Source organism: Vombatus ursinus, unplaced genomic scaffold, assembly GCF_900497805.2.
Source record: "Vombatus ursinus unplaced genomic scaffold, bare-nosed wombat genome assembly UNPS02015358.1, whole genome shotgun sequence".
In the NCBI taxonomy this organism is placed as follows: domain Eukaryota; kingdom Metazoa; phylum Chordata; class Mammalia; order Diprotodontia; family Vombatidae; genus Vombatus; species Vombatus ursinus.
In genome coordinates, this window is record NW_020955136.1 from 2,111,985 (window position 1) to 2,184,073 (window position 72,089).

The 72,089-nt window shown below is 41.3% G+C and overlaps 1 protein-coding gene across 1 annotated transcript; it reads right to left on the reverse strand.

The window, feature by feature from the left end:
- Positions 1 to 29,754: 29,754 nt before the first annotated feature.
- LOC114032003 (transcriptional repressor protein YY1-like) lies at positions 29,755 to 54,435 on the reverse strand. Its single transcript, XM_027847207.1, has 7 exons — positions 54,370 to 54,435; positions 51,951 to 52,016; positions 51,093 to 51,176; positions 50,915 to 50,983; positions 49,106 to 49,183; positions 34,658 to 34,756; positions 29,755 to 30,485 (listed from the first exon to the last, which is right to left on the reverse strand). The coding sequence occupies exons 1-7, from the start codon at positions 54,410 to 54,412 to the stop codon at positions 29,782 to 29,784; spliced, it is 1,143 nt and encodes a 380-aa protein (XP_027703008.1). The 5' UTR covers positions 54,413 to 54,435; the 3' UTR covers positions 29,755 to 29,781.
- Positions 54,436 to 72,089: the final 17,654 nt, after the last annotated feature.

Consider the following 72,089-nt stretch of genomic DNA (forward strand, 5'->3'; position numbering starts at 1 on the left):
TGCGCATCTCATGTTTCTTTTGAGCTACTTCAATTCTGCTTTTCTCATAGAGGACAGCACCTTCTCTAACATGGGTATGCCATGCTGAGCAGTCCTGTCCCAGTGTCTCCTATATCACACAATCAATTCCAAACCTCTTAAGAGAGACCTTGAGTGTCCTTGTATCGCTTCTTCTGACTACCATGTGAACGTTTGCCCCGTGTGAGTTCTCCATAAAATAGTCTTTTTGGCAAGCGTACGTTTTGCATTCAAACAACGTGGCCAGCCCATCAGAGTTGTGCTCTCTGCAGCAGAGTTTGAATGCTTGGCAGTTCAGTTCTAGAAAGGACCTCAGTGTCTGGTATCTTATCCTGCCAGGTGATCTTCAGAATCTTCCTAAGACAATTCAAATGGAAGCGATTCAGTTTCCTGGCATGGCACTGCTAGACGGTCCAGGTTTCACAGGCATACAACAATGAGGTCAGCACAACAGCTCTGCAGACCTTCAGTCTGGTAGTCAGTCTAATACCTCTTCTCTACCATGCTTTCCTTTGGAGCCTCCCAAACACTGAGCTAGCTCTGCCAATGTATTCATCAACCTCATTATCAAAGTACACATCCCTGGAAAGTACACTAGCAAGGTAAGTGAACTTATCTGCAGCATTCAAAACTTCTCCATTTGCTATAACCAATGGTTCTACATATAGATGGTGTGGTGGTGGCTGATGGAGCACTTGTGTTTTCTTGGTGTTAATTGTTAGGCCAAAATTAGCACAAGCAGCAGAGAATCGATCTGTACTTTGTTGCATCTCAGCTTCACAGGCTGCATTGAGTGCACAGTCATTGGCAAACAGAAAATCATGCACTAACGCTCCTTCCACTTTGGTCTTGGCTTGTAGCCTTTTCAAGTTGAAGAATTTACCATCAGTGTGGTAGCTGACCTTGATGCCATGTTCATCTTCATTAAAAACATTTGACAGTATGGCTGAAAACATCATGCTAAAGAGCATGGGAGCAAGCACACAGCCTTGTTTCACTCCACTGGTGACTGGGAAAGCACGAGAGCATTGTCCATTATCCAGAACCCAGGCAAGCATGCCATCATGAAATTGACATATAATGCTGATGAACTTCCCTGAGCAACCAAATTTTGACATAATTTTCCATAAGCCCTCACAACTGACAACATCAAAGGCCTTGATCAGATCTACAAACGTTGTTTACAGACCTCGTTCTGCTCCTGGCATTTCTCCTGGAGTTGGCAGGCTGCAAACACCCTATTGACTGTTCCTCGGCCCTTTCTGAAGCCAAACTGGCTCTCAGGTGGATGACCATCTTCCAGGTGAAGAATCAGCCTATTAAGGAGGACTCTGGCAAGAATCTTGCCAGCAATGACTAAGGAAGAGACTCCCTTGTGATTGTCACAGGCAATCTATTTCCTTTACCTTTATAGAGATGGACCATGGAGGCATCCTTGAACTCCTGAAGGATAATCTCCTCTTGCCATATAACCTGGAAATTTTCAGTCAGTTTTTGTATGAGCAATGGACCCCCTACTTTCTAAATCTCAGCTGGAATAGAATTAGCACCAGGTGCTTTGCCACACAAAAGGAGCCTAATGGCATTCAAAACTTCTTCTTCAGTTGGAACTTCAGCCAGGGAGGGAATTGATCTCAACCTGAGGTAAACGGTCAGTGGCTTCAGCATTGATTGATGCTGGTCTGTTGAGAACACTATGGAAGTGTTCATCCCTTCTCTCTAGAATGATATTCTTATCACTAATCAGTATGGCTCCATCAGCACTGAGTAGTTGAGATGCACCATAGGTTTTTGGACTATAAATAGCCTTCAGGGCTAAAAGTGCTTAGGATTGTTACTATCAGTATAAAACTTAATTTCATCTGCCTTATTACTGAGCCAAGAATTCTGCATCTCTCTAAGCTTTTCTTGTACTTTACTTTTGATGGAATTAAATGCTGCCTTCTTAGAAGTGAATGAATTATCCTGCTGGTAAATTCTATGGAGTTCTCTTTTTTTTTTTTTTTTCATTTAGCAGCTTCTGAATTTCACCATCATTTTCATCAAACCAGTCTTGGTGTTTGTGAGTGTTCTGACCCACGTGAGCAAATGTAGTGCTGTACACCAAATCTCTGAAAGCTTCCCACTCCTTTTCCGCTCCACTCTTGTCAACTGTGTATTTGCTCAACTTTCCATCTAAGTTAGCAACAAACCATTCCTGCTCAGAGAACTCTAACCTGTTGACATTAATTCTTCTGGTAGTCCTTTTGCCTTGGGGATGCTGCTTTTGTTCAATGCGAATATTTAGCTTGGAGAGGATAAATCTATGATCAGTCCAGCACTCTGCACCACACATTGCCTTTATCACTCTCACATCCTGTCTCTTCTCCTTATAATCACATAGTCTATTAAATGCCAATGTTTACTGAGAGGGTACATCCATGAATAAATACAATACTCCACATATGTGACCAGGCCAGAGTATGGCAGTATGTTCAGGTCCTCATTCTGGATACTACATTTCTATTAACGTAGCATAAAATCTCATTAACTTTTTTGGTTATCTCGTCACACTGTTGGTTGTATTGAACTTGCAGTTACTAAAACTTCCAGATCTCTTTCACGTGAACTGTTATCTAGCCACATCTCCCTCATTTTGTACTTACACAATGGATTTTTATCAACCAAAGTGCAGGACTTTACATTTATTGCTATGACTTTGCATCTTATTTCATTCAGCCTGACTCTGTCATCCTAAGTGTTTGCCATCTTTCCCAACTTGATATTATTTCAAAAGTTGATTAGTATGTCATCTATGTCTGCATCCAAGTGGGAACTGATATTTTCTTATTTTGTTTTATTTTATTTTACATAATTTGGGACTTTCTTTGATTGGGTTGGCAGATTTTATTTGTGAGGAGTATAAGTGATTTCAGGTGAACATAAAATCTCTCCATCACATACAAATACATATACAAATATACAAATACACATGCACATACACATTACATTGGACATGACATGTTACATGGCACTTTTTCAATAGCAGTATATTTGGGTAATCGCTACTTATGTCACTGCTTGTCCCTGTAAATTTTTAACTTTGAAGTATACAGCCCCTCAGTAATGGCAAAAATATGGTGGTGTTGATGTTAAAAGGCTTGATTTATCAAGAGGTTGTAACAGTATTTAGCAAGTGCAAATTAGCACCCCTGTTGCAATTGTAAATGCTAATTTGCAATTTACTAAAGAATTAGTACTTTTGCTAGCAGGTGTTAATTTGTAGCTAAAATGAAAATTCATGAGGCCTCTGTGTTCACCAGAGTCAGTGTATTTTCTTTATCTCATGGCATGATACCTTTAAATGAAATCGGTATGCATATAGGCAAGAGGGCCAGTCTTAGAGAAGGAGTTCCTCTAGTTCTACCACTTTGAGACTTTATCTTCTGCCTCTTTCTTAACTCATTACCATGACACCAATGTACATGGTGAGGAAGGAACATATGAGAGAAAGAGAGAGGAGAGATTAGCATAAGCTGTATGGAGGAGCCATTGCTTGGTACCAATGGATGCCATCAGTGATGGTGATTGTCTTTCCCAGTCCACTTGTCCATTTGCTATTAATATTAATGTTAATTAATATTTACATATTAGTGACATTGTCTTATATGAGATTTGTGACCTCCAGTCTTAGATTATTCCCAACATCTGCCACCTTTTCTCCTATCCATGTGCTGCTGAGCAGAGCACCAGGTCTCCTGCCACCCAGGCTGGCACTCTTTCTATTATACTGTACTACATTTTAAGAATGCTGGGGGAGAGGGTTAAGGGAAGAGTGAAAGATTGGTTTCCCAATCTAGACCTTTGAAATCTTTTGAATATCTTGAGAGGATGAGTCAATTTGTAGAAGCTTTAGGAAGCTATTTTGAGTTGGCCAATGTGTTAGAAAACCACCTGAAGAGCTTACTTTAAGTATAGGAAAGTTGGTGCATTTCTTCATTTCTTCAGAGTCAAGATTGTTCACTGTCTTGCTGAGCATGTGCAACGATGAGTTGGCCATCTTTCCACATTCATTTTGCTTTCATGACCCACATGAAATCGAAATCTTATAAAATATTGTCAACCTCACACCTTCAAAAACCTGTGTCTACCCCAAAACTGGATTAAGTACCTAATATGAAGCACTTACAAGTAGGTGTATCTCACCTTATACATTAGTGAACAAAGGAATAAATTGAATATTTCTAAATAATCTTCCAGTTTTCTTGGCTATTCTCAATTTCCAATTGATCTTCAATGCCTCTGGTCCCAGAATCACAAAATCTGAGCTGAAAGGGACTATTAAATCCCATCTGGTCTGATCCTCTCTATGGCATCTTCAAATCCAAGAATAAGCATGTGTTAAGCTGATATGCATAGGGCAGCTCCAAGTGGTCATTCATGCTTTGTTTGAAGCTATCAAATGATAGCAAGCTCCTGATGTGGGCAATGCCATTTCTGGACAGCTCTAATTGTGAGGATTTTTTCCTTTACTTTGAGCCTAAATCTCCTGCTCTGTTACTTCCATTCATTGGTCCCAGTTCTACCCTCTAGGGGCAAGGGAAACTGATATCATCCCCTTTCCACCTGGCAGACATTGAAATACTTGAAGACAGCTCTCATCACCTGCCCCCTCCCTTTCCTGTTTAAAGATTCCCAGCTCCCTTAACTGTCTCTCATGTGACATAGTCTCTAATTCTTCTCATCATCCTGGTTACCCTCCTCTGAATGAAAATGTACCCCCAAAAGACTGGCCATTTTGAGGGGAGTGGTCTTTGATTTCTTCTCAGTGACTTTTCAATAATGTGGCTGAACAAATTATGGTGTATAAATGTAATAGTATACTAGTGTGTGATCAGAAATGACCAAAGGAAAAGTTTCAGAAAAACTGGAGAAGGTTTATATGAACTGATGCAAAATGAAGTGAGCAGAACAAGGAGAACAATTTATACAAGAAAAACAACATGGTAAAAAAAAACAACCTTTGATAGGCTTCTGAACTCTGATTAGCACAATGGTCAATCATGGGTACAGAGGACTAATGATGAAGCATACAACCCACCTCCTGACAGGGATGGGATATACTCTTCCAGGTGCAGATATAAATATACATTTTTAATCACAGTCAATGATACATAATTTGTTATGGGGATTTTCTTTTTCTTTTCTTTTTTTCTTCAATGGGGCAGCTAAGAGAGAGAGAAAATAAATTTTTGTTCATTAAAATACATAATCAAAATTGTAAAATAATTAAATATCCTTCTTCCTCAAAGGCATTTGTGGTTAAAATTCTTTTCTAGCCTTCTTGCCATTAGTTAGGAATCTATACATAAGCAATGCATTTAAGGGGGCTGCTATAGAATTTTAGTGAGGTTCAGGTACAATTTCTGCTACTAGAGAAATGTTGTCAAATAAATATGGATGGAAGGGTATTATTGTGGGAAAAATCTCAAATTTGAGTCGACTCTTTGAGACCTATAAGGCTTACTGTGACAGACTCTAGATCTACCTTATCCTCTGTTCTCTTGCTTAGCCACAGTTCACACCACCCCCTGTCAGAGACTCATCATATTTTTCTTCTGGGTGAAGCATCCCATGTTTCATGATTGACAGCACAGAGTTATCTCCTGCTCTCTGCCCAGTGGCTTCCTGAGAAGCAATCAGAAAGGCCTGAATGCAACCTACAACTTCCTCCATAAACTGGTTGCTCCCTATAAAATGGGAGTCCTCTTTTGCATTGCTGTGGTGCCCTGATGCATCTACGTTGAAGCACCCCAATCTCCTCACATTGAACTAGAAGGAATATTGCTATAGCCAAAATATTATAGGCAGGCTATACCAGCTATAGAAGGTAGCATCTTTCAGGGGCACCACTGCCTTCTTCCTTCTGCTATGGCCTTTAGATCCTTGCAGTGAAGGCCCAGAAAAGTCTGTGTGGCAACTGAAACATGGCGGGATATTTGTTTCTCTACGAGTCTTGTCCCACTAACCCACTGAAAACCAGCTCCCTGCTGACTGTGGCTTAAAAATCTGCTTTGCCTTGATGTCTTTTAGCCTTTGCCCATCCTTTCACCATGACTCGGGGTATCTTATTAAGATCTGACCTTATGATTTTCTTTGTTAGATACAATGTTCCAATAATAATGCTCTGTTGCTTGGGCATCACTAGATAGTCTACTTCTTCCATCCCGAAGTCTCCAAACTAGCTGGAATAGCCCACTTCACTGGGTGGTACCAGGGACTATGTGGGTGTGGGTCAAGTTCCACTCAACTTTCCCACAACCTCTTGGCTGAGTTCCATAGCTATAGTGGTGGAAGGGGAAGGAACATAGGGAGAACCCAACATCAAGGACTGTTTCAGCGCCTAATGTTCACTGAAATCACAAAGCAGTAAAGAGCTCCAAGGTTAGGAGAGGTCTTTTCCTAGCTATCTGTTTTTTTCCAAAGAGAAATTGGGAGCTTAAAGTTGTGTATGATTATTCAGATATAATGTATAAAGACTCTCACTATATCATACAGTAGTAGCTTTGGGGGGAACTGAAAGAAGGTCTGCCCTGACATTTTCTGGGACATCCAGTTGTCAAATATTAGGACTGGCCAACGCAAAACGATGTATTTGCTCATCTTAACCATACCAGTGGATTAACATAATGACAATTGGGGTTCTTTCCATGGGGAATGAGGATAGTTTCACTTCTATTTGCCAACATTTATTCAAGAGTTTTCTTATTGTGGTTCTAAACCCTAGAGAAAGGAAGTTCAAAATTCATAAAAATGTAGTCCGGGTTTCCATAGATACCTTCATGAGAAGCCCAGTGGACCAAGTCTTATTGTGTGTTTTCAGCCTTGACATTCATATATAAGTTCCTTTTTGGTTTGGTTAACTCGAAAATGAAAATTCTGGTGCAGATGTTGGTCAGCACCTAAGCAGTGTTACCTAGAACTAAAAATATGTGTTATTTGGTTCTTTTAAAAAATGGTCCTGAGGTTAAAGAGCATTCACAGGATCACAGACTCAGTACCAGAATGACCTGAGGAGGAAACAAATCCGGAGAGGTTAAGTGACCCGCAGTTGAGTGGTAGTGTTGAGATTTGAACTGAGGTGTTCTGACTCTAAATCCAAGGCTGTCTGTACAGCACCATGGCCATTGGATAAAAATTGCTCCTGATGACAGACAGTATGGAGAGGACACAGGACCCATTTATAAGGACCTGAGAGTCTCACAGGTAAGAAGAGTTAAAGCAACAGAACCAAATAGTACTTTTGTCATTGAAAAAAAATTATTACAATCACAAATCACTGCAATCATAATGGTGACCTAATATCAGTAAAAAAAAAAAAATGGTTTCCTTGTTTTTGTCTTAGTGAGGGAAAGGGAAGCTAAGGTTGCTTTCCTTTGTTAACATTAAGCAAAGAGAAACATAACTGCTGTCTTTTTAAAAGTTCAAACAATGTTGGGTGGAATTTCCTGTTAGGATTTTTCAATCAGTACTGCTTTATCTTAGGGCAGCTAGGTGGTACAACAAACAGAATGCTTGGCCTGGAGTCAGGAAGACCTGAGTTCAATTATGACCTCAGACACTTACTAGTTGTGTGACCCTGGGCAAGTCACTTAACCTTGTTTGCCTCAGTTTCCTCATCTGTAAAATGAGCTGGAGAAGGAAATGGCAAACCTCCCCAGGACCTCTGTCAAGAAAACCCCAAATGGGGTCACAACAGAGTCACAAGTGAACAACAACAACTGCTTTCTCTTGAGCTTTTGTCTATGCCAAAGGCGTTCTCTCACTCATTCGAAAGGAATGTAAAAAGGAAAGAATTCCTAAATGGTTATGGAATTAATGATGTGTTTGGTATAAGTGGAAAGAGAAAGCACAATACACATTGATCTTTATACTCGTGACCATCCATTCAGGGAATAGCAAAGTGTTTGTGTATTTGTTTGTGCACATTTTTGTATTGTGTTTCAAAGAGCATTATTGATTATCTCATTGCTGATCCTCCAGAACACACATACAACATGTGTGATTATGGTATGTATGCCTTTCCAACATTAGCAGTCACTCTGACAACATCACACAGATTTCATGGAGTTCACAGAGTACCTGTACTTTGTGGTTCAGTGCTTTTATTGCTCTCGACATCTTGGAGTCAAGGGGTATCTTAAAGGAATGTTAGTGCCGAAACATAGGCCCAAATCCTTTTTGATTTATCACCAAACGTTTAAACTTCTTTCTTACCTATGACAATCTTTGTGAAATAGGTGTGACAATTATATTAGGTCCACCAATTATTTTTATTGCTAAAAAATTGTTTTTAATTCAATTTTATTTTCAGTTCCAAATTCTCCCCCTCCCCCACTGGCTGAAAAAGCAAGGAAACGGGCCATGACAAATACATGTAGTCGGGTAAAAAGCCAGTTCTTTTTCTAGAGGATGGACCCGGGGAACCACCTTGCCTAGAGCTATCCCCACCATGTAAAAGGTCGAGAAGGCACTTGAATAGAGAGGAGGTATTTGAATCTACATCTTCCCGCCTCCCAGGTTGCATAATAAAGGTGGGAAGTAACGGTTGATGGGATTGGCCATAGAAGACCAGCCTAGACGTTCATCTTTTGACTCTGGACAATAGCCTTCTCATGACAATGACCTAGATAGCCAATCACAGCCCAGATTCTCTTTAACGGACCAATGAGGTGGTGTGAACCCACAATGCCTCACGCTAGGGAGTGGTGCGTGGGGGCCATCTTGTCTGCCTCTCTTATTTCGGAGCGGAAGAGGGGCGGAGCTAATGAGCGCTGGCAGAGGACCCCGCGGGGTGGAGGACATGAGAGACAGGATCCAGGATCGGGAAGCTGAGGACCTCTCTTAGGGTAGGCACTTTCCAGAGAGAAAATGGAGCCATGGAGCAGTTGCGAGTCCGACCCCCAATCCTCCTTCCCTCCTGCCAGCCCCATATTTGACCCCCAAAATGTGCTGTGTGGCCAGTTCTTCAGCCATCAGGGACCTCATACCAGAAGGTTCTCACAAGACAACCCCCCAGCAGCAGCACAAAGGGCTCGGGACTTGGATCCTCCCAGTTCAGAGATAGAGGTGTCCTCCGAACTGAGGGTCATACTAAGGGATACTACCAAAGTGACTCTGAACCAACGCTTCTCTGATATTCTGAACAGCAAGCCCTTGATTCCAGTGACCCTCAGGTACACACTGCATCCAAACCATCGGCAGCCACAGCGGTACCAGCAGTACCGGAAGCAGCAGCAGCAGCAGCAGCAGCAGCAGCAGCAGCAGCAGCAGCAGCAGCAGCAGCAGCAGCAGCAGCAGCACTATAGACAGCAGCCGCAGCCGCCACTTTATCGTGAGCAGCAGCAGCAGCATTACCAGTATCATTACCAGCAGCAGTACCATCAGCAGTACCACCACCAGCAGCAGTTTGGGGGCTCCCATTCTGCCAGTACCACTACCGCTTCTGGATCCAGACATCAAAAGCTGGCCCAGCAGCTGGACAATTTCTCTTCAGCCCAGACCTCGCTGACCCTGAAACCAGAGAAACGATGGGGTAAGAGCAACATCCAAGCCCACTTAGGCTGTGCTGCCGTACTTATGGCCAGGGGATCAATGGTTGGGGGTCAGGATTTGCCAACCAGCCAGAGTGCCTTGCCATGTGGAGATATGAGGGTAGGGAGGAGAGGGAGTGCCACAAGAGTTGTGCTTCGGGGAGCTCGGGCATCTCGAGATCTGGCCTCTTCTCGAGGGCATGAACCACCCCGAGATGGACAGGCTGTATTTCGCTCACTGGCCTTGAGAAGAGGTAGTAGCAGAGGTCAGGAAAGCCCTGGGAGAGTAGGCAGCAGAGCTGGAGCATTAGTTCGTATACCATTGATCTATGGACCATTGGCCCAAAGAACACTGGTCAGAGGTGTCCCTCGGGTTGTAAGTGAGAACAGCAGCAGCAGCACTAGCAGCGGCAGCCGCGTGGGAGTTGGTAATAGAGGTAGTAGAGATCAGGCCAAGAAGCGGAGCCAAGGGAGCTTTGGCAGAGGCCGAAGTGGACGTGGTAGAGGTTCTTCTTTACCCTCGCTGACCAAGGACCACCTGGATAACCAACTGGATGCATACATGGTTGAAAGAAAAGGATCATTGGAAGCTGAATTAGAGGCTTGCATGGCCCAGACAGTTAATAAACACAATGTTTGAGGTTTACCCTCATCGCCCCTCTTTCCTGTGCAACTAAAGTCAACTACACCTGGACCTGGAGCTAACAAATATGAACGCCAATCAGCTACTCAAAGGAATTTATGGAATTTATTCAACCGTCAGCATATGCATTTAGTGTATTCATTTGAGTTTTAAATACTGTGTTGTATAATTTAAAAAAAAAATTGTACTTGGTTTTATATTGTGTGTATGTATGTGTATGTCTGCCATATCCCTGCCAGAACATAAATGTGACTACTTGGTGACTAAAATATGCCCTCCTAAAATGTATTTGTATGGTAACTAATGTGTTAGGACACTCTCCTTTTCCCTACTCAGCCTTTACTCATTCCTTGAATTTGATATTCTTCCTTGACATCTAAGATTGTAGCAAAATTTAGAATTCCATTGATCAATTTTTCAGCTTCCTCTTAAAAGTACTTCAGAGTATCTCAGGAAAATACATTAGGACAAGTGACTTATGGCTTATGTAAATGGGGATGGAGGAATTAAAAGGTTCCAGGAAACAATCTTAACAAAATTTCAAGCAGTGACAATTAAAATTTGTGTCTTATGAATTAACGCCTCATGTAGTTCAAAATACTATACATGTTCTGGGGCAGCTAGGTGGCGCAGTGGATAGAGCACTGGCCCTGAAGCCAGGAGGACCTGAGTTCAAATCCGGCCTCTGACCAAACACTTGATACTTACTAGCTGTGTGACCCTGGGCAAGTCACTTAACCCCAATTGCCTAAAAAAAAAATACTATACATGTTCTAAGTCACCTTGAGTTTTGATTGCATAAATTGCACTTTGGGATTTATTTCACCCACAAATTGTATAATATTGAGCAGGCCAAATACCTGCAGTAAAGGGAGAGACCATTAAGTCTAACTGACTCAAGATGGGAGAGGCTGAGTAACTGCCAGGTGGGTTCTAATAATACCTTGGAAATGTTCTTAATTGTTTTGCATTTAAAACCAGTTTCTGGTCTAGACCAATTTTGGGTCTCACCCTACATGTTACTATCATTTTCCTTGAAATGTTAAGATTTTGTCATACTCTTGGCAACTATTCATTTCAATAGATTTTTGTATTTCTGATTCATTGTAACAAAGAAGAAAGCATTCTTGAGTTTTAAAAAAATGTTACATAAAAGGCATCATTGATTAAATGTATGTTAGGAAAAGACAGTGGGCTAACGATGTGCTGAGCACAGAGGAAGACAATGAACAATGTTAGTCCAACACTGATTTTGAAAGAATGCTTCGGGACCTAGAAGAAGGCCTCTAGCCCATTGGGTTGGAGACCATGGTAGAGGATTGATAGGCGGACACGAGCAAGAATCTCCGGGCTAACAGGGTGTAGCTAGGTTGAGATCTACATGGGTGGAGAGAGTATTCGCATTGACACATGCTGGATCCAACTGAATGCTGAAATAAGTTGTTGAAGTAAGTAAGACACATACTCATTGTGACAGAACTTGCTGTTTTGTTTAATTTTTTGTTAAATATTTGATTTCTGGGTATCATCTTAGGTTGTTTATATGAGCTCTGCTTGGGGAAATAGCAGCAACCACTGCTAGTTATAAAGACAATTAGTGTGAAGGGAAGTCCCTTCCTTGGGAAAAAGGGGCAGACTCGAAGTGTGCTGTGTCACAAACCTGAATTTCTGAGGAATGCTGAAATCAGGAGGCTGAGATGGGAAGCTAGAAACCAGAGAGCCCCAAGGTTATAAGCCCAGGTGGTCCATATGGACTCCAGGAATCCTTCTTAACCTAAAGTATTGGCAAACTGACTGAGGCAATCTGCCTTCTCACAGTTCCACCCTTTTTAATCACCAAGCATGTCAATGAATATCCTGGGACCTTTGTTGGCCTCTGTTTCATAAACTGGGAATATCATAGGCATCTTTTCAGAATAATGCTTTTAAATACGTAAGATTTTGAAAGAAATAGATTCTGTTTAAATGAGGTTTTCAGATTATTTTTGATAAGCAAGTTCTCAAACCCTACTTTAAGAATGTCTGGACTCCATGAAATGTTTTTCTTGTAATGGTGACAAGCAAGATTTTTGGAGAGAGGGGCTAAATTGCATTGATGTGAACCTGTCTTAGCAAGGAATGTTGGAATATGGAGCAAATCCTTGCTAGTAGCATGGAGAACAGAACCAGTCTTTTCTTTGCCATTTTGGTTCAAAGATTTTGTTGAAAAGCATTCTATTCTTGTTTTTAAGACTTATTTACTTTATCCTCATGCCCATATAGTTTAAGCTTTCAACACATCCAACCAAATATTTTCAGAAAACTTTAACTTCAGGTCTCATGAGGAAGGTTGAGAAGGGATCTCTTCCTCATACCATGAACTCTTTGAGATAAGGGACTTTCTTTTGTCTTTCTTTGCATCCTTAGTGCTTAGCACAGTGCATGGCATGTAATAGTACTTAATAAATGCTTATTGGTAGATCTAACTTGGAAATACTGCCAACCCTGAACAAATTATTTCTTTGATGAGAATTTTTTTTCTTTAGCAAACCCCAGTATTGAGAAGTTATATCAGTGCAGGAGGTACCGCACTTCAGAGGAAGGCAGTTCCTCTGAAAGGGGCAGCAAGGGTTTGTGGGATGCCCTCAGTGTCTACCTTAGGGAAAGATGAACTCTGTTCTCCCTTCACCATACACAAACTGGGATTGAGCTTTGCCGCACTGAGCCTGAACAGGGCAAAAGTTTAACTGTTGCCAAGTAATCCAGAAAAAGTTGAAATAGGCCCAAATTTCTTGTTTTGGATTTGGGGCTCCTTCTCTGAGAAGAAATATCTCAGCAAGAGAAGAAGTCAGTTTTCTCCTTGAGTATGTACTGTGGAGGTTCAACTCTCTAGTAAAGATGATCCATTTTTGTTATTCAGATGAGAACTAGCCATATACCTTAATTAAATACCTTAATCAAATGCCTTTATTAGCATATTCATGAATTTACCACTTTTTTGACATTCATCTCTCATAATTTTATCAAATTGTACAATGTATTTGCTGCCCGAGAGTAATCTGATAATTAGAAGGTGGTTTAGTAAACTCTGAGATGATCAACTTTGCTTTTTTTTTTTTTCGTTTTTTTTTAGGCAATTGGGGTTAAGTGACTTGCCCAGGGTCACACAGCTAGTACGTGTCAAGTATTTGATCTGAGGCTGGATTTGAACTCAGGTCCTCCTGACTTCAGGGCCGGTGCTAGATAGAGCACTGCGCCACCTAGCTGCCCCGATGATCAGCTTTTCTTTGCTGCAGTTTGTAACCATAGAATTAGTTGCAGCAGATATTATAATTGCTTCAGTATATCTAATATTGAGATAAGTGATATGAGAACTAGCTTATCTTTGAATGAATTGTGACATGGTCACAACATGGTTACTTGAATCCTCCACCCACAGTCATGATTGGTTTTCCTGCATCCCTAATGGATGCCACAGACTGATGATGCTGGCAATTAAAACATCATCCCATCAATGAACATAACTAATTTCCATTGTTGAAAAAAATAAACTTTGTGGAAACACATATTGAACATTTTATGAGAATTGCTTATGGTTTATACTAATATATACATTTTTTTACTTTTCTTTGCCTGGTCCTCAGGTCCTCCTTTTCTACTGTGTTGTGAGTGAGGTGAGTGAGTGAGGGCAAACTGGATTTTAGTTTGGAGGGTTACGGTGAAAATGAAGGAAAAAAAAATCAGAATTCCAGGTTGAGAACCCAATAGTCTTTTCTATTTATGTCACTATGGAACTCAGTGAGATGCTTTCAGGCTCTGTTTCTGTGAAAGTGCAAAGGAGGTTTGGACTAAATGAGTTAGCTCAAAGCTTTTTTCCCTCCCTTCTTTCCTTCCATCTTTTATTTCTTCTTTATAAACAAACATGTGTTAGTTCTCCTCACTGTCTCCACTCAAATGATCAACAAAAAAGAAAGAAAAAGGAAACCTTCATAATAAACATGCATAACAAACTCCGGCAAAATCAAATCCCGTATTGCCTGTGTCCAAAAATGTATGTGTCATGTTTTCATTTTAAGTCAATCAGCTTTCTAGCCAGAGGTAGCTAATACGTTTTATCTTTAGCCCTCTGGACTGTTGATATACCATTGCATTGATAAGAACTCTGAAGTCTTTCAAAGTTCTTTTTAATGCCATAATAGAATGTTATTCTCCCAGTTCTGCTCACTTGGCTCTGTATCAGTCTATAGAGGTCTTGCTGGTTTCCACTCAAACTGGTGAGTCCACCATTTCTTTTTTTTTTAAATTTATTTATTTTTAGTTCTCAACATTCATTTCCATAAGATTTTGAGTTCCAAATTTTCAACCCATCTCACCCCTCCCCCCACCCCAAGATGGCATACATTCTGAATACCCCTTCTCCTAGTCTGCCCTCTGTTCTGTCTCTCTCCCCTCTTCTCTTATCCCCTTCCCCTTCTATTTTCCTGTAAGGCAGGATAGATTTCTGTACTCCATTTCCTATATTTCTTATTTCCCAGTTGCATGTGAAAACATTTTTTTTAAACATGTGTTTTTAAAACTTTGGGTTCCAAATTTTCCCCCTTCTTCCTTCCCCACCCACCCTCACTGAAATGGCAAGCAACTAAATATATATTATATATGTGCAGTTATGCAAAACACTTCCATAGTAGTCATGTTGTGAAAAACTAACTCTATTTCCCTTAATCTTATTCTGTCCCCCATTTATTCTGTTCTTTCTTTTGACCCTGTCCCTCCTCAGAAGTGTTTGCTTCTGATTACCTCCTCTCCCAATCTGCCCTCCCCTCTATCATCCTCCTGCTCTCTTGTCCCCTTCCCCCCTATTTTCCTGTAGGGTAAGATAGATTTCCATGCCCAATTGAGTGTGTATGTTATTCCCTCCTTAAGCCAAATCTGATGAGAATAAAATTCACCCATTCCCTCTCACCTTCCCCCGTTTCCCCTTCACTGTAAGAGCCTTTTCTTCTCTGTTTTTATGAGATAATTTACCCCATTCTACCTCTCCCTTTCTCCTTCTCCTAGTATAATCCTCTCTCACCCCTTAATTTTATTCTCCAGATATCACCCCTTCATCTTCAACTCACCCTGTGCCCTTGATCGATCTATCTATCTGTCTGTCTATCTATCTATCTATCTATCATCTATCTATCTATCTATCTATCTATCTATCTATCTATCTATCTATCTATATACACAGACATATAATTCTTTCCCTCCAACTACCTTAATACTGCCAAAGGTCTCATGAGTAACAAATATCAAATTTCCATGCAGGAATGTAAACAGTTCAACCTTGATAAGTCTCTTATGATTTCTCTTTCCTGTTTACCTCTTCATCTTCCACTAAAGTCACATTTTCTATTCAGCTCTGGTCTTTTCATCAAGAATGCTTGAAAGTCCTCTTTTTCACTGAATGACCATTTTTTCCCCTGAAGGATTATATTCAGTTTTGCTGGGTAGGTGATTCTTGGTTGTAATCCTATCTCCTTTGCCCTCCGGAATATTATATTCCATGCCCTTCAGTCCCTTAATGTAGAAGCTGCTAAATCTTGTGTTATCCTGATTGTGTTTCCACAATACTTGAATTGTTTCTTTCTGGCTGCTTGCAATATTTTCTCCTTGACCTGGGAACTCTGGAATTTGGCTACAATATTCCTAGGAGTTTTCCTTTGGGGATCTCTTTCAGGAGGAGATTGGCGGATTCTTTCAATTTCTATTTTGCCCTCTGGTTCTAAAATATCAGGACAGTTTTCCTTGATAATTTCTTGAAAGATGATGTCTAGGCTGTTTTTTTAATCATGGCTTTCAGATAGTCCAATAATTTTTAAATTCTCTCTCCTGGATCTATTTTCCAGGTCAGTTGTTTTTCCAATGAGATATTTCACATTGTTTTCTAATTTTTCATTCTTTTGGATTTGTTTTACAGTGTCTTCATTTCTCATAAAGTCACTAACTTCCAATTGCGCTATTCTAATTTTTAAGGAAGTATTTTCTTCAGTAAGCTTTTGGACTTCCTTTTCCATTTGGCTAATTTTGCTTTTTAGAGCATTTTTCTCCTCATTGGCTTTTTTGACCTCTTTTGCCATTTGGGTTAGGCTATTTTTCAGGTGTTATTTTCTTCAGTATTTTTTTGGGTCTCCTTTAGCAAGCTGTTGACTTGTTTTTCATGATTTTCTTGCATTTCTTTTCCCAGTTTTTTCTCTGCTTCTCTTACTTGCTTCTCAAAATCTTTTTTGATCTCTTCCAAGGCCTGTGACTGATTCATATTTTTCTTGGAGGCTTTGGATGTAGGAGCATTGACTGTGTTGTCTTCTTCTGGTTGTATGTTTTGATCTTCTTTGTTACCAAAAAAAAAAAAGGATTCTTTTTGTGAGGTTTGCTTATGATCCCAGCCAATTACTTGAGTTACAAACTGTTTGTTAAGGTAGAGGTCTGCTTCCAATGTGGAGAATGTACTGTCCCAAGCTTTGGGGATTTTGTGCAACTGTTTTCAGAGATACTTCTAGGGACCTGAAAATTTTCAGTTCTTCCAAGGTGGTATGATAAGGGGCGAGGTGTTTATTCCTTTCCTGGCCTGTGCTCTGGTCTATGAGTGACCACAAGCACTCTTTTCTGTCTTGGAACTGTGAGGAGGATTTCCTGTCCACCACCACTACATGCTCCACCATGCTAGCACCCTTCCTCACCCCAGGACCACCACCCAGAACTGTGACCCAGATCCAAGCATGGGCAAAGCAAGAGGATCCTGCACCAGCAAAGAGATCCCTGCAGTCCCCCTCTGATCAGCCACTTGATTCCCCCTCAGTCTGTGGGCTGGAAGCTCAGCAAGCAGCCACTGCCTGGGGCCAAGCTCGGGAACTGGGGTGGGGACCTAGCTTCTCTCTCACCGCAGAAACAGACTTTCCCACTGGCCTTCTAAGTTATCTTTGGCATTCGTGGGTTGAGAGGTCTGGAAACTGCCTGTGATTCAGTCCTCTGATGCTTGCTCCAGGTTCGCTGCGGCCTGCGCACCCACATCGATCTGAGCTCCTCTCCCAGCCCAGCGTGATATACCTTTCTGATCAACCATCCAGGCTGTCTTGGGCTGGAAATTTGTTTCACTCTGTCTTTTTGTGGGTTCTACTGCTCTAGAATTTGTTTAGAGCCATTTTTTATAGGTATTTGGAGGGGTTTGGGGGGAGAGCTCAAGCAAGTCACTGCTTTCACTCCACCATCTTGGCTCTGCTGAGTTCATCATTTCTTATAGTACAGTGTTAAGCCACCTAATTCATATGCCATGATTTCTTTAGCCATTCTCCAATAGGTGGGCATGCCCTTAGTTTCCAGCATTTGGAAGCCAAGAAAATGTTGCTATAAATGTTTTTGCATATATGGGTCCCATTTCTCTTTTTTTGATCTCTTTAAGGTATAAACTTAGTAACTAGTATTTATATAGCACTTAGGTAGTAGTATAGCTGGGTCTAAGAGTATGTATAGTTTGGTAACTTTTTGGACATAGTTCCAAATTGCTTTCCAGAATGCCCAAACCAATTCACAGTTCCATCATTATTTGCCATTTTCCTTTTTTGTCATCTTGACCAGTCTGATGGGTGTGGTGGACAACCTCAGGATTGATTGAATTTGCATTTCTCTAATTACTAGTGATGTGGAGCATTTTTTCCTATTTGGAGCAGTTTTTTTTTTCCCTTTGAAAACTACCTGTTCATATCCTTTGACCATTTTACTATTGGGGAATGGCTCTTGGTTTTATAAATTTGAATTATTTCCTTACATATCTTGGATATGAGACCTTTATCAGAGAACTGTTTTTTCTCGGTTACCTATTTTCTGATTTTAACTACTTTAGATTTGTTTGTGTAAAACTTTAAATTTTATATAGTCATTTTCTTCTTGTGTTATTCTTTCTATTATTTAGTCATGAATTCTTCCTTTATCCATGGATCTGAAAGATAATTTCATTCTTGTTCTTCTAATTTTTTTATGATGTGATCTTTTATATCTTGGTCATATATTAATTTGAAATTTATCTTGACATACAGCGTGATATATTGATCTATACGTAAATTCTGTTAAACCACTTTTGTGTTTTCTTAGTGGTCGAGTCTACTTATGTCAAGATTGTCTCTCCTTGACCTGTTTTCTAGATCAATTGTTTTTTTTTTAATCAGATATGTTATAGTTTTTTTTTTCTATTTCTATTTTCTGTTTTTTTTTCTATTTTCTTTTAATTTTGTTCTAATATTTCTTGTCATCTCTTAGAGTCATTGATTTCTGTTTGGTCTATTCGGTTTTCAGAGAATCTCTTACTTGAGTAAGGTTTGTACTTGGTCTTCTGATCTATTAATTTTCCTTCCAGTTCTTTCCTCCAGAGCTTTTATTTAAAATTTTTTTTGTCTTTTGCTTCATTTCTTCTAGGTATTTTTATAGTCCTTGTGGATTTTTTTCCCTTTAAGTTATTGTTTGCATTTGTTACAGAACTACCTCTTCTTTTGAGGGATCTCTAGATTTACAGTAATTTTTTATATTTGTTTTTTTAATTTTCCTTGATTTATTCATCTCTCCAACTTGAGTTCCTGAATTAGGACTTTATTTGTTACAAGGTCAGGCTCTGCCCTCATGATGTACTTTTGGCTTGAGTGGTAGGCCCCACTTGTTCTTGCAGGCTTCTTTGGCTTTTTGAGCTGAACTCTACCTTCTAGGGCTAAATTTCCCTGGATTTTTGAGATTCAGAATTCTGGCTCTTCAGAGCCCTCTCTGCCGTCTAGGGACTTCAGAGCCCCTATTTTTCTGGGATGTTCCTGCCTGTCCCTGTCTGAGTGCTGCCATGCTGCTTTGGTCAGTGCTGTTTCCTAGGTCCCCAATATGGGGCTTTCTGACCTCCCTGAGGTTTCCCTTGGGGTCCTTCTGCCCTTTCTGATCAATGACACAGAACTTCAAAGGCTACATGTATGTGTATCTCATCTGTTGATGGTTGCACTGGCTTGTTCTGGTTCTGGCTTTGCTGGCCAACCCCCTTTCCCATTACCCATGGGCATCTTGTTCAGTTTTTTTTTTTTTTTACAATTCTGGAAAAGAAGATATCACTTATTGTAGTTTCTCATTGGATATCCTGATCAGGTTTGATCTGGTGTGAATTTCAGGTCTGTGCTGGACTAGATATGTGGGAAATGGGCAGTCGGCCCATTTAGAAACTTGCAGCCTATCTAGCCGCTGCTATGAAGCCTCATCCATCACTTTGTCTCTGGGATCTCTCTCTGGGAAAGTGAGTGAAAAGGACTAAGTCTGTTAAAAAAACAAGCAAACAAAAAACCCAACCAAACAGAAAACTCTAGGGATAGTTTTTCAAAGGATCGAAAAGAATTTAGCAATGAAAGCTAGAGCATGAAATATAAAAAAAGAAAATTATGGTATCCTCTCAACACCCTCATGGAAATGTGGTATATTGGGTAAGACATTAAGCTGGACTTCCCTTCCCTGACATCTAACTCTGTTTCCTGGCCAAGTCACTTAAGCTTCTGAGCCTCAGTTTCTTCATCTCTAAAATGAGATAATAGCAATTAATGACTTTTATGCAGTCCTTGAAGCATATAGGTGAAAGGCTCTGTTAATCTTAAAGTGTAATTGTTATTCGCTATTATTATTCCATTCTTTTTATCTTCATGCTCATTGTACTGGGTCAAGTTGCTATTCTGCCTAGTATTCCATGTTTCGTGTCTAGCAGTAGAGTTAGGCTGATGGGATGCAGACTCCATCATAGGCATCTTCAGGGCAAATCCATAGATGGCATGATCGGGATCACATCTATTCCATCCTGTTCCCACATTGTTTTCTTTTAAACATATACATTTCTATCTTTTGTTTTTACAGGCACTTTTTGTTCATAGTATTTTATTATGCAGCCTATGTATCTTAGAAATAATGATTTAAAAATGCCAATAGTATCTTCTTTAAATCCTGTGCACTTAACGTATTATTTTTTTCAGTTAGTATTCCTCATTCATTCCAAATAACACTAATATCAGTAGCAGTTCTATTCCTTTGTTCTTTTAGTAGTAAAAAGATGCAATATATTTCCACCATTCCTCTTTGGCAGTGTGGTTCAGTGCCTGAATTTTAGTTCAGAACAACAGCACTGAGCAGCGATAACTTATATTGAAAATAATGGGGTATATTGTAACATAAATGTATTTTGTTGTATTTTTCTTTCTCTTTTGGTTTATTAATCTGTCCTTCCCACTACCCCCTGACCCGCCCTGGGCAAATAAAACCTTCACTATCCAGCTGCATAGTCAGGCAAAATAAATTCTTATGCCATTGATGGCCAAAAATATTGTCTCTTTCTGCATCTTAAATTCATCACCTCTGTCTCAGGTGATGAGTGACACACATCATCATCCTCCTTTTGGGCTCATGGTTTGTCATGTCATTAATCAGAGTTCTAAAGTCTTTCAAAGTTGCTATTCTCTATGGTGTTGTTATCTTTGTTTATATTGGTCTCCTAGTTCTTCTCACTTGGTTCTGTACCAGTTCATAGAGCTCTTCTGAGTGTCTTCATAACTGTACATTTCATCATTTCATTATTCTGTCATATTCATATTCTGAAATTTGTTTAGCCATTCCCCAAGTGGAAGACACATCCTTAGTGTTTAACTGATAACAATTAATTAATAACAATTGTTATCCATCACATAAAGGGTTGCTATAACCATTTTGTACATATGGCTTCTTTTCCTCTTTCTTTGATTTCTTTGGGGTATAAGCCTAGTAGTAGTATAGCCGGGTCAAAAGGAATGCATAGCTTAGTAACTTTGGGGGCATACTGTAGTTCCAAACTGCTTGGCAGAATGATTGGACCAACTGACAGCGCCACCAAAAATATATCTATGTGTCTATTTTCCCACAGTCCCTCCAGCGTTTGTCATTTTCTTCTTTTATCATCTCTGCCAGTCTGATGGGTGTGAGATAGATAGAACCTCAGGGTTGTTTGAATTTGCATTTCTCTTTAGTGATTTGGAGCACTTTTCATATACTTATTGATAGGTTGGATTTCCTCACCTGAAAACTCCCTTTTAGTATCCTTTGACCATTTATCTTGGGACATGACTCTCAGTCTTACACGTTTTAATCAGTTCCTTATCAGTCTTGAATAGGAAGACTTTATCAGAAATGTTCCTTCTAATTACTTGTTTCTTTTTAAATTTTAACTACATCAGATTTATTTGTGCAAAACTTCAAACATTTTATATAATCAAGATTATTTATTTTCTGTGCATGAGTGAACCTCTCTATCCCTTGTTTGGTCATGAACTCTTCCCCTTTCCAGAGATCTCAAGGGTCATTTCATCCTTCCTCCTTGTACTTGCTTTTGATAGCACCTTTTGTATCTAAGCCGTGTATCTACTTGAAGCTTAATTAGACGTACTGGGTGAGGTATTAGTATCAACCTGATTTCTGCCAGATGGCTGGCCAGTTTTTCCAGTAGTTTTGTCATGTGGTGAGTCCTTCCCCCAGTTACTTTGGCCTTTGGATTTATCAAATACTATGCTGCTATGTTTACTTGTTCCTGTATGTTATACACCTAATCTGTTGTTGTTGTTCAGTTGTTTCAGTTGTGTCTGACTCTTTGTGGCCCTATTTGGGGTTTTCTTGGCAGAGATACTACAGTGGTTTGCCATCTCCTTCTTCAGCTCATTGGAGGAAACCGAGGCAAACAGGGTGAAGTGACCTTGCCGGGGTCACATAACTAGTGTCTGCAGCCAAATTTGAACTCAGGTCTTCCTGACTCCAGGTCCAGCATTCTATCCACTGTACCATCTAACTGCCCACACCTAATCTATACCATTGATTAATATTTCTAAAAATCAATACCAAATTGTTTAATTGATTATTAGTGATTCATCATATAGTTAGAGATCTGCTGTTGATAGACCACTTTCTTTTCTACTTTTTTCCTTATTACACTTGAGATTTTTGACATTTTGTTTTTTTATATGAATTTCATTATTTTTTTCTAGCTCTAAAACATATCCTTTTTGGAATTTGATTGGCACAGTATATTAATTTTAGGTAGTACAGTCATTTTAATTGTATTAACTTGACCCATTCATGAACAGTTAATGTTTCTTCTAGTTGTTTAGGTCCAGTTTTATTTATGCAAAGAGTGGCTCATAGTTAGATTCATATAGTCCCTGGATGAATCTTGATAGATACTTCCAAATATTTGATGGTTTTTTTAGTTATTTTCAGTAGAATTTCTCTTTTTACCTCTTCTTGCTGGGCTTTGTTGGGTATATAATAATAATAACTGACATTTACATAGTATTTACTAAGTGCCAGGCACTGTGCTAAGTGCTCTACGATGATCTCATTTGACCCTCACAACAGCCCTGGGAGGCAGGTGCTGTTATTATCTTCATTTTACAGATGAGGAAAACGAGGCAGATGCTGGTTAAGTGACTTGCCCAGAGTCACACCATTAGTAAGTGTGTCAGACAGAATTCTTTGTGTGTCAGACACAACTCTGTCTGCTGTGTCACCTTGTTGCCCCTATGTGTATCTATATATCTGTATTTATATACACACACACAGATGCGTATGCATAGAGGAATACTGATGATGTCTGTGGATGTATTTTGTATCCTACAGCTTTACTGGTTATACATTATTTAAATTAATTTTCAGTTGCCTCTCTGAGGTTCTTTAATTACACAATTATACATCATCTGCAAAAAGTAATAATTTTATTTCCTCTTTATGTTTATTATCTCAGTTTCTTTTTCTTGTCTTATTGATATAGCTAGCATTTCTAAATAGCTGTGTTGGAAAGGCCTCTCACTTTTCCCTGTTACACACATTTGTTCCTAGATTTAGATAGATATCATTTACTATATTAAGGAAAGATTCATTTATTCCTATGATTTCTAGAGTTTTTAAATGAAAGGCAGGTGATAGATTGTGTCAGAAGCTTTTTTCATACTTATCGACATAATCATATGGTTTTATTATTTATATTATTAACATGCTTTATTATGTTTATAATCTTTATGTTGAACCAACCTCCTAGATAGTTTGATTTCTTTTGCTAAGGTTTGCATTTTTCTTTTTTATTTAATTTTCTTTTTTGACAGGAAATAGAATAATCATTATTCTCAAAATATGGAGAACTGGAAGGGAAACTTCCATGTAGTTTGGATGTTATTATGACCTGGCTAGTATTTTCACAGCCAGGAGATGCTACCTGCCATGTCAAATCTTGAGATAGCCTAAGAAAGGAAGACCTAAGGTCAAGCTCTGCTTCTAACACAGACAGGCTGTGTGACTCTAGGCCAATTAAGCCCTCAGTGCCCCAGGCACATATGTAAGACTGAATTGCAGAATTGCAGAGCAGGTGATGATTTGCGGTTGAGAGATTACCTCATCTGGAGCTGCCCACTTTAATGAAATCATAAGTTTGGAAAAAAGAAAAAAAAACTTCATATGTAATATTATAATAACAATAATAACATATAATGTTATAACAACCCAAAACTTGTAATTTTCTTTTTTAAACACTAAATGGAAGTAGTATTTCTTTCATTTGTACATAATCTGGTGATGATGATGATGATGTCATCTAGTCCCTGACTTCAGTGCTGTTTAATTGCATGAAATAGTTGTCCATTTTAGGGGATTATTTCTGGTATGATCATGAGGTTGTCAAGTTGATATAACTTGGAATTTCGTGAAATCAGAATGACATATACTCAGTTTCAAAGAGTTATGTCTGGAGAGAAATTTCTTTCCACTGTCAGTGCCTTCCTTCTATTAAGACCCAGAATACATTCTATTGCCCTTGTGATAAAGTAGTGCCATCCCATTCTATTGAGCAGGTAGCAGCTTGTATTATAACAGAACTGGGAAGGGACTGTAGACATCCAGTCCTCAGTTTTTAGATGAGAAAACTGCATCAGAGATGGTAAGGTGACTTGCCCAATATCACTCAAGAAATCAAGTGATAGAACTAGTATTTAGACCCTGCTACTTTGACTCTAGACCCAGTATATTATCCAAGATACTAAATTTCAAAATACTTCTTGGTCCATATCTTCATTTTCCACGGCCTTGCAAATTATCTCCATATTTCTAAGGCTAAGGACCATGGTTAGGATCCAATTCTATATATGAAAATATAGGTAACAACACTCTTTGCAGGTAGAGGCTTTCCACCCCCCAGGTTCAATGGTTATGCAAATGAATTTGCTTGAAAATGCTAACTTTACTCCAATTATAACAAAAGACTTGTGTTGGGAAATGTAAATAAACTAAGTAATTATTTCCCAGTTGTATACATCAACTGAGTTGTCTGTAATAAAACATATTCAGTTGTTAACCATATTCAAGTAAAATAGATATTACACAAACATTATTCTCCACTAAGATGACTGGTTGCAATGAAATTGTATTTCTTAAAACAAAAACAAAGGAGGTTTCTAACGACTTTAATTTCACAAATTAATAGATTCATATCTTGGGTTCACATACTTTTTTTACTTTTGTCCAGTTATTCCATAGCATTCTGAAAGAATGAAATACTTTTTAAAATTTTAAACTGATTAGTATTTAACGTTACTTTGGAAGACTCCCTACATGTCTAACTAAATGTCGCAATCAAAATCAGTTACTTTTTGGTTGTTTCTTGATGTACACAAACCTTTTCTCTTTTTTTGTGAACCAGGAAAAAGTTAAATTCTTAAGTGCCAGTTTCTAAGTACCAGTTCTAAATTTTTTTCTCTCTCTTCACTCCAAAACTTCACTGACACCACCCCCAAACCTGCCTCTTTATAATCATTGAGATGACTTTCTCTAGTTGCAAAATAATAAACCTGTCATTGGGGGGGGGGGTGAATGCTCTCAATTCTCATAAAACAAATTTTAAAGAATGTTAACCCAAAACTTGCTAGAATATTTCAATATTTATGAAAACATTCAAACCACAATTTAGGGATTCACAGTAGAGAATTCATATTTTAGTCCCAAATTCAGTTTCTAATTAGCTTACAACATAAAAACATCATATGGTCTACGGGAAAATATTCCTTTCTTGTCTGTCCTTCCCTCCATACTCCCCAAACCTGACCATAGTTCAGGAATGTAGAGGTAAAGAAAGAACCTTTTTTGAAAGCTTAATAACCTTCTCAGAGTGGTTTACATTCTTTTTTCCAGAAAAAGGTTAGTTAACAAGACTCATGGTGATAGATTTGGTGGCAAAGTTTTCTTCTAAGCTCTGTGCATACACTTACACACACACAGACTGTGAGAGACACACAAACACAGGCACAGAAAAACACACAGACAGTTATGAGACAGTGGCCCAAATATTCCTTTACTAATGACGCTTTCAGTTACTAGCCTTTTGAATATTTACTCCTTGCCTGATAATAAGCACAACTCGTAAGCATGTTGCTATTCTGTTTCGTCCTTACTAGATGTCTCCAGAGGCCATATTATCTTACATACACACAAATACACACAGGCTAAGGAATTATTACCCTTCAGAACTTCACCTGTCTTGTTTCCTGCATACCCTAATTCCAATACTTCCTTTACCAATTATATCCCATTCCTTTCTGAGTTTTTTTCTTTCCCTGTCTCTCTCTTCTCTGCCTTCTGATATGTCTAGATGGGAGGGGAGAGGTAGGGAGGGAGGGAGGAAGCGAGAAAGAGAGAGAGAGAGAGAGAGAGAGAGAGAGAGAGAGAGAGAGAGAGAGAGAGAGAGAGAGAGAGAGAGAGAGAAACTCTTCCAGTTTTCTTTTCCCCTATACCATCCTCTGTCTTTCCAAAAAACATTCCTAGTCACCTCTGTCTTTTATCTTGAGCTCATTCTGTTTTTTGTCCTGTAACAATAAGTGCAATTGCCATTTCAAAATCTCTCTTAACAGCACTGGAAGTCTCATGTTTGCCTAGAAGGCTATAAATTTTCCATCAAGTGGAATTTTCCATCTGGGCATCCCTGAACTCATGCAGCTGGCCACACCCAGGATTACCCCTGGCTGATGGGCCACCCTTCCTCCTAGGATGTGGGTGACCACCTTGAGGACTTCCCCCCATGGAAGCCTGTCTCCTGAGCCCAGGGCAGGCATCTAGCATGCATATGTGCCTTCCTCCAGGGATGTGGGTGAGCAGCTAAGGATTGCCCCCAAGGAAGGTCTCTCTCCCCAAGCCCATTTCCTTGTTATCCTGCTGACTGTGTCAATTGGAAGGACACAAACCATCCAAAGGAACAATCTCAAGGTAATGGGAAGGTACTGAGATACCAAAGAAAAAAGCAGACCAAGTCAGCATGGCTATATATGTGTAGATTTATTGGGGTTGATTGGGTTAATTTTGGGGGAGTTTATTCAAAGACCCATTCTTGGCAGCAGGACAGTGGTAGATCTCTGCACCATCTTAGGCCAGGTTAGATATTATATAGAAACAGAACAAAAAAGGCATAGTGCCAGGGATGGTGCGGGGTCACATGCACGTTTTCCCATGGGATAGTTAGGCTCTTCTGCTGTTTACATTAAAGGTAGTTTGTATTATCTGTAGAGTCTTAGGTCCTGTTTTCATACTCTAGCTCCTACCATATATCCCCAAACTCCTGCATCAAATCCAGCAGGCAGGATAGGAGAATGTTGTATGGTCTGCCACAACTTTGTGACTGCAGGTGGGATGCACATTGCCAGATGAGTTAGGGTAGATTGTGTTTATGCCCAGCTGGGCTAATTCATTGTGGGTGGACCAACCCCTATGAAAACTGATCCACACCAGCAGGAGTAACCCAAATCCTGGTTTCCCATTAGCTCACAGTCAAAGGGGTTCATGCATGCACTAAACAAGGGTTTGAACTGAGATGATATCTAAGGTCTCTTCAAAATTTTAAGATTCTAGGCTAATTGGTTCAGTATATATTTATTTATAAATAGAAAGTCTTTGGTCTTTAATTTAGATTTTCTCTTTGTCTGTTTTTTCCTATGTCTTGGAGTTAGCCGTCTGTTGCTCAGACACAAGGACCCAAACACTTGGGGCAGTTTTCAGTAGAGTAAAACTTTTAGGGCTGAAGAAAAAATCTCATTATGCTATAATTCCAGGGTCCCTATGGGTCAATTCCAGTTTTCACTCCAGCTCGGATACACCTTCTGTTTATTTCATTGCTTTCTTATCATGCTATCTACAGGGGCTTTTCAGAATCTTTGCCATACTTGCCAAACTCCTTACTATTCTACTTTGCTTGGTCTCCTATCCTACAGACTTAGCTTCTCACTTAACAAAGAGATTGAGGTCATTTGTAGTGCAAATGACCTCTCAAGTTCCATTTGTTCCTCTTTGGAAATATTTTTGTTATCACCTCCTCCTCTCTGTCACTGCCCCTCTTCACTGTTCCAAGTCACATAACATCTCTAAGCCTCAGCTTCCTCAGTACATTGAGGGGGGCGTGGAGACCATACTGGATCATATTTTAAATCCCTGCCTGTGCTAAAGTTCTATGAAAATTTAAGACATAAATATATATATATATATATATACCTATCTATATCTATATCTATATCTATATCTATATCTTTCCTTTCCAAGGCAAACCTTCTACCTGTGCCTTCGGCCCATTCCCAAATGCTGAGTACCATTTATGGCTCTCTCAGTGGGTGAAAATGATTTTGAGGTATTGGATGGTTTGTGTTGCATTCAATTCACCAGTATATGGATAGTCAGTACCTTTCACTTCTTCTAATCCCAAGCCCTTATCTCTGAATGCAATACCTACTGTGGTAGCATTCCATATGCTTTAATATCCTGTTGCGTCTTTGACATAAGCACCCAATGAAACTGGGAGGGCATGTTTACATAAAACCATTTTCCAGCAGCTTCTGGCATTGTGGCTGGGGTAGTGACTAAAACTGTCACTTTTCCTCCTGATGTTTTGGTATCAGATAACCCAACAGTTCTGGAAAAGCTGGTTTGCTAGACCTGCATTCTGGTTTTGCCATATGAAATTTGCATCAAATTTGCCCTTCTTCTTATCTATCCTCCCCTTTTATCACTCTTCAAATGAGATATTTATAAAGTACTTAGCACAGTGCCTGGCACATAGGCACTTAATGCATGCTTGTTCCTTTCTTCCTTATGCCACTAATCTGATAGGATCTAACCATCTGTCTGAGGCAGACATGTATGTTTTGCTACATATACAGATACAAAGGAAAATCTAAGAGTGCTTCTTGGGAGATTTCATTCCTTCTTCAATCTAAGCAGATAATCATCTAACACATCAAATGCCATATATACGCTGCAGGAAAAGTGCAATTTGCCTGTTTCAAATGTCCTTCATTGGATCATAAATATAGAGCTGGAAGGGGCCTCTGAGGCCATCTTATCCAGTCCCCTCATTTTACAATGAAGAAACTGAGGCCTAAGGATATTCAATGACTTGCTCAGGGGTCACATGGGCAGTAAGCCTCAGAGGCCACATTCAAACCCAGAGCCAGCACCCATTCCATCATACCATGCTGCCTCCCTTGTGTGTCTTTATGTAAAAGAAAAAAAAAATAGGTTTGACCTTTTTAAAGAGCAAGTTCATTCATCAAGGGAAGCTATGGTGGGGAAACTAACCTGTCCCCATTTTCCTGTGCATATATTCCAAGGGGAGGGAACAGGAAAGAGAAGGGACAAGGGGATCAGCTACTAGTGGAATTTAGGGGAACCACTTGAAGGGTCTGAATGTAAGAAAGACTCAAAGCCAGAGGAAGCTGTATTCTCCAGGTGGTGACAAAATAAAGAAAGGAGACTTCGTGCCTCTTTGGATTTCAAGTCCATTTAAGTAAACCAACGTTTATTAAGTATTTGTCATCATGTATAAGTCTTTACATACAGAGGCAGATTTCAGAAACAACCCCTTCCCTCAAGGGTCTCACAATCTATTGGGGAAATAACATGTAAACACAGAAGTTGTAACACAAGATAACTTGAACAAACAGCAAACACTAATATCCTCTGGGTTTGGGAGAGTTAAAACTGGGGAGATCAGGAAAGGAATCTAATAGGTTGAAGTTAAGGAGGGAGGACATCTCAGGCAGAGGGGAAAGTCTGGGTTGAAAAGGAGAGACCATTAAGACACAGTTGCAACCTCCAGTAGAGAGAAGATCAAGTCAGAAGCTAGGGTGGTATCCTTATGCGTGGAGAGCAAGGGACCCATATAAGTAAGGGATCAGAAGGGTAGGACCACCAAACTTGACAACTGGTTACATGTGGGGAGGTGGGAAGGTGGAAGGAAGAGTGAGCCTGAAGTGCTGCAAACATAGTGGGACACTCAGGAGAAAGAGAAGAGAGAATTTGGAGGAGGAGGAGAAAGTAGAAATCAGAGGGAAAGAGTGATTTCTCTTGGATAAGGTGAACCTACAGAATCATGTGGATAGGATTTGATTTAGAAAAATTATTTTCTATAAATATTACAACAAAGGGAACCTGTGTTTATTTCCAATCGTATTCTTATGAACGAAAGCACCTCCTTCCCCTTTCTTTTTACTTGGAGCATTTTGACTTTCCATGGGTCAGGATATGAGACTTCAGGTTGGTTGACTGGGCAAACATCTTGGTACAGCCATCAAAGGGGCACGCGTAGGGGCGATCGCCAGTATGGATACGCATGTGCGTGCGTAAGTTGAAGTCCAGTGAGAAGCGCTTCTCACAACCTTTGTACTTGCACTGAAAGGGCTTCTCTCCCGTATGGACTAATTTATGGCGCTTTAGTTTGGAACTCTCAACGAAAGCCTTTCCGCATTCTGCGCAGACGTGACCCTTGGGCCCATGGGTATGCAGATGTTTCCGCAGGGCGGAGTTATCTCTGAACAGCTTGGGACAATCTTCATGAGGGCAAGGCAGCTTTTTCTCAACTTCATGAGGTGATTTATTTTGATGGATAAATTCAGCTAGTTGTTTGGGATCAGAGAGATTGATCAGAGTCAGTCCTCCAGGAGAGAGCGGCTTCTTGGTCGGATTCTCAGGCATCTCCAAAGCTAAAGCTTCTTCCGGGAGCTCCTGGTTTTCTCTCACGGTCTCAGAGATCACCTTGCTTTCCTCATCTGCGGCCCACATGGTGATGGCGAATTCTCCCTCCAGGGTCTTGAGTTGTTCTTGCTTCTGCTCCCAACTCTGAGGGCCTTCCTCTGAGCCATCATCAGAGCCTTGACCTCCGTCTGCTGCACTGCCGCCATTCCCTTCATCTACTGTGGGTTCACATAAAGAAAAGGAAGCAAAGACATAGATTAGCAATCCAAATAACTTTATGATTCTAGGCCTAAACTAGACCAGGCTCATGACTTAAAGGTTGATGGCGTAATGGTTTCTGAAGAAGAGAGCCACCTGAAGCCCTGCAGACAGGGGTGCACACGTTACTACCCTAAGTTAACTCAATTCAGTAAACATTTAGGCCTTATGGTGTGCCTAGAAGAGCTGTCATCTAGGGCAAGGGGAGTGGAGATTGACACACAGGCAGAAAATTGAGAGGACACATTCCCCCCACCATAAGTGACAGTACCCTAGGGGTGATTTCTTCTGATTTAGCCCATGCCATTACTCCCAAGTCCCTAGTTACAGTTCTGGGGCTAGGCACTGTGCTAGAGTCTGGGATAAAAAAAAAATGAAAATAGTCCTTACCCTCAAGCAGCTTACACTCTGCTACAATTGTAAATCAAAAGAAAACAAACAAAAACAATCCCCAGTTGTTTGGAAAGTTTTTGAGTCTCCCTTCTAGGAGGCAGTAGAGTAAGCTGAATATAGTGGACAGAAAGCCTTGGAGTCAGATAGGCCTGGGTTCCAACTCTGCCCTATTAGCTGGGAAGTCACTCATATTCTAATAACCTACTGCAAAGTACCAGGTACTTGGTTTTGGACATGTTGAGTTTGAGATGTGAGACTGGAGGTCAGAGAGTTTGGGGCAGGAAAGGTAGATTTGAGAATCATCGGTATAGAGGAGATGGGAGCTGATAAGATTACCAAGTGTAGTGTAATATAGAGGGAGAAGAGCAGGATGAGGATCTAGCAAAAGAGACAGAGAAGAAGCATTTGGGCTTGTATTTGTATTCCCAGCACTTCGCACAGAGCCTAGTATATAACATTGACTTCCCTGGTTTCCTTTAAATCCCCACGAAAATCTCACCTTTCACAGGAAGCCCTCCCTGACCCTTCTTATTCTAGTGTCTTTCCTTTGTTAATAACTTCCTATTTATCCTGTGTCTAACTTTTTTTTTTTTTGGGGTGACTTGCCCAGGGTCACACAACTAGTAAGTATCCCGGGTCTGAGACTGGATTTGAGCTCACATCCTCCTGACTCCAAGGCCAGAGCTCTATCCACTGCACCACTATAACTTCTTTATAAATATTTGTTTACTTGTTGTCTTCCCCGTTAGATTGTAAGCTTCCTGAGGGCAGGGATTGTCTTTTCCCTCTTTTTGTACCCCCAGAACTTGCACAGTGCCTGGCACATAGGAGATGCCTAATACATCTTTATTGACTGATTGATTGGCAAGTACTTAATGCTTTATAAGCATAAAATATAGGATTACAAAGGAAGCCATTTATATTGAAATAGTTATCAAAATATTAAAAAAAGCAAGTTCACTGACCCTAGGTTAAGAACTGCTGTTCTAGGCTATGTCTCTCATCATCCTCAGAAGAAGATTTAGGTTTGGAAGGGACCTTAAAGAACATTTAGTCCACCCCTCCTCCCATTTTACAGATCAGGAAACTGAGGTCCAGAGGGAAAGTAACTAGTACAAGGTCAAATGGACAGGAAGTAGCAGATGTAGGATTCTAACATAGGTCCTCTGACTCTAAATGCAGAGCTCATTCAAAAATATCTCCCTGCCTAATTCATTACAAATCAAAGTGAACAATGATCCAATGTCACTTTGGAAGAAAGTCTCCAGTGGAGTGTCAGAGAGCTGGATTGAACTGAATTCTGATATATGTATGTATTTGCATGTATGTGTGTATGTGGGTGTATATACATATGACACAGAGAGAGGAACCCATTAGCTATGTGACCCTGGGCAAGGCATTTAACCTCTCATTGTCTCAGCTTCCTCACCCGTAAAATGCTGCTGATACTTCCTAGGCATGTGAATATGGGCTAGTACCTTCACCACTCTGAGCCTCAGCCTTCTCACCCTTAAAATGGGGATAACAGCTGAAGCACCTACCCCATAGGGTTATTGTGAGATACACATGAGATACTGTCTGTAAAGTGCCTTGTAAACTTTTAACACATTCTAGAAATGAGTTATAATTAAGGATATGGGGAATTATAAAAAGGAAAAGATAAAAAAAGACCAAAATTCACCTTTTGAGATTTCTCATGCCTCAGAGTGACTGACATAATTCTAATTCCTGCTTTTTTGACCAGAAAGAATTATTGTTTTGAGTAATTGCCTTTCTTTGTATCCCCAGCTCTTAATGCAGTTCCAGGCACCTAACGAGTCCTTAATAACTGCTGCTTAACTGTTGTTAACCGACAAAACAAACTTCGGAGCACTGCAGTCAGGCTTTCCAGAAGAAGACTGGTAAATGCCCAGCCAGTGCACAAGGTCAGCTGCTGCTCCACGTGCCTACTCACCATGCACCCCAGGCCCTTCTGACAAATCATTAGTAGGAACCTTGGAGAGTTCTAGGCACAATTAAGGTGAAAAGTAGTGCATACACCGTGTGCTGGGCTGGAATAGCATCCTGGCCTTGTGCTTAGGTGAATAAGGAAAGCTGAACTGATAAAAGGTGAGAGGAAATTTCTACCTTTTGGTTTTAAGCAAATGGTATTTTTTCCCCCTTTAACTAAATAAATCAGGACCATCATGCCAATGTGAAAATTAATTTAAAAAAACACATTAGGTCAGGGAATGGAAGGAAAATCAATTTATGTGGATCTCTGCTTCCCTGTTACTTAAAACACTCTAAAAATTAAAAGGGCTATTATGTTCATTCCAGAAGGCACTCAAAATTCACCTCAGGAACTAAATGCAAAGGTGCCAGACATTCATCTTCTCCAAAGCATCAAATTGCTGCTGGTTTCATATCAGCTAGCTACACTATAACAAATGTGGTTTAAAAATAAGGAAACTCCCCCCCCCAAAAGGCTAAATGAGGGGGGAAACAGGTCCATATCTTCTGAAGAACTACTGGGGTTCAAATAAGTATCATAGAATTGTAGACACAAATATGAAAGGCATGTTGGCAAGCCAATTCAATTCAGTAAACGTTTATTAAGTGCCTACCAAGTGCCCGGCCCTGTGCTAAGTGCTGGGAATACAAAAAAGAAGGCAAAGTCAGTGCCTTCCTTCAAAGAGCTTGTAATCTAATGGGGGAGACAAGATGGAAACTAATACAAACAAAGCATGCTTTATACAGGCTAAATAGGAAATAATTAAAAGAGGGAAAACATTGACTTAATCAGGGTTAGGGAAGGCTTCCTGTACCTCCTTGTTTTGTACATGAGGAAAAACTGATGCCCAGGGAGAGTGACTTGCTCCAGGTCACGTGGATAAGAAATGGTAGTGCTAAGTGTCCAACCCAAGTCACTTGACTCCAAATCCAGGGTGCTCCCTATTGTACTATGCTGCCTCCACTGTAATCCACAAACTGCCCCCATTTTAGCTATGTGAACATGTTGAATAGGGTCCTGAACCTCTCCCAGCCTCAGTTTCTTCATCTGTATGATGGAGATAACAATAGCAGTAATAATATCTACCTCTCTGGGCTATTGTGAGGCTCTGAGTGGATGGATGGGGATTACTTCTAAGGTGTCAGCTAGTGCCAGAGATTTAGAGCTGGAAGGGAACTTGAAAATCATTTGCTATAGATGAGGGGACTGAAGCCCGACAAGAGTGATCCAGACACCCCACCCCCACCCTGGTCACCTAGTCAGTAAGTGGTCCAATGAGAATGCCAATCCAGGTTCTCTGATTCCCGATTTAGCCACTCTATCCTGAAGTCAGGAAGAGCCAAGTTCAAATTTGACAACTACAGGCTGTGTGACTATGAGCAAGGCATTTAATCTCTGTTTGCCCCAGTTTTCCCAGCTATAAAATAGGGCAGTTAGGTGACACAGTGCGTAAAGTGCTGGGCCTGGCATCAAGAAGACTCATCTTTCTGAGTTCAAATCTGGCCTCACTTATTAGCTGTGTGACCCTGAGCAAGTCACTTCACCCTGTTTGACTCAGTTTCCTCATCTGTAAAATGGGCTGGAGAAGGAAATGGCAAACCCCTCCAGTATCTCTGCCAAGGAAACCCCAAAAGGGGTCATAAAGAGTCGGAAATGGCTGAAAAACAACAGCGAAATAAGGATGATAATAGCACCTATTTCCCAGGGTGAATGTGGAAATCAAATGTGATAATATTTGTACAGCACCTGACTCGAAGTAGGCAGACAATCCTTCTTCCCTTTCTCCCTCTCTTCTTTCCAGGAGCTCCCCTCCACTGGAGTCTGGATTACTACTGGTCAGGTACACTGTAGGGAAAATTCAGTTTGGGTATGCGTCAGACTAGCTGGTAGCAATATACCGGGCGTTGGTGCCTCCAGCAGCTCAGTCTCAAGCCGGTCCCCAGCCTTGCTTACGGTGTGCTTGGTGTGGCGGGAGTTGTAGTAGTAAATGATAAAAACATGATCGCCAATATATATACACATTATATCTATATCTATATCTATATATACACACGCATATATATATACATACACACACATACACACGTATATATATACATACATACACACATACACACGCATATATATATATATATATATATATATATATATACATAACACATATACACACATATATATGTCGAAGGGTCTTCCATACATTTTCTCATTTTAGCCTCAGGGCGTGCTCTGCACTGGGGTAAGTGGAGGCCTAGACAAACATTTTCACCTGCATTGTTTTCAGGGTGATCTTAGATTACCTCGGGCTGATTTGGAGAAGCTAGCACCTGGGCTGAGGGAGTGAGCTTGTTTTTCCAACATGGCAGGAAGTGCCTGGGGTGGGGAAGCCCAAACTCTGTTACTTACTACTCATGACTGTAGGCAAGTGACGTCCTTTGCTGTGAAAATAAAGGGTTAGAGATGGTGGTGAAGACCAAGGCAGGAGGAGAACAAGAGGTGAAGGCTGGCAGTCAAGGCCCGAAAGACCCAAGTCATGGAGGCAGCTAAGTAGTGACCTAACTGGAAATGAAGGATCCAAGATGTCCTTCAGCTTCTTGGCCTGATTGGGTGCCAGCTTGTAACTTTGGGTTTTTCTTGGACTCTTCTTCCTCACCTCTCATGTCTATTCAGTTACCAGACCCTTCTGGTCCCACTTCATAGCCCCCTCTCACATCAACTCTCCCTCCTCTGCAATTATCCTTATTGATTTGGGCCTCATTTTCACCAACCCCAGATGTTAATAGTACTTGAACAGTTGTCCCTGCCTCTGTTTTCTTCAATCCAGCCTTACCAGACACAGTTTCTCGACACATTTCCTTATGCATAGATCAGGTCGGGTCACTCCTGTGCTCAAAAGTCTTCAGTGGCTTCCTGCTGCCTAGCCAGTAAAATTCAACTAACTTTGGCTTGTATTGAAGGCCATCTGGCACCATTCTACTGTTCTAATCTTCAATCTCTCTAATCAGCTTAGGTAAGACTGCATACTATAGCTACTTATGCATTTGTGTTGTCCCTGTGCTATATCTTACAGGCTACATGAAAGCAGAGATGGTCTAAGTTCAACTGTTTATCTTTTCTGAAGTCTAGCACAGTAGCTCTGTACACAGTGGTTGCTTAATAAAGGCAAGAGAGCATGTGTTTATAGCTTGGAAGGGACCTTTGGGATCACTGAGTCTGACCCCTTCATTTTACAGATGAGGTAACTGAGGCATAGAGAGGTGTAATGATTTGCCCAAGGTCACACAGGTAGAAGAGGGTCTTGAACATGGGTGGGTGGGGGGGACTTGATTCCAAATCCAATGTTCCTCATGTTTGTTTTTCAACTAGAAAATAAGGAAAATTGGCTGGAACTTTGATTTGATCATTGATCATTAGACTTGGAATGTCCCAAAGTTTTTCTATGCCCACCTATGAAGTGGGAGAATACTGTATCCAACCAGCCCATCCTCATTTATACAAGGAAGTCCATGGCTATGGATTGCTTTGAAAGGTGATTTGCAAAATTAAAAAAAAGTAATTCTTATATAGCTGATCCTAGTACATGTTTAGATCATGCTTCACTGTTTTTCTGCATGGGTTGGCAGATAGATTTTATAGGTTTCTGGCTAATTTCTATTCACTACAATACATTTTTTTTATCAGGGCATTTACTTAAAGGTACTGAGTGCCCTGGAGAGAAGTGTTGCAGTCAGGTATGAAGCAGGAGAACTCCCAAGAGGAAGGGATGTGCTTTGCAAAGCAGATGTGTAGCTGGAACTCTCCTTCTAGAGGACAGAAAGGGTTCTACCTGGCACTTCGGTGGCAAAGGGGGTCAATCAAGAAATAATTGACCCTAATTAGCATTCCCACAAGCTGTTTAATTTCTTTACCTGCAATTGAGTGACACTGGGGAAAGGTGGAAGAAAAATCTTCCCTGTTATTAAAAGCACCAAAGGAAACCAGATAAATCCTTCCCTGACCCAGCAGAATAAATACCAACCCACTGGCAGTCTACTGGAAGTGAGAATAAATATAGTGGCCCCAGTGGCATGGGGCCTTTGAAAAGTTATATTTGATGCAAAGAGCTGATCACTTACTTAGGAGATCAGAAGACTTGGCTTTGGGAGGCCACAGAAGGCAGGGAGGTGCATCTTAATTCACTTTTCTTGGCAAGGCTGCAAGTTTGGATTTCAGGCAGGCTTGGTGATAATCTGATCAAGAGCTTTCCTCTTTATTTCTAACATAGTTTAAGGTTAGCTCCCAAGTAGTGGGTTGGGTTTTTTTCCCCTGACACAGCAATAAATGAAGACTACCAAACTACTCAAACTCACCAGAAAGATGTGTCCAACCTCTGAGCCTTCTAAGAACAAATGCGACAGTGATAAGTAGAGAAGGGGCGTGCTCCAGCCAGCTCTGCCAGGCTCCTGAGAGCCAAGTTTCAGTATGAGCACTTGCATGTCCGGAACTGGCAAATGCCACAAGTCAGGGCTTGATTTATTATTTTGTGGATTGTCACTCTAAGACTTAAGGAAGTGACGCAGAAAATGTTAATGCAAATTAAACTTAGAAATGTGTTATGTGGGGCAGCTAGGTGGCGCTGCAGTAAATAGAGCACCAGTCCTAGAGAGGACCTGAGTTCAAATGCTGCATCAGACACTTGGCACTTATTAGTTGCATGATCCAGGTCAAGTCATTTAACCTTGATTGCCTCAAAAAAAAACCCAAACCAACAAAAATAACAAAAAAAAGGTGTTCTATGTAATCCACCCCCTGCTCCTTCACTAAGGACTGGTTGTTAAACTTTTACCAACACACCCCTGTAAGTATGACTGGTAATGAGAGTATCAGATTACTAAGCAAGCCCCTGAAGTGAGTGCTGAACTTTCTTCCCTTATTTTCTCCCAAGATCATCTCTTCCCCACCCTAATGACTATATTCTCCTCTAGGCCCCAGCTCCTGCTCATCCACTCCCATTTTCAGAAGACCTTGCCTTTTATCTATACAGTCAAGATCAAAAGTCATTTGGTGTTGTTCACTTTTATCTAGTTTTGTCTTGAGCTCAACATCTCCCTGGTGATCTTTCATACTGCCTCGAATGGGGTGGGGGGCTCCATCTTTCGATGTCCATCACTTCCCTTTCTGCCTTCCCTCCCAAAAGCCATAGCTCTTCCAGTTATCTTGTCCACCATTCTCATCGAACCTTCAGTGCCCCCTTATTAAAAGGGATTAGGGAAAGCTTCTTGAAGAAGGTGGGGTTTTAGCTAGGACCTGAAGCCAAGGGGTGAAAGTGAGGAGGGAGAACACTCCAGGCATCAGGGATGGACTTTGAAAATGCCCAGAGTTGGGAGATGGAGTGTCTTGGTTGAGAAATATGCAGGAGGCACTCCTCCAGTGTCACTGGATCATAGAAGACATGAAGGAGAGTAAAGGAAATGGAAGCTGGAAAAGGAGCAAAGGTCCAGGTTTTGAGGGGTTTTTTTGAAGCCCAACAGAGGGTTGTATATTTGATTCTGGAAATAATAGTGAGCCCCTTGAGTTTGAGTAATGACAGGGAGGTGTGTGACACGGTCAGACAGACCTGAACTTTAGGAAGATCACTTTGGTAGGTGAGTGGAGAATGGATTGGAGGGGAGAGAGACTTTAGACAAGGAGACCAACCATTAGGCTGCTGCATTACTCCAGGCATGAAGGGATGAGGGCCTATACCCAGATGGTGGTAGTGTCATTTATGTGGTAGGGGGCATTTATGACAGATGTTGGGGAATGTGGAAATCAACAGGACTCAACAACAGATTGGATATGGGGGTGAGAGAGTTGAGGATGACACCTAAGTTGTGAGCCCCTGGGTCTGGAAGGATGGTAGTACCCTTGACAGTAATAGGGAAGAGTTAGGAAGAGGAGAAAGTGGGGGGAAAATAATGAGTTCACTTTAGGTATGGTGAGTTTAAGATAATAATCATAATAACAGCTAATATTTATATAGTGCTTACTATGTGCCTGGAACTGTGTGAAGCACTTCATTAGGTCATTTGATCCTAACGACAGCCATGGGAGGTGGGTGCTATTATTATTACCCCCATTTTACAGATGAGGAAACTGAGGTGCAGTAACTTTCCCAGTGTCACACAGCTGGTATTGGAGGTGGGATTTCAAGTAAGGTCTTCCTGACTCCGGGCCAGGAGCTCTATCCAGTATGTGTATTGAACATTCATTTTGAGATGTCCAATAGGCACCTGGAGATGTGACACTGGAGTATTGGAGAGAGGTTAGGGCTACATATTTAGATCTGATAATCATTTGCACAGAGATGCTAATTGAATCCATGGGAGCTAATGTGACCACCAAATGAAATAGTATAAAGGGAGAAAAGAAGAGGGCCCAGGATGGAGCCTGGGGGGCACCTCTCCTTATGGGTGGGTCCTGAATGAAGATCCAGCAAAGGAGATGAAAGGAGCTGTCCGACAGTCAGGAGAACCAGGAGAGAATAGTGCTGGGAATGCCTAGAGAGAAGGGAATACCCAGTAGGAGAGGCTGAGTGACAATGTCAAAAGTTGAAGAGACGTCAAGAAGGATGGAAATTGAGAAAAGGCCATTAGATTTAGTCATTAAGAGATTATTGGTACCTTTGGAAAGTACAGTTTCAGGAGAATGATGGGGTTAGAAGCAAGATTGCAGAGAGTTATGACAACTAGAGAAAAGGAAGTGAAGGCACTAATTACAGATGGCTTTTTCTCCAGGAGGAGAAATTTTGCATGATAACTAGCAGGGATGGATGGATCAAGCAAGAGTTTTTAAGGATGGAGGAGACAAGGGTGCATTTTTAATCAGAAGGAAAGTATCCAGGAGAAAGGAAGAAATGGAAGATTCCTGAGGGTGGGGATGATAGGGTAATATTCTGTGACAGAATGAGATCATATGTGGATGTAGAAGGGTCTTCTTGACAAGGAGAAGAGTCATCTGTTCACGTGAGATGGGTAAGAAGGAGAACATGGTAGAAGGCATCTGACTGATGTGAGTGAGATAGGGTGGGGACAACCTGGAGCTCTCTGTGAATGGCCCCAATTTTTTCAGTGGAAGGAAGAAAGGAAGTTTAAAAAAAAAAACATTTGAGTACCTACTATGTGTCAGGCACTATGCTAAGCATTTTACAATTATTAGCTCATTTGATCCTCTCAGCAACTCTGGGGTGCAGGTGCTATTAATATCCCCATTTTATTGTAGAGAAAACTGTAGTAGTCAGAAATTAAGTGACTTGCCCACAATCATACTATGACACTAGCTGCCTCAGTGAAATATGAGGCTAGGTTCTCAACTGAGAGGATGGGGGAGGGGGATCCATGGGAGGTTTGAAGAAGGATGAAAGATTTGGAAAAGTGTTGTGGTGAGTGAGATAGTGAATCCATTAGGGAGATGTAAAAGGATTGCTTTGACATAGTGAGGGCCCATTTGAGATTATATAACATAAATTGTAGTGGATCTAGTAGGTCTTTAGCTTTGTTCGGAAGAACCCAAATAGGACAGGAGGCAGCAGGTGGTGGGAGAGTAACCCAAGGCTGGGGCTTGGCCAGGTAAGACCAATGACAGGATAAGGTGGCAAGGGACTTGAGTAGGGTAAGTGTAGAGCTGAACTGGTTCACAAGGTCTGACATGATATTTAGATCTGAGAATCATTTGCATAAAAATGCTAATTGAATCCGTGGGAGCTGATGTGACCACCAAGTGAAATAGTATAAAGGGAGAAGAGAAGAGGGCTCAGGATGGAGCCTGGGGGACTTACAGCACTTCACTGAACATTCTTTTCTTTTCTCTTCTTTTTTTGGGGGGAGACAAACAGAGGTGAAGTGATTTGCTCAGGGTCACACAACTAGTAAGTATCTAAGGTTGGATTTGAACTTGGGTCTTACTCCAGGCCCTATGATCTATCCACTGTGCCACCTAGTTTCCCCACTGAACATTCTTACAGTGCCACATTTAGAGAGTTGCCTGTATTTATTGTTACTAATAATCTCAAACAAGAGTTGCCAGTCTTCACTGGGGGAGGGAGTTTGGTCTCTGAATGTTCACTACATAAATGAAATAATGGGTCTGGACCAAAAGAAACTCATGCAAGAAGGCTCTCGAAACGATTATTTTTTTTTCCATTTTTATAGTAAACTTGCTGTTTTCTGGCATGATTAAGGCTTGCTATTCTGGCTAATGAAAATCCAGCTATAGTGACATTCTAATTTTCAAAGACTGGGGATATGATACAGTCTACTTACCAACCCCTATCTCTCCCCGCCCCCAATTCCTCTCCTCTTCCCTGTATTCCTACTGCCCACCCCTACTTTCACAGCCTCTACTCCCTCTTCTTCCTTCTCTTATAGAGACAATGCTATTCTCTATAAAAGATTTTTTTTTTACATCAGACATCTCGAAATTGAACTTAAAATCTTTCATTGTACATGCATGTTCACATGCCCTGAGGCCAAATAGCATAGAATGTAATTATGAAAACTTATTAATTAAAACTAAGGTCATCTCTATTAGTAATTGGGAACCAGAGGGCCCTAGTCCCTGGAGGGCTTTACAAAAAAAAAATGCTCTAGAGCCGAAAGACCTTTATTTTTAGGTTAAGTCAAAAATGGAGGGAGCAGCTGGCCTAGCTGGGTCCCTCGAAGCCTTACAAATCCCTATTATTAGTCCACGCCTGTGTTTCCTCCTTACAAAAAGAAACACTTTTTAATGAGTGAGATGGCATTTGAAAGAAAAAAAGACATAGATTAAGTATTTCTTTGTAAGGGACAATGAATATGTTTCCCAGAATGTCATGTCACAGAGCAATACCAGCCTTGCTCATCTACTGCAATTTCTTGGTGTTAATTGGTGTCTGCAGAGCTGGACTGGTAATCTCATTTTCATTAATGACACTAATGCCCCATCTGTCAGGACCCCAATAACTGTAACTCTGGGTAATGGATATGGATCGAGGTAACTGGTAAAGACATTGCATGAACTAATTATAAATGGTGCTTATTGTACTGTCCTTTATATGCAATTTTCCCCTTTTGACCCAAATACTGTAAGGGGACCTCCTGAACTAGAAACATGAACTGAGAATGAAGAGTGACTAGTATCCTTATTTTCATGACAGTAGGGTAAGAAACAAAGATCTGGGGGGGGGGTTGTCCATTTGGCATCACCTTAACCATCATTTACAATTGGCCTTTCACTATTCAGACTCCGACTGAGAACTGAGGATCTCACACAATCAGGAAGAAGGCAGGATCCATTTCCTGTGCCCAGGCCTCAGGCAGGGCACTAGCATTTCCTATAGGCCGGACTGTAAATAGGGCAAGGCATAAGGGGCCAAAATGTAGAGAGTATTGGAAGTGCTTGTGAGGCACAGTGGTACAGAGGGAAGAATACCAGCTTTAGGCCTGCATTCAAAGCCCACCTCTGATGCTCACTACCTGTGTGACTTTGGGCATATAACTTAACCTTTCTGGGCCTCAGTTTCCTCATCTGTAAAAGAAGGGGGTTGGACTAGATGGTCTCTGAGTCCCCTTCTGGCTCTAAGGCTATGATATTGTACTGGTATTTTACTATGACTGTCTGAACTGACCTTAGTATACAGTTAACAAGATTGATTAGACATCCTAAGATGCTCCCAAATGGCTTCTTTCTCTAGCCAGATTCCAACTGAGCTGCTTCCCTGCCTGGCTCTTCATTGATCTCTCTTCTACCTTGAAGTATCTTGGGGTCGATTTCTACCGCCCCCCGCAACACAGGTCATTGGCTCACATTCTCTGCCCATTCCCCTCAACTGCTTTTGTCTTAAAGTTGATTGCAGGCCTGCTTTATGCTGCCTACCTCAGGCATGCTTTGTGCTACCCAAATCACCCAAGTTTCTAGGTATGGCTTTGCTTCTGTGTCTCTAAGTTCTACAAGGAGTGAACAGGCAGTGGCTCCCCTTGTAGTGACACAGTCTGAAGTGTGGCAAAAGCCCGGGGCTGGAGTTTGGCCTTTTGAAAGCTTTGCAGGGATTAGGAAACTGTCAACCAAAGTACAAAACCACCTGGCTGGCAGATGGTTTGGAACCAAAGGGCCCACTGGAGCCAAGAGCTCAAACCACTGGGGGTGGAAAGGGGACACTATTTGTCCAAGATCTTTACACGCATTATGGACTAATTCGTACCTTATTTAGGAGATCTTATTCAGGTCACATTTGCATGATGGCCCCTGAGGTATTACTCTGAGTAAAGGTTGTAACTCAAAGTGGGCAGTTGATAGATCTGTAGACATTTTGGTCTAGAGAAGGTAAGTAGATTTGCCAAAGGAACACAGAATCTTCAAATTGGAAAGACTCTGAGAAATCATCCAGGTAGACTTACTCATTACAATACAAGTCTCCTCTCCAGAAGTGGGCTTGTTCTCTTTCATAAAAATGCTCATGAGAAAAGATATTTATGTAAAGAATACTTTGCCCTAAAGCTGGACATTTCAAAGTGCAACAGTCATATGTTGTCTGATTGGGTAGGTTCAATTCAGTTTACATGGAAACTAGGTGGCTCAGTGGATAGAACTCTGGTATCAAAAAGACTTGACTACAAACACACAAACACTTCCTGGCTGTGTGACCCTGGGCAAGTCACTTAACTTGTCTTGCCTTGGTTTCATCCTGCAAAACGGGGATAATAATAGTACCTACCTCCCAGGATTGATGAGGATAAAATGAGATACTATCCATAAAGTGCTTAACACAGTGCCTTGGGCTTAGTCTCTGACAGTCTTTTTAGAAATACTGGGAGGGAGAGGTAGGGGAGGGAAGAAGGGAAAAGGGAGGGGCAAGAGGGAAGAAGGATGGAGGAAGGTGGAGAACAAAGAAGGATGGAGGAAAGCAGAAGAGAGATAAGAATAGAGGAAGGAGGAGGGGACAGCAAAGGATGAAGGAAGAAGAAAGATGGAAGGAGGGGAGGGGGAAGGGGCAAGAAGAAGAATGGGCAGGGAGGAGAGAAGAGGAAAGATAGAGAGGAGTGAGAGGGATTGAGAAAAGAGTTTGGAGGGAGAGTTAGGGCAATGGATAGAGCACAGGGCTTGGAACCAGGCAGACCCATCTTCCTGAGTTCAAATCTGGCCTCAGACACTTCCCAGTTGTGTGACCCTGGGCAAGTCACTTCACCCTGTTTGCCTCAGTTTCCTCATCTATAAAATGAGCTGGAGAAGGAAATGGCAAACCACTCCAGGATCTTTGCCAAGAAAACCCCAAATGAGGTCACAAAGAGTTGTATACAACTGAAATGACTCAACAACAAAAATGGAGGAAGAGAAGGGAGTGAGGGAAAAGGAGGGAGGGCAAAGAAGATAGGGTAAAGGATGAGGAGAGACAGGGCAAAGAGGGAGGGGGAGAAAGACAGAGGGAGAATGAAGAGGGGGGTGGGGGGAAAGAGCTAAACTAGAATGCATACTTTTGAGTGGTGCTCTCTCTTTCCCTCTGGCTAAGACTTGCAGGGGTGAGCTGGCCTTATCGGTGGGAATATCCCCAGTAGCCCTCCTATTGATCCCATTATTTTTTACTGCAAGTGATAAGCCCTAGACAAAAGAAATTTTGTGATCCAGAGCAAAAATAGGAAGTCTAATTCTCTTTTTCTTGTTGACAAACATGTCCTCAAACTCTTAGGCTTACTTTTTTTTTCTCAGAGCATGAGCCCAAATTCAACTTTCACCTTTTCCCCAGAGACTTTTCTCAAATGTGGCTTATCTTGGAGATACTTGGTGCTGGAAACTTATTAGTACCATACTTGCTGGATTATTCTTCTCTGTTTTCCAACTTATGAACCTTTAGCAGATCTGATTGGAGGAAAAATATTGTTCAGTTCTACCAATGCAGAGCAAAGTTGCTGTATGCCTCATTTTTTAGCTCTTTTTTGTTTGGGGAATTAGCATTTATTGCAAAAGAAATTGTCATTTTCTTTTCTCTTGTCTCCTCTTCCTGTTCTCTTTTTTTCTTTTCTTTTTCCTTTTTCTGTTTTTTTTTTTTTATTTTGGCTAGGCTAAGTGGAGCAGCTGGCTTTGGCAGGCAGCCTGAGTCCCTGGAGAAATCCTGAAAAGAGGCCTGCCTCGAATATTTTCTGTCTCTCAGGTTGTAAGGAAAATCTTGGAGAATGGTTCTCATGCTTTTTCTTGCTAGGGAATTCTCAGCTGTTTTTGTTTCACATAGTAGGCAAGCACTTGATTTAGTAAACCTGCACAGTAACTAATGATGATGTTCAATTTTTAGGAGAGAAAATCCTTTCCCATTAAGGCTTTTGTAAGAAGTCCTAAGATCATTTGGATAGAGAAACTCAGTGAAGATCATGGCCAACCTAAGCCATTCCCCACCACCCCCACCACTCCCATTTTAGATCCAAGAGATTTTATTAAAGTATTGTTCGTGTGTCAAGAGGGCAGAATTAAGGCATTTGTTGGTCTGTGGTAGGGGGATTGAGGGAGATTGCTGTTCATTTATGAGCAGTTTGAGATTGGTGGTGCCCATCTCTGAATTTTTCTGATCATGCACCCTCGTGAGTAAAATATTTTAAGCATGCATCCCATATATAAAAATTATATTCAAATGCAATTATGTACATCATTAGAATGTACAAAAATAGAAAATTAAAAGGGATGGCATGAAAAAATAGTTAAGATTTTTATTTTATTAACAGTGGAAAAGCCTTGTTCTCACAAAAGCATAATTAATTTAACTTTTCTTGCAAACAGTGCACCTAAATCAGCTTCATTATTTTGAAAATCTTGGTTAAATGCCTTCTGATAGAATTATTCAAAGGTCTGGTTCTAACTTCAGTTGATTGTGATTATTTGATTTTAATGGTGGTCATAGTTTATAAAGATAAATCAACAGAGATTTGGAGATGCCAAAGGAAAAAGTGCATCCTGGTAAGTGCTGACTAAATCATGATACTTATTTTTCAGTTCCATCCACCAAGTACTCAAAGGTCATGTTGAAATTCAGCTAGCAAATTTTCATCTTGCAGTTCTTGCAAACTGATCAGAAAGTGTTGCATTTTTCTATTTTTGACATATTGGTCTGAAATCTACTAAACCTCTGGGTTGGAAAAATCCATTTCCAAGCTTGTCTGCAAGTATGGGAGTTTTTGTAGGAGACTCGCATTGCTTGATCAACAAGAGTTCAGTTTTTTAATGGCTTGCTAATGGCTTTATTAGTCAATCAACAAGTATTTATTAAGTGCTTACTATTTAAGTGTTGGAGATACAAAGAAAAGGTGAAAACAGTCCTTGCCCTGAAGTGGCCTATATTCTAACAGAAGACACAACATTTATATAAATAAGTATATAACAGATAGATATGGAACAGGTAGAAGGAAAGGCAAATGGAGAGTCTGTGATGGACTTCATTCAGAATGTGCGTTTGAGCAAATCCTTGAAGGACACTAAGAGGCAAAGGTAAGAAAGGATTCCAGGGATTGAGGGACAGCCAATGCAAAGACGAGGAAATGGGAGATGAAACATCATGTGTGAGGAATGGCAAGCAGACCAGGATGGCTAGATCATAGAGAGTATAGAGGGAAGTAGTGGATAAGAAGATTGGAAAGCTAAGAAGGGGGCCAGGTTGGGAAGATCTCTTAAAGGACAGAGGAGTTTCTATCCAATACTGAAGGTGCTAGGGACCCCCTGGAGTTTGAGCAGTAGAGTAACATGGTTAGACTTGCATATTGGAAAACTCAATTTGGCAGCTGAGTGACAGGATGGATTAGAAAGGGGAGTGACTTGGAGGGACGAAAACAGGAAGCTACTGCAGTAGCCTAGGCGGAAGCTGATGAGGTTATGGACTAAGATGATGGCTGTGTGAGTAGAGAGAAATGGAAGAAATGTTGTAGAGATAGAAATGACAAAGTCTGGCAGCTACTTATCATCACTGTCTTAATCTCATAATGTGGCCCATGAGTGGCTTACACTAGGCATAGAAGGATCAACTCTGATTTTTTTTCTTTTTACATACCTTTGGTCACATTATTAGTATTATCTTCAATCTATGTTTTCTTTGCAGGGATATATAGGATGAGAGAGTGAAGAGTTGAGGATGAAGATGATGTTGGGAAGCTGTGGGACTAGAGGGACAGTAACTGAAAGGTAATGGAAGAGGGGTGGGCTTGAGGAGAAAGTTAGTAGTTTGGTACCTTTGGCATTTGAGATGCCTACGGGATATCCAGGTTAAAATATCCAGTAGGGGGGGACAGCTAGGTAGCGCAGTGGCTAGAGCACCTGGAGTCAGGAGGACCTGAGTTCAAATGCGGCCTCAGATATATAACATTCACTAGCTGTGTGACTCTGGGCAAGTCGTTTAACCCCAACTGCCTCACACACAAAAAGACTTGGGGGGAAAATATTCTGTAGGTATTATAGGACTGGTGTTCAAGATGAGAGACTAGAGTTGTACAGTGTACATAGAGATCTGAGATACATCTCCATGACCAGCTCACCAGGTGAGAGACTATAGAGTGTAGAAGACCAAGGATGGAGCACTGGGGGTTCAAGCACAGTTAACATTGATAAAGATTCAGCAAACAAGATTGAGATGGAGCAAACAGGGAAGAGGAGAGTGAGGAAAGAGTAGAGGCATGAAAACCCAGGATTGAGAGTAACCAGGAGAAAAAGGTGACTGGCAGTTTCAAATGTTGCAAACGGGTCAAGAAGGATGAGGACTGAGAAAAGGCCGTCAGATCTTGTAATCAAGAGATCATTGGTAACATTGGAGAGAGCAGTTTCAATTGAATGATGACATAAAAAGTCAGACTGCAGAGGGTTTACAGAAGAGAGGAAAAATGGATACTATCAATTAGCTCCAAATACAATATACAAATAAGGTGAGGTTCACTTGTGACCGAGAGTGGGTATAAAGCCTTACTTTCAAATCTTGGTAATTTTGAATATTTGTTTTAATCTCACAATGTAGCCAATGAATGGCTTATCCAGTGTTTCTTTTTTTTTTTTTTTTTTTTGGTTAGGCAATAAGGTTAAGTAACTTGCCCAGGGTCACACAGCTAGTGAGTGTTTTGGTCTGAGGTTGGATTTGAACTCAGGTCCTCCTGAGTCCAGGGCCAGTGCTCTATCCACTGTACCACCTAGCTGCCCCATATCCAGCGTTTCTTGAACTGTGGGTTACGACCCCATATGGGGTCATGACCCACAGTTTAAGAAGTTCTGAAGACATCCCAAGTAGAAAAAGTTTAAGAAACCCTGGTTTACACTAGCTATAGAAGGTTGTAGAGAGGATTCTCTCTGCTGTGTTGGATTGAAATATAGAGTAGCCATGGCCCAAAATGCTGTCTGCCACTGGCTTACATGAACTGAGGACAGCAGATGAGAATTCGCATCAAGGAATGGATTTTGCATAGACTCTCGTTCTTCGCAATGTATGCTTGGAGTTTATAAATTAATTGTTCCACACCTAAACTTTTGCTCTTTGGAGCTTCTGTTAGGAAAGATAAGGAGCCTACTTTTCTTTCCCTTCTCTCTTCCCCTCTCCCCTCCACCCCCAGATTTAGACTGAGAACAAGATCACTGCATAGGAGGAGAGCCGATGCATATTTGAGCAAGGGGTCAGAAAGTATATTACAGCCACATTGGACATGAAAAGGCTAAAGAATGTTCTGTACCTAGTCTCAAACATAAGACCCATGTTCAGCCATGCTAATACACAGCTCTTTGAGCCACTATTTCATTATTCTTACCCCAGTGGTAGGGGAGAATGCCAGAGGAAGAAGGGTAGGAGGGAGATAAAGTTATCATCCATCACCATCACCACCATCATGACCAGTTGTTTTTACAGCAATTTAAGGTTTCCAGTGTTTTACAAGTGTCATCTTATTTCAGCTTCACAACCCTATCAGAGAGGGACCCCCAGGTAGTAGTTTCACAGATGTGCAAACTGAGGCTCAGAGGGTCTGTGACTTTGCTTCCAGTCACTGAGCCAGGATGTGTCAGGGTGACATTCCTGACTGCCATCATGTCATATTGCTCTCTCCTTTAAAAGGATGATCTGCGTGAGCATGCTTATAGCATCATTAGGCCACACTCCCCAGGCAGTGGCTGCCCGTGCAATTTGGATGACTTCCATAAGGCACTAGACTGAATCAAAACACTCAAAAAATTCCAGGGGCTTAATGAAGAAATGCTCACCCGCACACAGAGCCTCAGCATCTTGGTCATCAATTATTTGTAACGGTTCAGTAAAGAAGGGCATGAGGGTACTTGCAACTGGAGAAAGAAAAACATAAGAGAACATCAGTGGATGAAACGATGTCCCTGTCTCAAATCTCACCCCACTCCAATCTATCCTCCTCCACACAGCTGCCCAAATGATGGTCCTATAGTGGTACATCTGACCATGTTTCTCCTTAATAAACTCCTGGGCTTCCCTATTGCTTCTAGGACTAAATATAAACTCTATTATTTGGCATTTCAAACCTTTTACAATCTCCTGACCTATCTTTTACTACACATTACTGCCCCTCATACATTATGTGGTCCAGTTAATCTAGACTTCTTACTATGCCTCACACATGGTCTTCAATTTCCTTTCTCTATGCCTTTGTATTGGCTGGCCCCCCACCTGTTAGATTCAGCCTGGGCACCACCTACAAGGAGCCTTTCTTGAGCCCCCTGACTGCTAGCCCTGCCCTCCCTCTCTGGCTCCCTATCACTTGGTATCCATTTAGTATGCATTTGTATATTGTCATTGGGCACATGTTGTCTCCCCGGTTACAATTTAAGCTCCTTGAAGGCAAGGACTCCCTTTGTCTTTGTGTCTCCCATACCTGGCATAGTGCCTGGCACAGAGTAGGTGCCTTATTACATTCTTTTTGATCAACTGATGGATCGCTGGAAGTGCCGGTGTTGAGCAAGTAATACTTGCCCTTTGTATGTGGCATCAAATATATGGTCCTTCCTTGTAGAACCAGGAGCAGTGCGGACTTATAGGATAAGTATAGTTAGGGAGGGGGAAGATAAGAGCTGCTGGAAAATTGTAGCAGATAAGAGTATAGATTCTGACTGCTGAGGGAGGGGATTCAGAGGATATGAGGCTTTGGGTCAAGTGCTTCTGTGTATACTCCAGGGGCTAGAAGGGCTTTGAAGTTAGCAATGAGCATTAAGTATGGCACCTCATCTGAGCCTTACAATGTGCTTGGGCAGCAGCTACTTGCAGACCTTATTCCTATTTCACAGATGAGGAAACCGAAGTAGAGAGAGGGAAGGTGACTTTGTTGTTATCACGTGGCTAGTAAGTGTCAGAGGTCTTATTTTATCCCAGAGAAAGGTCTCCTTGCCTTCCAAGTCTGGGCTGATACCCTCTCTCTCTCCAAAACTTTTTTTTTTACCTCTATGGTAAAACCTGTTCATTGGACACATTCTTCTGGGCAGATGCAGTCATGTCTCCCATCTACGTGGTATGTCTCACAGTAACTGAGGATGGCAAGTGCCAACCTTGACCCATGACACAAAGGTTAAAAATATGGGCTTCATAGGCTGTCTGCTTTAAGAAAAATAACAGTGTATGTCATTTGAGCTTGACAACATCCCTCTAAACTAGGTTCTTCAAATACTATCCCCATTTTATAGATGAGGAAACTGGATCTCAGGTTGTGACTTGCAAATGGTCACAAAGCTATAGAGTTTCAGAGGTCCAATTTGTACCCAGGTCTTTCTAACTGCATGCCCAGCATTCTGTTCATTTAGACCAAGGGTGGGGAACCTGCGGCCTTGAGGCCACATGTGGCCTTCTAGATCCTTAAGTGTGGCCTTTTGACAGTGGCCTCAAGGCCACAGGTTGCCCACCCCTGATTTAGACTATCTTTCTACCAAGTTTGGGTCACTTCACATGCAGTGATCACTGATGCCATTCAGATGACTCCAATATACAACTAGGCCATGAAGCAAAACCCTCAGAGACAAAAATTCAAAAGACTCAATGAAGAAATGTTCATATACCATCTTGTTCGTTGTTACTGGCTTCTAAAGAATGCACTGGTTCAAGAGCGTATATCGGTGCGCTTGTTTCTGTTAGAAGAAGGAAAAAGGGATCACCACATATGGACCACTGACACAGTCTTAGACAGTAGCTTTGTCTCCCAGCAGGAGCAGTGGGCATGTGGGGGAGGGGTCATACCTTCTGCACAGTTCTGAGTGGTATAATCTTGACAGTCACTCAATGCCGTTTCGAGAGCAGGTTGGTTTAGTAATTCGAGCGGGGCTTGGCGATCAGAAGAGAGAGAAAAAGAACCTTAATAAACAAATAGAAGCTAATGAAAGACATTCAGTCCCTTTCATAAGATAGTATGATAATGGTGTAAAGTAAGAGAGCTGGTCTTGAGATGGCTTCTGAGCTATTGCAGCTAGAGCAAAAAGAGAATCATTGAATGAGAGATTAGAATGGACCTCTGTCGGAGGCCATCGAGTTCAGCCTCTTCGCTTCCCAGAGAAGCTAACGTTGGAAAGGGCCTCATTGCTTCTTGCCTGAATGATTGCAGTGCCCTCCCAATGAAGTGACACATAGGACCCTAGACCTATTGGTTGGAAGGGACTCTCAAGTCCGACTAGTCCAATTCCTTCAACTCTCCCGTTTGCAAAAAACATTGACTTCTCTTCACTATTATCCTCTAATAATAGAGTCTATATTTTTGTTGATGATTTTTCAGCAACCCTCTTTCCTGTCCTCTCTTTCTTCTCTTCTCCCTTCCCCAATGAAATAAGGCAGATGAAGATACTGAGAGTCATTTGCCCAAGGACCCGCAGCTCATAAGTATCAGAGGTAGAATTTGAACCCAGGTTCTGGGGTTGCATTTGGTGCTTTTTCCATTGCATCATGCTGCCTCCTGTGCTCTTTTGCAAATCTCTTTAGGTCCCTCTCCAGTTTCATGCCATAAGCCTACTTGTTATGATGCTATCATGCATTTCCAATGATTCCCTTTTTGCATCAAACACCCAGGAGAGAAACATCTGAGAGGCTCAGGAATGAGATGCTCACCTTGAGGAAGTTCTTGCAAAGAATGTGTTTGCACTGTGCCAAGAGAATATATGGGTATATATGAGGCTGTCAGAAGACAAGGGACAAGAAACGTGAGCAGTAAATCAAAGAGCATTTATCAAGCCCCTGCTGTGTGCCAAGTACCATGTGCAAAAAAAGAGTATCTCACATTGCGTGGATTAATGTGGCCCCAAATGAGGAACTTTGTCATCCAGGAGGAGTTACAGACATTTGAGCTCATGACCTTTAAAAAAAATCAGTTTTATTGATACCTTTTCATTTTATACAGCATGTCCCAAAAGTCTTAGGGCAGTTTTAGGTTTTAAAGGCTTACAACTGCACTAAGATTTTGGAAACATCCTGTATTAATTGGTTCCAGGCATTTCCTTTACCTCCCACATTGGCCTGGAAATTGGACCCTCCCTCATAACAAAGAAACGCAGGGAAGTGAAGAGTCCTTGAGTTCAGGCACTGTTGGGGTTTTTTTGTCTTGATGTTCCCAGAGCCTAATGCAGTTGCTTAATGCATGCTTGCCAATTAAGCAAAAACCAACAAAAACCCAACAGATAAAGTAACCACATGTATACAACATTCAGCCCTCCTAGTTCCCTCCCCCTCTGCCAAGAGGGGAGAGGGAGTATTTTTCATCATCTGTTCTTTAGGACCATTATTAGTGTCTGAAATACTTAGAATGCAGCTTCTATTCAGTGATATTTTCATATATTCATATTACTGTAGTTTAAAAAGATCTATATTCTTCTACCTCTTTCGCTGTCTCTCCATCAGTTCATAAAAATGTTCCCATGCTGATCTACATCTAATTTCTACAAGCTGCTTTCTCATTTTCCCAGTAGTTCTTGTCAAAAAGAGAGGACTTTCCCTAGAAATTTTCTGTTCTTGGCTTTTTCAGATGCTAACCTGCCTTCTTCACTTGGTTCTGGTTTTTGAAGACCTATTGATCTATTTAGGCATTTTGTTTAAATGAGTACCAAATGGTTTTGATTATTATGACTTCATATTATGTTTTGATGTCTATTAATGCAATACCCCCTTTATCCCCCCCACTTTTTTCTGATTTCTAGATTCTATATCGTTTGCTTCTCTGAATACACTGTTGTTATTTTGTTCAGTTCTAAAAAGTATTTCCTTGGTCATTTGATTACTGTATTATTAAATGTATAAACTAATTTGGGTAATATTTTTATCATATTTGCATAGCCTGATCATGGTCACTTTATACTTTAGTTATTCATTTGCCTTGATTTCTGTAGTGTTTTGTAGTTACTAATGGAGAACGTGGGTGTGTCATTAAATAGAGCTTTAAGTTCCTTGACGGTAGAGACTTTCCCATTGTGTTGCTATCTCCAGTGTCTGGCACATAGCAGGCACTTAATAAATGCCTGATGATTTGTGTTTGTAGGAGGTTAACTCTCAGATAATGTATACATTCTGTCTTTACTCTGAATATTGTTTCTTTTATTGCTTGTTCTCTGGTTTTGTTGGTGGTACATTAAAATGCTGGTGATTTTTACAAATTTAACTTGTATTTTGCAACTATATTAAAGCTATTAACTGACTCAATTAGTTTCTTTCTTTGATTCTCTGGCATTTTCTAAGTGCACTCTTATTTTATCAACTACTGATATTTTTGTCTTTTGGCCAACGTTTAGGTCTTTGTTTTCATTTCTAGAATTATGACAAAAAGGAGTGAAGATGAGGATATTTCCTAGTTTTTCTGCAGTATATATTAATACTATCTCTGGGTTTTAGAGATGCTTTTGATTGCATTAAAGAAGGCCCATCCCTTCTGCATAGTTTTGTGGATTTCTTCTCCCTTGTTGGGAGACCAGGATCAGTTGGCCTTAGTGAATTTCTGGGATGGGGGAAGGAGTGAATTTAAAGAAGGGAGATGAGAAGGAAGAAGCAGTCACTGTGAAACTTTTTAACAAAAATATAATATTTCTTCCTGGGGTAGAGGATACGGGTATCAACCCAGGGATAGTCACCATGGGTCAGGGTCTCAAGCAAGTAGTCAGTCACATGAAAGCGGGAAGAGACTAATACCAAAAAGTCCATAAAGAGCCTTAGACATGATATTTCATTTGAGCTTTACAATAACCCTGGAAGATAAGTATTACAGGCATCATTGTCTTCATTTGACAGATGAGGAAACTGAGGTTTAGTGAGGTTAAAGGACTTTGCCCAGAGTCACATGGCTAGCAAAAATTACAGATGAAATTTGAAACAATGTCTTACCTCCCCATTTTGAAGGGGGAACTAGATGAACACTTTTCCAACATGATTGGGCCATGCTCCACATGCAAGGGTTGTTGGTGCAATTCAGACAATTTCCATACCTGCTGAGGCTATGAACCAAAACTGTTCCAGAGCATTGCTAGTGGATGGATAAAATACTCACCAACCGGCTGATTTTCCTTATCTTGAAGAGTTTGTGATTGCATTGCCCCAAATGAGTACAAGGGTGTGTAGGAGCCTGTTAGAGAAAGGAGAATCCCTTTAGATAGATTGAGAGATTGTGGCCCAGCCTCCCTCTGTCTGAGCTTGAATAAAGAGCTTCAGGCCACCGAGAGTTGCAGACATCTATGCCCGTATTTTTTGGAGGGCCCGGAAGCATTCTGCCTTCTTGTACCGTGGGATGGATATGGATGGTGGGTGTCATTAGAGAAGTTAGATGGGACAGCCAGTTGTCAGAGCATATTAGCAAACACAGAGTCACAGCAATGAACAGAGACTACAACCGCCAGGGTAGCGTATGAAGATGGTGCAATATCAGTGCTTAGAATCATTGGCAGTTTCTTATGCATGTACTTCATGGGTTGAAATGGTAGGACGTTAATAACTGGCATTCAGAGGAGGACTTGGAAATTTGAAAAAAAAAATTGCAGCAGCTTTATATACGTTGTCTCATTTGAGATAGGTACTATGGGTCATGTGATCCCCATTCCACAGATGGGGGCAGTGGGGCTCAGAGAGGTTTAATGACTTGCTCATAGTCTTATCTAGGAAGTATCAGAGGACAGATTTGTACCCAGGTCTTTTTGACTGCATGCTCAGCATTCTATCCACAATACCAGGCAGCGTCCCCACTTAGGACACCTTTTAAAAATGCTTGGAGTATATGGGGAATGGTCCACATGCAGTGGTCATACTGTGCTTCATGTGATTTCTATGCACTGCGAGGCCATTAATCCAAACCCTTAAAGAGAGGGTTAGTGGCTCAGTCAGGGCATCCTTACCTCCATTCAGAATGTCTTTTCCCTGTAAAGTATATGTTTGTATTGGGTCAGTGGTATACACAGGTACATATGTGGCTGTAAACAGAGAAAGAATAGCACATGGAAAAGAGGTTCACATTGCGCCAGCCCAGCCTTTCTTCTTCTACATGTACCAGAAGCTTTATTGCCCAGATGACGTTGAAGCTGCATCAACCTTTGTTTTTTTTTTTTAATCAACTTGATAGTCACTCATTTGGGGCCCAAGAGCAAGTCTCCTTCACCGCACTGTGGGACTGGACTAGAGGAGAAAGTAAATGCTGTCTTTACTTCCCAAGGTTAGAGGATAGAATCTGCAAAGTCTAACCAAGAAGCTTGACTTTGATTGCCAGAAAATTCTAAACCATATTATTAAAGGGATGGTTATTGAATCTCTAGAAAAGAAAGCAGTGATCACAAAAAAAACCAAATCATTATGACTTCATCAAGAACAGATCATGGCCAACTAAACTTATTTATTACTAATATGGTAAAATAAGGGGAAAGCTCCAAAGTATAGTCTGCCTAGATTTGAGCAAAGAGTTTGAAACGATATTTCACGTTATTCTGGTGGAGAAGATGGTGAGATGTGGGCTTCTCTAGTACAGTTAGATTCCGACTGATTGCCTGGAGTAGTCATTAATGTTTCCATGTCAACTTGGAAGAACTTCAGTAGTATGGCCTGGTCATCTGTGCTTAGCCCTATGCTATTATGTATTCTTATCAGTGACTCATTTAAAGGCACAGGAGGAGTACTTAACAGTTTGCAGATGCCGCAAAGCTAGAAGACATATCTACCTAGCATAACGGATGGCAGACTCAGGATATAGCCTGTCAAAATTTGTCTATGGGCTAGCAGAGTGAATGAATCAGAGTAACTGAGAGTTCCATGGTACTTGAGAGTCTGCAAAAAGCTTTGGCTCATTTGAGGATCCTCATTTGATGTTGTTCCTAAGGCTCATATTAGCCTCATTTTGCAGATGAGGACACTGAGGCTAAGAGAATTTAGGTGACCTGCCCATAGTCATAGCTAGGAAGTATCAGAGGAGACATTGGTCCCCAGATCTCCCTAGCTCAGTGTCCAGCATTCTCTCTGCAATGTCATGCCACCTCCCTTTTGAGGACATCTTTCCATCACAATTGAGCTACCATGTACCTGTAGTGGTCATAGACATAATTCACATGACTTCTATACATTGCTAAAGTTTGAATCAAAATCCTTAGAGCTGAGGTTTTTCACTTGGGTTCTGTGAATTTTCTTTTAAAAAGTATTTCAATAACACTTTAATATACTTGGTTTCCTTTGCAATTGTATATACTTTATGTTATGTAGTTAAGAACATAATTCTGAGAAAGGGTCCCTAAGCTTCACCAGCCTACCAACAGGTACAACCTGGCACAACAAAGGTAAAGAACCCTGCCTCAGAGAGAAAAATTCTAGTGGCTCCATGATGAAATCCTCACCTGTTTGCAGACTGTCCTTGTCTTGAATAGTAAATGTTTGTACTGGGTCAGTAGCAAATAAAGGTACGTATGTGGCTGTAAAAAGAGAGAAGGAAAAGCACATGGGAAAGATGGTCACATTGTACGGGGGCTGACGTAGTGTCTATTGTTCGACATGGAACAAAAGCTTCATCCCCCTCTCTCCGATGGAAACGGAGGGTCGTAGGCTTTGGATTTGGCACCACCTTAATGGTCATTAGGAGCAGTCTGGCTCTTTAGTCTGTGGGGTGGAGGCCTTAGAGGAGAGAGATGGGCTGGCAGACACATCTATTCTGAAACAGGACTCCCCAGACAAATACAGAAACACCAACTTCCAGGCTCGAAATTCAGATGATGCAAGTACTGAAGCTATGCATCAGAACCTAATTTCCTTTATCCTGCTTGGATGCTGGGGGCCAGGAAGATAACCCTGATAGCTGTCATTTACCTGGTGCTTAAAAGTTTGCTAAGGCTTTGCTCATGGTAAGTTTCAGACCCATGAGTTCTTGGGTATAAAGCTTCCACACTTTGTGTTTGGTGCCTTCCTACAACCCAGTGAGATAAGCACCACAGATTTTATCATTCCCATTACAGAGTTGAGGAAATTGAAACTGGGAGTTGAAGTGACTTGCCCAGGGTCACACCCGAGGCTATCTTCCAAATCACTGTCTTCCTGACTCCAAGCCCAGTATTCTATCCATTGTAGTTGACTCCTTTAATAAGCCCCCGCCAGTATAGGGAAACCTGGCCAGTGAACACCTCATTTTTGGTCACGTCCCCTGTACAGAGAAATGCACCTTTCTGTTCCACTTAGATAGCATAAGTGCCTTTCAGGATCTATGGCACTGGTGTTCATAACAGGTACTTTGTGTGCTAGCAGGGTTCGAGAATAAGTGATATTGACTTTATGCTTTCTCATGGGGTTACATCCTCCCTCTGACCCGTCCCGGCATCGTTAGCCTGTGCAAGTCACTGAAACTCTCAGCACCCTACGCAACCCTGAATGGGTTTAAAGGCAGTTATCTATACCAGTGAGGTCACAGGTCCTGTCTCTCTCCCTCATAACTCTGAGGTCCCTATTTTATCAAAGAGAAAAGTGGGGTCCAAAGAGGCTCAGTGATCACTTTCTTGGGGATTTTAGCAGATCTTATACATTCAATAAACATCTCAGATGGCTCCCAATAACCAGCATATGTGGTGCTCATCTCTCCCGCCAGCCCCATATCACCAGTGTCTGCTGGATACTTTCACCTGCCTATTCCACAAACATGAAATGCAGTAGGTTCCAACCAGAACTACTCGTCTTGTCTCCTAAACTCCACCCACCCTTCTCCTAACTTGCCTTGATATTTTTCAAAGACACCACCATCCTTTTAAGTCATCCAGGCTTCTAACCCTGGAGCCAACCTCAGCTCTCAGTCCTCCTTCACTCCCCACTTCCAATCAGCTGGCATCAATTCTACCTCCACGGCTTTTCTCCTGTTTGTCACATCTTTACTCAAATGGACATCCCCTCTCCCCATCCTAGCCCTCATCACCTCTCCCCCGATTATTGCAATAACTTCCTAATAGGTCTCCCTGCCTCTAGCCTCTTCCTCTCTCCAAACCATCCTCCACACACCTGCCCAACTGATACCTGTAAAGTGGGCATCTGTCCATTTCTCAAGGGACTTCAGGTTCTCTTTACTACTTTGTGGGAAAAATACACATTCCTCAGTTTGGCATCAGAAGCTCTTCCAAATCTGGCTCCAATGACTCTTTCCAGACTGATTTCACATTATGGCCATTCTCACTCAACATCAATGGCCCATTCTCATGCATCTCCCCCTCTCCCTCCCCTCAAGGGCCTCCTGGTGGCCCAGCCCTTCCCTGGCTTCAGTGCCTAGAGTGGAGGCCCCATGGCTTGGGACTGCTGGGAGCCAGAGCAGGAGTCGAATTTGCATAATCCATACTTCCCATCCTGCACTCTGTTTCAGCCAAAGTGGCCTGCTTGGTGCTCACCATACATGACCTTCCATCTTTTATCTCCATGCCTTTGCATAGACTGGCACTCATGGCTGAAATAAATGATGCTGCTTATAAAAGACCTTCCCTGATTGCATCCTGAAATTTCGTTGCATTTCTTTTACATATGCTTTGTATGTTTCCATTTAGGCACATGGGACATAGTACAGAGCAGGCACTAAAATCATTATTGAATTGGATGTGATTATTTTGCTCATGGTCATACAGCTAATAAATGTGGGGGTTGTGATCAGAACCCAAGTTTTCCAGAATCCAGGTCCAGTACTCTAGCCACGACAACATTCTGCCTGCCCACTAAGAAGGGGGGATGTGAGTGCACAGCCTCAATGGTCACTGGGCTGTACAATGCTGCCAGTGTGAGGCAGATGAGTCCCAGATGCTGCTGGACCGTGAAGCAAAACCCTTAGAGAGGAGCCGGCAAACAAATGCATTCTAAAGACAAACTCACCTACACTCGGATTGTCTTTGTCTTGGTAAGGTTGGATTTCCATTGTGCTGAAGGGATTTCCAGGTGCTCCTGCACCTGTGCCTAGGGGAAAGAGAGAGAACATCTCCTGGATGGATCACTGGCAGAGAGTGGTAGGCATCTGGGGACATGGGTTTTTTCAGATGACAGGAACTCAGAACTTTTCACCACGAGCCAACTCCCAAGCACGTTTTCCAGGGGCTCGAAGGGTCTGGCAAGAACAAGAGCTAGCTTTTCTATGTATAGTGCTTTAAAGATGGCAAAGGGTGTTACACAGGTCACCTCTTCTGAGCCTCACAACCAACTTGAGAAATAGTGACTTATAGGAATGATCCCCATTTTACAGACCAGCAAAGAGAAGCTAAAAGGCAAAGTTATCATCACATGACTAGTAAGTATCTGAGGCTGGGTTCTAACTCATGTTTTCCTGCTTCTGAGGCCAACACTTCATCTGCTATGCCAAGCTGCCATCCTAAGGTCATTTTTCTGTACAGGAAAACCTATTCATCAGGCACCTTGCTCTTGCCAGATGAAATCATGTACAGACTCAGATAACAGGGCAGCTAGGTGATGCTGGAGCCAGGAAGCTTCTTCTTCCTGACCTCAGACTTACTAGCTGTGTGACCCTGGGCAAGTCACTTCACCCTGTTTACCCTCAGTTTCCTCATCTGGAAAATGAGCTGGAGAAGGAAATACAAACCGTTCCAGTATCTCTGCCAAGAAAACCCCAATTGGGGTCGCAGGGAGCTGTCCAGGACTGAAATGACTGAACAACAATACTCAGATAACACAGGTGCCATCCTCAACCAGTGATCCAGATATTGTAAAAGGGTCTTTATCATAACAAGTTGAAAACTTCACTGGCTGAGATTCTGGTTACTGACGCTAATGTGGGGAAGATCTGGGTGTAGCCTCTTAGCATCAGGGAATCCAGCAAAACTGAGACCAGGATTAGGCCACCCAAGGACCAGGATCCAGTGAGGAATTCAGCTGCTGGGAGTTGGAGGGGATACATCAGGAAGACCAATGCCTTGCTATGCTTGGGAACTATTAACATGGTGTCAGGGAGTCCTTTGGTTTAAATCCTGCCTTTGTTAATTAGTAGTTGTATGTCCCTAGGCAAGTACCTTCACCTTTCGACCTCAGTTTCTGAAAAATGGGGATAATTGTAACTTCAGTATTACAGGCTGCTTGGCAGATAGCAGTCTGAGCAAATGACAGGAAGACCTGGGCAAGTCCTAGCCTTGATATATTCTCTGTGACTCTGGGAAAAATCACCTAACATCTCTGTGCCTCACAGGCCTCCTGAAGACTCGAGGGTACAGAATAGGTACTGATCAGTACTGTTAGACTAAGGTTCCTCACCAGGACTTTATTATATCAATGATATAAGTAAAAAAAACCCTATATCTGAAGGATATCATGAGGCTCAGACTTACTAATGATTATAAGGTATTTTGCAAACTCTAAAACATTTTACACAATCCATAAATTGTATAGGTATATATGTATATTTATGTGTTATATACATATTTATGTAGTGTACAGATGCACATTTATATGTACATGTTATTTATTTATGTGTATACATGTGTACATATATTTAGGTGTTTGTATGTGTATGTATACATATTTAGGCATTGTACACTTATACGTACATACATATTCGGTTGTATAGTTCTGTGTATATATATTTATGTGTACATGTGTTATATATATTTATATTTCTGTGCATATATACATATTTATGCACACACATGTATATTTATATATCTATTTCTGTGCATGTATACATGTGTGCCCACCTGTGTTTATGTGTATGTGTGTGCATATACATGTTTGTATATATGTGTATACATACCCATGGTCACACTTACATTGAATGTCACGCATGATACCTCCCTGCTTTCTTAGTGGGGCTCAGCCTATAGGGCAGGGGTGAGGGAGGGAGGATGCTAGAGCCAGCTCAAACAGTAAGAGAGAAAACTGTTAAACTTTCTCTGTGAGCATTTACATCTGGAAAATTGGCAAATGTTACAAATCAGGGAGTGATTTCTTGTTTTGTTGATTGTGTGGATGAGAAAGTGATGGAGAAAACGTTCATAACACAGATTAAATTTGAAGGTGTGTTCTGCTATTCCCTCCTCCTTCCTAGAGCCCTTTGTTAGCCATTTCCCAGTATGCCCCTGGTTAGAGGGATGTGGGGGTGGGGGAATCCAGGCACAGTATTCCAATTAGCTTGTGTCCCATTATCATCTCATTCATTTGAGTAATACGGAAATGACAGACAGAAAATGACAGGTTTAGAACCAGAGGGAGCCTTGGAAGTGACCTAGTCCAATCCTTTAATTTTATAGAGGAGGAAACTGAAGCCCAGAGCAGAAGTGACTTGCCCAAGGTCACATGGCTAGTCCTAAGTGACGGAGCTAGAATTCCAGGCTACTTCCTGTCCTATTACACCGTACTGCCTCCCTCATGGGATCGTAGGATCTGCAATCAGTGTGAGGGAGCAAATTGGGGGTCTGGGCACTGTAGGAAGAGTGTTTATTTCCTTATTGGTGAAATCTTCACTGAGTCAGGCCCAGTGATGGTTCAAATCCTGAGGCCCCAAAGCAGCTGGCCGCTATTTAAAGAGGCAAATAAAGAGTCTCATTAACAGAAGGACTTCAGTTCACCTCACTCAAGGGACAGTGACCTTGATGTGCAAAATTAAAGAGCAGGGCTTGACTCAGTTTTCTGTTTAATGCTCATGTGTTCCCAATAATTGTTCAAAAATGCCTTATTTAAAGAAAAAAACAAAACTAAGCCCTGGGCTGCAGTGATCACAGCTGTATTTAATTCCAATCTACCAGGATACTAGATCCCAGGAATGGGATCTTAGATGCTATCTAATCCAACCCTCTCACTTTATGGAGGCCCAGAGAGGTTAAGGGTGTTGCCCAGGGTCACATAGCAAGTTAGTGACAGAACTGGAATTTGAACCCAGATTCTCTTTTCAAATCCACCATACCATACTTTCTTCTTGATGGAAGCGGAATCCGAAAATAGTGATCGCCTCCTATAACCATGGGAAGGGGATCAATCCAAAATTGAAGACTGGTTTAAAAGGTCCAAAGGATGTCTTATAAAGAGACCCTGTTACACAGCAGGATCTCCCTTCAATAGATGGGCTTTCTTGGGGCAAAGGAACAAAAAAGATGCTGTGGGAAAGCACTAAAGGCATTGACAGGCTCAGCCTGGTCCCACTGGCTTCCCAGAGTTCATGCCATTCCCAAGCCCTCAGAAATTGCAAGTCTCCTGCAGGTTCTGCTCACATCACTCAGCATTGGTCCATACAAGTCTTTCCAGGTTTTTCTGAAGTTAACCTGCTCATAATTTCTTATAGCACAATAGTATTCCATCATATTCATATACCACAACTTGTTCAGTCATTCCCCAATTGATGGGCATCCCCTCAATTTCCAATTCTTTGCCACCACAAAAAGAGCTGCTATGAATATTTTTGTACATGTGGGTCCTTTTCCCATTTGTGTGATCTCTTTGGGATATAGCCTTAGAAGTGCTATTGCTGGGTCAAAGGGTATGCACATTTTTATAGCCCTTTGGGCATAGTTCCAAATTGCTCTCCAAAATGGTTTATGGGAGTTCTTTATAGGAGATAGCTAGACCTAAATAACCACATTTACCATGACTTTATTTGTGTGAAAAATGTTTTGTAATTGTGTTCATATAGTTCCTCGGTTTGTTGGACCAGCATCATAATATTGAGTGCCAGTGTTCTAACCCTATCAGGCTCCAAAAGCTTTTGTGCCAAGTAACTTTTCAAGCAAAGATGTCAGTCTTCTGAAGGCTCGAAGGCTGTGTAACTTAGAATCGGAGGTAAGATTTGCATTTCTACAATAATGTCAGGTTTAGCATGAGGAAGGGGGTCAGGCGCATGCATAAGCGAAACTGAGTTTTGCAGCTGCTGACTTGCAGGTCACAGCAAATGAACTCACTTTTTAGGCAAATTTATGAAGCCTCAATATTTCTCTGGTTTCCAATGCTGTCCCTGAGAGGATAAGGGTGGTGGTGGGAGGGGGGAGAAAATACCACAGGACAGGCCACCCTACTGTTGCATGAATGAATCTGCTGCCCCATCTCCACCCTTGTGATGTATTCTGGAAACAGTAATGAAACCAACACTAACAACTGTTGACCCAAGCTCCTTCTCTTGACCGAAGCTGCCCTACATGCATGGTCTTCTCCCATTAAAACATAAGCCTCCTGAGAGTGGAGGCTGTCTCACTTTCATACTTGCATTTGAGCACCTAGTATAGTGCCTGGCACATTTTTGTGTAATCCCCAAATCCCAAAGGTCAAGTCAATTGTTCAAAGTGAAATCTGACAAAAAGACAATAAGCTATGCATTAGTGTCACTAAGTGGAATTCACATCCAGCGATTAAAACATGTTGGTCATTGTGACATGTGGCCAGGGAATGTAGTCCATTGATGGTGCAGCCTTACTCTGGCCTGAATGATGGCCTTCTTTTCCCACCCCCACCCCCCATTCTTATGTCCTTCTTACGTCTTGGGAGCCCTGAGAGCACCCACCTGAAGAGGTGAGAGATTTTCTTCTTCCCAACTGCTCCTCTGGGCTGCTGTGGGCTCTGAAAGGATGAAGTAACAGAACAGAGAATATGAGTTTCAAAAAAAAACATCATAACAACTGTTGAAATGCTCCCACCTCCACCCCTGGTTGGGTTGTTCCAGGTGAGGAAACTCCCTTCACCAGTGCCAATTAGACATCTGACCTGCAGGTCACACAAGGAGTAAATAGCAAAACTGAAACTCCATCCCAGGTTTCCCTGTGCTCACAGTGCTATACCACAGTACCTTCCATGCTCATTCTTGCATGCTCATTTGTCCATTTACTCAGCCCAGCACTGGTACAGCCCCTGAGCCCCCTCTTTGTGCCAGGCAATATGCTAGATGCTTAAATAGTCTTTGCTCTCTAGGCGTTCAAATTCTGCTGAGGGGGAGAGAGGGACGTATATGTGAAATGATAAGTAAGTACAAGATAATCTTATAAGAGAGGGAGTACTAGCTAGGGGGAATCAGGGAAGGCTTCCCCTAGGATGTGTCACCTGAGTGAAAGCTTGAAGGAAGCTAAGGATTCTAAGAGGCTGAAGTGGAAATGTGGGGTATAGCTTCTGCAAAGGCATAGGGGTAGGAGATCATATGTGCTGACATGAATATGGCAACTTAGTGTCTGTGAACTTTCTCTTCTAGGGAATGCATGATCATATATGGAGGGTTCAAAGGTGTCTAAGAGGTCACCTAATCCAACTCCCTCATTTTAGAAATAAAGAAACTGAGGCCCAGAGACATTAAGGGAATTGAATAAGTCACAGAGGCATCAGATAACAGACCTGGGAATCAAACCCAGGGTTTGGGCTTCCAAACACACTTTCTACTGTAGCAGAAGTCACTTCTTGACCCTGCCATAGTGCAATTAAAACGCAATTGGAGGGAAAGACTGCAAAAGAGCTAGGATGGGGGAGGGGTGGAGTGGGGGAAGAAAGGCAGATTCAAAACTCCTCTGAGTTTCCTATGAGAGGAGGGAACTAAAAATTTGTTTATTTACCACTGATTATGTGCCAGGCACTGTGCTAAGCAGTTTTTAACAAATATTATCTCATTGGCCCCTCCCAGCAACCCTGCAAAGTAGGTGCTACTATTATTCTCATTTAGAAGTTCAGTGACTTGTCTAGGGTCATACAGTTATAAAGTGAGGCCAGATTTTGAATTCAAATTTTCCTCACTTTAGGCCCAGTGTTCTAACCACTGCCCCCCAGTAGCCTCCTTATGACCCCAGCCAAATTCTTTAACCCCTTAATATACCCAGACGACTCTAAGATAGAAATTGCCATAGAAGACCCTCAGTTGCCTACCTGCGTTGGTGGAGGGGCTTTTTCACCTGGAATTGATGAAATCAGGGCTTTGGACAAAATAAAAAACTGAACAGCCTACCCCTGCTGTTGCAACCAAGTGGTCCTTATGTAGTCTGGATCAGTGTAACATCCTTCCAGTGATAGGATGGAGGTGGAGACTGTTTGAAGTTAACTGATTGGTTGCAGTTGGGGGATCTTCCACCAATGAAGTCAGTAAGTTACAATTCTGTCTCCGGGGCAGTAAACAGGCAGAAGACCTTTCCATGATCTTGTATGTTTGGTCACATGACACCACAACATGGGTATAGCAGCCATTGCAATGAACTGTTTTTTTTTTTTTTAAATCTAGAATGCAGTCATCTAAATTTAGTGTCTGTGAACTTTCTAAAAACTTTGCAAAAAGAATTTGATGATTTGGTTTCAATGTAATTGGTTTCCTTTGTAATGCTATGTATTTTATTTTATGAATTTAAAACTATTGTTCTGAGAAGGGATTCATAGACTTTAGTGGATGCCCAAAGGGGTCCAAGGCACACAAAAAAGATTAAGAAGCCCTGAGCTAAACAAACTCTCTAATAATTCGATGCATAGGCTTGGTATCAGGGGATCCTGGTCCCATTACTAGCTTTGCCTCTTAGAGTATTTGCTTTTCTATAAAATCAGGTTGAAAAACAAGCTGATTTCTAAGGTCCTCTCCAGCTAGTGATCTATGATTCTCTGACACTCTTTTAAAAGTAAAAATTCTGGGGGCAGCTAGGTGGCACAGTGGGTAAAGCACTGGCCCTGGAGTCAGGAGGACCTGAGTTCAAATCTAACCTCAGACACATAACACTCACTAGCTGTGTGACTCTGGGCAAGTCACTTAATCCCAATCGCCTCACCCAAATAAATAAATAAATAAATAAAAGTAAAAATTCTCTGTGTTGTAATTCAAGGTCTTTCACAATTTAGCTCCAAAGTACTTACCTGTCCTGTGTGTTTTCCCACTATTCTCAATCACCTACACTGCAATTCTGCCTGGCCTAGACTATTCTTCATTCCTCATTCTTATCTGGCTCTCTCCCAGCTATACTGTGACTCATTCATTTGTCCATTTACTCAGCCCAGCACTGGTACAGCCCCTGAGCCCCCTCTTTGTGCCAGGCAATATGCTAGATGCTTAAATAGTCTTTGCTCTCTAGGCGTTCAAATTCTGCTGAGGGGGAGAGAGGGATGTATATGTGAAATGATAAGTAAATACAAGATAATCTTATAAGAGAGGGAGTACTAGCTAGGGGGAATCAGGGAAGGCTTCCCCTAGGAGGTGTCACCTGAGTGAAAGCTTGAAGGAAGCTAAGGATTCTAAGAGGCTGAAGTGGAAATGTGGGGTATAGCTTCTGCAAAGGCATAGGGGTAGGAGATCATATGTGCTGACGTGAATATGGCAAGTGGGCCAATTAACTGGAATATGGAATGTGTCGAGTGAAGGAATTTAATCCTTGCACCTAGGATATATTTCTATATTTCTTCCCTTCCCTTTCTCCCTGCGGTTGCCTGTTGGACACTTTCTTTCTCTCTCTCGCTCTCAGTATCTCTCTCTCTCTCTCTCTCTCTCTCTCTCTCTCTCAAAAAAAAAAATCAAAACCAAAAATCCCACCACCAGCAACAGAAGTTCTGACTTCCACATGAAACCTTTCTTATCCTTAAGGGAAACATTTTCAAGTCAAATTTTTCCCTTGACATTTTACCTGGACATCTTTATTACATTTACCTCTCTCTGTCTTTCATCATATGTTTCTCTCTCCCACCCACCCATCCCCCAATTAGATTGTAAACTTCTTAAGAGGCCATGGCAGTTTGGTTTTGCCTGGATCAGCGAGATTCCACATAATTCCTATGTCAAATACTTCCTCAGTGTCTATAAGCAAGTGTTAGCTCTATGGGCGACACTTTAAGATTATAAGCTGGAGAGTATAATGGTAGAGGGAGCTTTCTCATTGAGGAAATTCCAACTACCACTAAAATAACTGGTGCAATTTTTGTTCCCATCCCTTAGGTGAAGTAAAAATGTCGTTTGCTGAGTCTTGGTTGTGGGCTTTGTGAGACTCTTGTGGCCTTCTGAGGAGGTATGAGCTCCTTCAAATGAAGAAACATTGAGGTTGGCCTTCTCCCGAGGTTCAAAGCCGAAACCAAGAGCTAACGAATGAAAGGACAAGAAAGAGCAAGAGAGAAAGCCCTGGGTTTCATGATGAAAGTAAGAAACAGAGCTAGACAAGGGAAAGGAAAAAAGGTTGGGTCTGAATTTAGGCCCAGTCACTTACCGGAGCAAGTCTCAGTAGTATCTTCAGCAACAAAATGGGAGAGTCAGAACTCCACAGTCCCTCAGGTCCTTTCTGGTTCTAGATCTGTGACCCTGTGAAAGGTTCACTTCAGAGGACCAAAACAACAAGCTGAAGTAAGAATCCTGGAAAAAGACCAGGTCTAGTTGTGGTAACAACAGCTGATGAAAAAGCTCCAATGATCATTAAGGAAAGCAAGGGAAGCGGGCGTGGGAAAAGCAGGGGGGGAGGAGAATTGGGAGCATCAAGAAGGGAAGAGGTGAAAAGGTCAACAGTGAAGGAAAAGGGTTATATGAGGTCAGGTGCAGAGCCAGGGGCGGACCTGAGCTGCCTTCACTTTCCCATCCTGCCTAGGGCCCTTGGCCCCATATGATACTGTTGCCTGCCCCTAGGAGGGGCTGCTTGGCTTTCTGTCCCCTCCCTGACTGGAGCAACCTCTCCCCACCTGGGAGAGTGGTACTGCTGCTCCCTGACAGTCCATTTCTCCTTCCCCCTGCAGCACCTGGACTCCACCTAGAGTTCCAGGGAAAGGGCCTGATGGACCTTCAACACAGAGCATGGAAGGGGATCTGAAGTGTATCAGAATTAATAATAATAATAATAATAATAATAACAACAACCACAGCAACTAGCATTAACACCTACTATGGGCCAGGCACTGCAGTAAGTGCTTTAGAAATATGATCTCATTTTTATCCTCAAAATAACTCAGGGAGGTAGGTGATATAGTCCAATGCTTGGTCCTGTCTCCTCCATAATCTGAATGCCCAACTCCTTCATTTTTCAAAGGAGGAAAACAAGCCCAAAGAGAGGAAGGGGCTTCTGTAAAACCACCCAGTTAGTGGCAGAGCCAGGATTAGAAACCAAGGTCTCCTGAAATCTAATCCAGTGCACTACTGTGCTCTCCCTTATAGGAATTTATAGAGTTTGCAAAGCACATTTCCTCTTCTCATCCTTGCAATAAGTCTGTAAAATAGGTACTATTCTCATCCCCAATTTGCAGATGAAGAAACTGAGGCCCAGGGAGAGGTAAGCAACTTGCAGAGGTAGCGTGGTATGCCTTTCTTGGATATCAAATGACCCTGGCAAGTCACGAAACCTCCCAGCCTCAGTTCCCTCATCTCTGAAATGAGGATTAAAAATAATGCCTACCTTGCATAGTTGTTGCAAGGACAAAATGAAATGATAAATGCAATGTGTTTTGGAAACTTTAAAACACCATATTATGAGCTACCATTATCCCTTAAGATCACCTAAAACCAAGATTTGAACCCAAATTCACCAAATTCAAATCCAACACACATTTCACTTGTTATTAGCATGGAATAATACAGAGTTAGCTCCTTAACAAGGATACAACAGGTGACCCATTCTCTCTGTGGCCAACTCCTCTTGCCCCTGAACACAGATGGATCTGTGCAAAGATTGTATATGCTCATTCAGATTCTTATATACCCATTTATCACCTTGCCTTCACACTTGGTCATACTGAAAATTGTTCCATGAATTCCAGTAAAAGAAAACATGGTAGTGCATTGGACTGGATTTCAAGAGTCCCTTGATTCTAAACCTAGTTCTGCCCCTAGCAATATGACCTTCTAGAAGTGCCCCACTTCTGTAAATTAAGGGAATTGAGCATCCAGACTGCAAAAGGGACGGGATCAAGCAGGCCTCATCATCATTTCTTTGCCCACCACATCAAAATATGAGAGACCAGTTTGACCCAAACAAAAAATCCCAATCCAGAAAATGAGGCTGGAAATATAAGTAGACAGAAGAAAAAACTAAATACAAGAAAGAAATACTATGCCTGGGAGGTAAATCCAGAAGAAGTTGGTAACTTTCCAACACATTCAAGTATAACTTCAAATAAAAAAAAAAATGGCTTGGCCCCAAGCGATTCCAAGAGAATCTAGAAAAAAATGAAGTAAGATATTTTAAAAAAATTAAATGTGTTCTGGAGGGGAAAAGTGAAAAGGAAATAACAGAAGATGGAAAACCTTATAAAAATAGTGAACACCCTGAAAAATTAGATAGGAACAATTAGAATTAAAAAACTCCATGAGACAACAAAAATATTAAAATGATGTCAAAAGGTCAAAAAATTTTAAAGAAAAATATAAGGCACTTTCTGCCAAAAAGAACTGACCTAAAAAACAAATCCAGGAGACATCATCTAAGAATCATTGGCTACGTAAAACACGTGACGAAAAAGGCCTTTTCTATATTTCAAAGAATCACAGAAAAACTGCCCAGACCTATTAGAACTAGAGGGCAAAGTGAAAACATATAGAGTGTACTACTTACCTCCTAAAAGAAACCCCAAATTGAAAAGAATCAGGAATACTGTAGCTCAAAAGCCAGAGGTTCCACTTTAAAACAAAGCAAAACAAAACAAAAAATTCCATACCATAAGCATCCAGGAAGAAAGAGTTCAGGTACCCCAGTCATGATCAGGAAGACTATGCAACACCTACTATAAATGAAGAAGATCAAGGCTTACAGCAAAGAGTAACTTGGCTTACCAAGCTGAGTTTAATCCAACAGGGTAAAAAAATAGATCTCTAATAGAAGAGAGGACTTTCAAGCATGTCTGATGAGAATATTGGGGCTGGATAGGATCCATAAATGTAAACCCAGGAGACAACAGAAAGCAGGAAAGTAAATTTGTTTTGCTTACTTATACTAATTTGCTACAAGGGTTAGCTTTTCTTGGAAGAGGAGGAAATTGGGGAGCTGAGAATAGGAAATAGTGATAATGATGGAAAAAAAGAAATGAAAGAAAAGTGTCCATGAAACACACAAAAAAAATTACCCAGAAGCCAAAAGAAATTTAAAAGAGGACACAGAGAAGGATAGCATCAGTACTATCTTGTGAAAGTTGATGTTTATTCAAAACAAGTTATCTATAACAGATTTATGATTTCATATGCAATTCCCTTTTTTCTACTTTGTTTATGGAAATGTTCATATTTGTGAATGACTGTCAAGTTCATAATAAAAAAAACAAATAAATTAGAGGGTTAGACATAAGATTTCCTGAAGTCTCTGCCAGCTCCAAAAATTCAGTGCTATCACAGTAACAGTAGAGACAGAAAATATTCATGTGGTTCTCTAGATGTCTCAGAAGTCTAAACAGGATGGCCCATTCTACCTATAACTACAGAGGCAAAAATCACCTCAAAATCATCTAAAATTAGAGTGGAAAGAGATACCTGGGAAAATTATTTACAGCAAATTTTTCTGCAAAGGGTCTTGTAGCCAATATGTCTAAGAAAATGATTCAAACTTATAAAACTAAGAGCTATTCCCCAGTAGATAAATGGATAAAGGATATGAACGGTTTTTAAATGAAGAGATCCAAGCTATCAACACTCAGAAAAGAAAAACAAAACAAGTTCTAGATCAGTAATAATCAGAGAAATACAAATTCAAGCAACTCAAGTTCCACCTCACATCTATCAGATTGGCAAAGATGATCAAAAAAGGGAAATGACTAATATTGAAGAGATTTGTAGGTAACAGGTAAATTAATGCACTGTTGGTAGAACTAGAAATTGGTCTAGTCATTCTGGAAAGCAATTTGCAATTACATGCCAAAATGATATGCCCCATACCTTCTGACTGAGCAATACTACTTCTAGGCCTATACTCCAAAGAGATCAAAGAAAGAAGAACAGAACCTGTATGTATAAAAATATAAGTAAATCATTTTCAGTGGTAACTGGAAACTAAGGAGATGCCCATCAGTTGGAGAATATCTGAACAAATGATCATATGTACTTACTAGAGTACTATTGAGCTATAAGAAATGATGAAGGGGGCAGTGTCAGAGAAAATTGGGAAGACTTGCATGAACTGATACAGAGCGAAGTTAGCAAAACAAGGAGAGTATATAATAACAATATTTTAAAGACAAACAGCTTTGAAACACTTAGGAATGTTAAGGCTTTGTTTTTATTTTTATTTTTCAATGGGGGGAGGTGAGAGGGAGAGGAGATAGATAACAAAGATACAACATGAGAGGACAGAAGATTGCTCAGTTCTGTGGTGGCCCATTTTTCTCATATTTTGTTTTTAAATAGTAAAGGATATTGGTTTGGGGTGGCCTTTCATAGTTTTCTTATTGGCAACTAATCAACTCCTTCACTCGTATGGGGCTTCCCTCCATTCATACTGATCTCAGTCAGGTTCTGAAAGCTCTTAGACATGTAAAAGGCATCCCGGTGCCTCAGCTGGTGATGGAACTCTGAACTTAGCTGGGTTGTTCGTAGACCAGGAGCAATCAGCCTGCAACCAGCCCCTTCAGTGGCTCTAGACAATGCTTTTCCAGCTCAATAGAATCTGCCAGAGTTTGCACACCATTGACATAGCCTTTGGGAATTTGGGATAAGATCCATGTCGTTATGGGGCATCAGAGGAAGATGTAAGTAACTCAAAGACCTTTCAGTCATCCTCAATTTACTAGGCACAAGTAATACTTATGTGACTCCCCAGAATGGGGCAAATTGCCTCCTACGTTGCTTCCATGGGCATCAGAAGGAATTTCTCACTCTCTTCAGGGAGAGAATTCCCAATTCACAGAGGAGGTCTTTAGAAAAAACAAAAAACAAACAAACAAACAAAAAACTCTGAGGGACTT

Excerpts from the sequence above, each read along its gene's own strand:
- LOC114032003 (XM_027847207.1), bottom strand. The coding sequence starts at position 54,412 with ATGCAATCACAAACTCTTCAAGATAAGGAAAATCAGCCGGTTG. Across the intron at positions 51,177-51,950 it reads TTTGCAAGAACTTCCTCAAG|CCCCGCTCGAATTACTAAAC; the intron begins GTGAGCATCTCA and ends CTGATCGCCAAG. Across the intron at positions 49,184-50,914 it reads CAGTAACAACGAACAAGATG|TTGCAAGTACCCTCATGCCC; the intron begins GTATATGAACAT and ends TTCTTTCTCCAG.